This window comes from Xenopus laevis, chromosome 3S (genome assembly GCF_017654675.1).
Source record: "Xenopus laevis strain J_2021 chromosome 3S, Xenopus_laevis_v10.1, whole genome shotgun sequence".
In the NCBI taxonomy this organism is placed as follows: Eukaryota; Metazoa; Chordata; class Amphibia; order Anura; family Pipidae; genus Xenopus; species Xenopus laevis.
In genome coordinates this window covers 121201073-121262853 of record NC_054376.1, presented here as the reverse complement: position 1 = coordinate 121262853, position 61781 = coordinate 121201073, and the positions used below count along the sequence as shown (strand labels likewise).

Below are 61781 nucleotides of genomic sequence, written 5' to 3'. Positions count from 1 at the left end.
GGCGGTCCCTAACTTGTTTTATATTTTATGTGCATTCTAGCATTACCTGTAATCAATGTCCGTTGAACGCTGTTTTTTCACTGAGGGCTAAATCCTCCCCAGCCAGCAATCAGGCTTTTAAAGGAGAGATATTCCCAAAACAAACGCCCAACTTTAAAAGCATAGGATCCCCCGCCATTCGGGGTTTACCTTGACGTGGTATGGTGGCTTATCAATTTTATGATCATAACTTTGTAACAAAATAACCCCTATTTGGGTACATTTGCAATAGCATTTATTATACTTATATATATATACTTTAAAGCCTTTAGAGTGCTCCCACAACCCCCCTGTTTTGATATATATATACATATATATATATATACGCAAATTCCAAGGGATGCCAGCACTCACGAAAAAAGAGAATTTAAATGCCTGGGTGCACGATCAGCAAATATTTCATACAAAACAAAAAACAGGATAAGCACTCAAAGGTCTTAAAAGTACCAATAAACTTATTAAAGAGTTATGGACTAACGTTTCGGCCCCCCAGGGCCTTTTAAGAACTGTGAGTGCTGATCCTCTTTTCTACAGTCTGGTCATTTCCCTATGGGACCAGACTGTAAATTATATCGTTATAAACGGCGTCTTCTTACACCAGAACACGCCATTTATAACAGGGGTCCCTGGCCACCAAATTTGATGCAGTACGTCCGAATTTGACGTCGTGCATCCGAATTGGACATCATTTGAAGTGAATGCCGGCGTGCCTAAATTGGACGCGGATGACCAGAATTGGACGCCGACCCCTCTGACCCCCCTCCTGACATTTCACACAAAATGTAGATTATAATGCATAATGTACCCCCTACTGAAATTTATAAAGATATCAGAAGTCATGTTGGAGTTATATGACCTGTATAAAAGCACTCGGCCTTCGGCCTTCCTCACGCTGTGGAGTTAATTGGATGATTGGTCTAAGATTAAGCACTTTGTTTTTTAATGTGAGTTTTATAATGTTTTGTATCATCCTTGAACAAGGTCCTAATGTGGACTGAAACGTCGGGTATTTGATACTATGTAATAATAAACAATCAAGGGGAGTGCTGGTCTGCAGATAATTGATGTATACAAAATTACCGTGCACCCCTCTGTTTGCAGCAGCCTTGGAGTGCGGATAATCATTGGAAAGTATATATATATATATATATATATATATATATATATATATATATATATATATATATATATATATATATATATATATATATATATATATATATAAGACCAGAGAGTAGCACGCACACCGTATCTTGTTTACTCCAAAAGGTTTATTTAGAATACAAAGAGCAATTACATCGGTTATACATCGTTATTTAATCAATGTAAAGTTTAAAATGAACAATAAAATTTAAAGACTGTGAAGCCCTGCCCAATCTGTGACATCACTACCTCTACGTATACCTAACTCACACAGGTGCATTAGTTCAAGTTCCACAAGGTAGGGTGAGGAGATTAGTACTCCTGTGCTACAAAAAGTTGTGTCACTATAAATATACATTGTATCATCATGACAATAAAGAAAGTTACAAAATAAAAAGAATGTTGAAAAAATGAAACATGAAAAATGAAAAGATACATATAATACAAAAGTAGCAGTCTACCGCAGTTCAAGGAAGCAGCTGTAGGAACAATGTTCATTTAACCCTGCGGGTGTCAAAGTACCTAAAGTTTTTATCCAAAAAGTTTCCCGCTGTAGTAAAAGACGTGATCTATCACCGCCTCGTTTGGGCATTGGGATATGATCAATTGCTACATATTTGAACATAGGTAAATTGTGACCAGCTTCCAAGAAGTGCTTTGCAACGGGTTTAGTACTCCTTAAATCCCTGTATGCTGTATTAATGGCTGAACGGTGGGCGTCCATACGTAATCTTAACATAAGATCTGTCTTGCCAACATATGACAAGCCACACGGGCAAGTAATTAGATAAATAACATGGGTAGTTGTACAAGTAATGTGATGACGAATCTTAAATCTATATCCTGTTCTCGCGTGTACAAAGCTATCTGTGGGAGTCATATATCGGCAAGACAGACAGGATGGACATTTAAAGCATCCCAACTTTTTAGTTGCAGATAGCCAAGACGTCTCCTGTTTTTCTTTCTTATAAGCTTATAAGCTTTAATTTTATCAACTTGCTTCAACAGTCTTTCAAAACCTATTGCTAGAGCCCTTAGATCAAATTGGAATATAATTACGGTGGATGAACGGTTGAGACAGCTATGCCCTAGACCGGCAATGGTCGGGTATCGAAGGGGCTCTAAACTTAGGGATCTCCTTGTCCAAACTGATCCCGTTAAAGCTTATAAGAAAGAAAAACAGGAGACGTCTTGGCTATCTGCAACTAAAAAGTTGGGATGCTTTAAATGTCCATCCTGTCTGTCTTGCCGATATATGACTCCCACAGATAGCTTTGTACACGCGAGAACAGGATATAGATTTAAGATTCGTCATCACATTACTTGTACAACTACCCATGTTATTTATCTAATTACTTGCCCGTGTGGCTTGTCATATGTCGGCAAGACAGATCTTATGTTAAGATTACGTATGGACGCCCACCGTTCAGCCATTAATACAGCATACAGGGATTTAAGGAGTACTAAACCCGTTGCAAAGCACTTCTTGGAAGCTGGTCACAGGTTACCTGTGTTCAAATATGTAGCAATTGATCATATCCCAATGCCCAAATGAGGCGGTGATAGATCACGTCTTTTACTACAGCGGGAAACTTTTTGGATAAAAACTTTAGGTACTTTGACACCCGCAGGGTTAAATGAACATTGTTCCTACAGCTGCTTCCTTGAACTGCGGTAGACTGCTACTTTTGTATTATATGTATCTTTTCATTTTTCATGTTTCATTTTTTCAACATTCTTTTTATTTTGTAACTTTCTTTATTGTCATGATGATACAATGTATATTTATAGTGACACAACTTTTTGTAGCACAGGAGTACATCTCCTCACCCTACCTTGTGTAACTTGAACTAATGCACCTGTGTGAGTTAGGTATACGTAGAGGTAGTGATGTCACAGATTGGGCAGGGCTTCACAGTCTTTAAATTTTATTGTTCATTTTAAACTTTACATTGATTAAGTAACGATGTATAACCGATGTAATTGCTCTTTGTATTCTAAATAAACCTTTTGGAGTAAAGAAGATACGGTGTGCGTGCTACTCTCTGGTCTTGTACAGCGTTCAACTACAGCACAGCACCCGACATTTACTTAACAACAGATAGCGTGTGCGGATTTTGGAGTCATATATATATATATATATATATATATATATATATATATATATATATATATATATATATAAAATTGTAAAGAACTCACCAAACCATCAAGTACCTGAGTGCAGAGTTACTGTTCATCAGAAAATGAAACCCAAAATTCCATATAAATGATCTCTTATAAGTATCTTAATTATTTGTGTCAGTTTTGTTCCCAATATTGTTCACCAATAAAGCGTCTTATGCCTGTACAGATAAAAAAATATTTTTTCTGTATTTCTTTGCTGTTCATGAAATAAGGATACACATTATCATATACTATTATAAAATATTATTGTTAAACCTCAGCATACAGAGAAACATCATTAATTAAAAAAAAAAAATCTTTTGTAGGTGTAAGAGCTCCTAATTATCATGTTAATTTTACATTTAAAATTATGTAAGCACCAATTGCCCATTTAAAACTTTTGGGGCTTCATTTCATTATCCAGGTCTCCGCCCGTCAGTCTAGATGGCACCTGATCTAGGGGCATACATTTAAATGTGGCTTGATCATGTTTGCCAGCCAGACAATGCTTGGCAACCAATTGTTTTGAGATGTACTGTTTTTATCTCTAGTTTTTTCAACTTTTTCTAAGGTCCTCAGACACCTCCTTTGTTCAAGCCATGATACACATCCACAACTGAGCATCTGCAGTTGAAGTACTGTTGCCAAAGATGCCCCCTAATGCCTTTGGAAGGATTGTTGTTTCTGAACCAAAAAAAAAAATCTCAAGAAATTTCATTCTAAAGAAAACAATGAAACAATTGTGAGCAATAAAGGCAATAGATTCCTTGCTGAAATGAAAGAGTATCCCAGAATAGAGATGTCGCGAACTGTTCGCCGGCGAACTTGTTCGCGCGAACATCGGGTGTTCGCGCTCGCCGGAAGTTCGCGAACGTCGCGCGACGTTCGCCATTTTGGGTTCGCCATTGTTGGCGCTTTTTTTTGCCCTCTCACCCCAGACCAGCAGGTACATGGCAGCCAATCAGGAAGCTCTCCCCTGGACCACTCCCCTTCCCTATAAAAACCGAAGCCCTGCAGCGTTTTTTCACTCTGCCTGTGTGTGCTGAAGAGATAGTGTAGGGAGAGAGCTGCTGCCTGTTAGTGATTTCAGGGACAGTTGAAAGTTTGCTGGCTAGTAATCGTTTTGATACTGCTCTGTTATTGGAGGGACAGAAGTCTGCAGGGGTTTGAGGGACATTTTAGCTTAGGTAGCTTTGCTGGCTAGTAATCTACCTTCTACTGCAGTGCTCTGTATGTAGCTGCAGTGGGCAGCTGTCCTGCTTCTGATCTCATCTGCTGACTGCTGCAATAACAGTAGTCCTTGTAAGGACTGCTTTTATTTATTTTTTTGTTGTTTTACTACTACTACTACTACTACTACTATAAGAGCCCAGTGCTATTAGTCTAGCAGTGTTGGGGAGTGGGACTGGTGTGCTAATCTGCTGCTCCTAGTAGTTCAGCAGCACCAACTTTAATTTTTTTTTTTAATATTCATTTTTTTTTTATTTTACTTTTTTTATTTTACTACCGCTGTAGTAGTGTATAAGTTGACCTTTTAGGCATTATTTGCCCTGTAGGCATTATTTGCACACTGTTTTCTTCAACCCGCCATCGAGCTGTGTGACCTTGTTCCCATTCTGTCTAAATATCCATAATATTACCGTCTCCAGAAAAAACACCGGAGTCACTTTTTTCAAGCAGCATTCATATATTTTACGTAATCCGTATCCACCGCTGTAGTAGTGTATACGTTGGCCTTGTAGGCATTATTTGCACACTGTTTCTTCAACCCGCCATCGAGCTGTGTGACCTTGTTCCCATTCTGTCTAAATATCCATAATATTACCGTCTCCAGAAAAAACACCGGAGTCACTTTTTTCAAGCAGCATTCATATATTTTACGTAATCCGTATCCACCGCTGTAGTAGTGTATACGTTGGCCTTGTAGGCATTATTTGCACACTGTTTTCTTCAACCCGCCATCGAGCTGTGTGACCTTGTTCCCATTCTGTCTAAATATCCATAATATTACCGTCTCCAGAAAAAACACCGGAGTCACTTTTTTCAAGCAGCATTCATATATTTTACGTAATCCGTATCCACCGCTGTAGTAGTGTATACGTTGGCCTTGTAGGCATTATTTGCACACTGTTTTCTTCAACCCGCCATCGAGCTGTGTGACCTTGTTCCCATTCTGTCTAAATATCCATAATATTACCGTCTCCAGAAAAAACACCGGAGTCACTTTTTTCAAGCAGCATTCATATATTTTACGTAATCCGTATCCACCGCTGTAGTAGTGTATACGTTGGCCTTGTAGGCATTATTTGCACACTGTTTTCTTCAACCCGCCATCGAGCTGTGTGACCTTGTTCCCATTCTGTCTAAATATCCATAATATTACCGTCTCCAGAAAAAACACCGGAGTCACTTTTTTCAAGCAGCATTCATATATTTTACGTAATCCGTATCCACCGCTGTAGTAGTGTATACGTTGGCCTTGTAGGCATTATTTGCACACTGTTTTCTTCAACCCGCCATCGAGCTGTGTGACCTTGTTCCCATTCTGTCTAAATATCCATAATATTACCGTCTCCAGAAAAAACACCGGAGTCACTTTTTCAAGCAGCATTCATATATTTTACGTAATCCGTATCCACCGCTGTAGTAGTGTATACGTTGGCCTTGTAGGCATTATTTGCACACTGTTTTCTTCAACCCGCCATCGAGCTGTGTGACCTTGTTCCCATTCTGTCTAAATATCCATAATATTACCGTCTCCAGAAAAAACACCGGAGTCACTTTTTTCAAGCAGCATTCATATATTTTACGTAATCCGTATCCACCGCTGTAGTAGTGTATACGTTGACCTTGTAGGCATTATTTGCACACTGTTTTCTTCAACCCGCCATCGAGCTGTGTGACCTTGTTCACATTTTGTCTAAATATTGATAATATTATCGTCTCTAGAAAAACCACTTGAGTTACTTTTTTTCAAGCAGCATTCATATATTTTACGTAATCCGTATCCACCGCTGTAGTAGTGTATACGTTGACCTTGTAGGCATTATTTGCACACTGTTTTCTTCAACCCGCCATCGAGCTGTGTGACCTTGTTCACATTTTGTCTAAATATTGATAATATTATCGTCTCTAGAAAAACCACTTGAGTTACTTTTTTTCAAGCAGCATTCATATATTTTACGTAATCCGTATCCACCGCTGTAGTAGTGTATACGTTGACCTTGTAGGCATTATTTGCACACTGTTTTCTTCAACCCGCCATCGAGCTGTGTGACCTTGTTCACATTTTGTCTAAATATTGATAATATTATCGTCTCTAGAAAAACCACTTGAGTTACTTTTTTTCAAGCAGCATTCATATATTTTACGTAATCCGTATCCACCGCTGTAGTAGTGTATACGTTGACCTTGTAGGCATTATTTGCACACTGTTTTCTTCAACCCGCCATCGAGCTGTGTGACCTTGTTCACATTTTGTCTAAATATTGATAATATTATCGTCTCTAGAAAAACCACTTGAGTTACTTTTTTTCAAGCAGCATTCATATATTTTACGTAATCCGTATCCACCGCTGTAGTAGTGTATACGTTGACCTTGTAGGCATTATTTGCACACTGTTTTCTTCAACCCGCCATCGAGCTGTGTGACCTTGTTCACATTTTGTCTAAATATTGATAATATTATCGTCTCTAGAAAAACCACTTGAGTTACTTTTTTTCAAGCAGCATTCATATATTTTACGTAATCCGTATCCACCGCTGTAGTAGTGTATACGTTGACTTTGTAGGCATTATTTGCACAGTGTTTTCTTCAACCCGCCATCTAGCTGTGTGTATTATCGTTTCCAGAAAAACCAACTGAGTTTTTGTTGTTGTTGTTGTTTTTTTAAAAATAATGCCAGGCAAAGGCAGGCCGCCACGCAGAGGCCGTGCTAGGGGCCGTGCTGCTATGCAATCCTGTGGCCCTAGCAAATTGCCCAGTTTTAAAAAGCCAATGACCCTGAACTCCCAAAATGCTGAAGAGGTAGTTGACTGGCTTACACAGCACACCCCATCCTCTACCGTTTCTAACTTTACCACAACATCCTCCTCATCCTCCACTGCTATGGCCACCCCACGTAACACTTCCTCCACCACCGGTGCCCCTTCTTCACTGGGGTCAGAGGAGTTATTTTCCAATGAGTTTCTTGAACTGAGTAATGCGCAACCATTATTGCCAGAAGAAGATGAAGGAGATGAGGACCTTACACCAGATTTAATTCTGGCAGAGAACACGATAGAGATGGACATAATGAGTGATGAGGAGGAGGTCCCCGCTGCTGCTTCCTTCTGTGATGTGTCAGAAGAAATTGATGCATCTGAGGAGAATGATGATGAGGAGATTGATGTTTTGTGGGTGCCTAGTAGAAGAGAGCAAGAGGAGGGTAGTTCAGATGGAGAGACGGAGAGTCAGAGAGGCAGTAGGAGAATAAGACTTAGAAGAAGCAGGGAGGACAGCCCGCAGGGATCAGTAGGGCAACAACATGTATCGGCACCTGTGTTCAGCCGGCCAACGCACCCGCCATTGCCGCCAATACCGCCAACTCCGCCAACTTCTACTGTTACCGCCAGATCGCACACTTCCAAAAAGTCAGCAGTGTGGGATTTTTTTAATGTGTGTGCCTCTGACAAAAGCATTGTAATTTGCAATGAGTGCAGTCAGAAACTGAGCCTTGGTAAGCCCAACAGCCACATAGGTACAACTTCTATGCGAAGGCACATGAGCGGCAAGCACAAAGCACTTTGGGAGCAACACCTCAAAGGCAACAGGCAAACTAAAAGCCACACTCCTTCTGGTCCAGCATCTTACTGCTCTACCTCTGCTCTCCTTGACCCGTCTGAACCACCCTCCACTCCGCCTTCCACCTTGACCACCTGTTCCCATTCCCAGTCATCTGCCACCAGCCAAGTTTCTGTGAAGGCCATGTTTGAGCGTAAGAAGCCAATGTCTGACTGTCACCCCCTTGCCCGGCGTCTGACAGCTGGCTTGTCTGCACTCTTAGCCCGCCAGCTTTTACCATACCAGCTGGTGGACTCTGAGGCCTTCCGCAAATTTGTAGCAATTGGGACACCGCAGTGGAAGGTACCCAGCCGCAATTTTTTTTCTAAAAAGGGAATACCACACCTGTACCAACATGTGCAGAGCCAAGTTACCGCATCTCTGTCACTTAGTGTTGGGCCAAAGGTCCATATGACTACTGACGCATGGTCCTCCAAGCATGGTCAGGGCAGGTATGTCACCTACACTGCCCACTGGGTGAACTTGGTAATGGCTGGGAAGCAGGGAATGGGTAGCTCAACAACAACAGTGGAGTTGGTGTCACCGCCACGGATTGCACGCGGTTCTGCCACCACCTCTACTCCTCCATCGCTCTCTACCTCGTCTTCTTCTTCTTCTTACTCTGCTGCTGGGTCCTCCTTCTCCTCCTCCACACCTGTGCACCCCCAGCTCCCCCTAGGCTATTCGACGTGCCAGGTACGCCGTTGTCACGCTGTCTTGGGGATGACGTGCCTGGAAAGCAAAAACCATACCGGATCTGTACTCCTGTCATCTCTGCAGTCACAGGCCGATCGGTGGCTGACCCCACACCAACTGCAGATCGGAAAAGTGGTGTGTGACAATGGAAGCAATCTGTTGGCAGCGTTGAGACTAGGCAATTTAACACATGTGCCCTGCATGGCACATGTGTTAAATTTAATAGTCCAACGTTTTGTCTCCAAGTACCCAGGATTCCAGGACGTTCTCACCCAGTCCAGAAAGGTGTCGGCCCATTTCAGACGTTCCTACACAGCCATGGCACGCCTTGCTGACATTCAGCAGCGCTACAACATGCCAGTCAGGCGTTTGATTTCTGACAGCCAGACTCGCTGGAATTCAACGCTCCTTATGTTGGAACGTCTGCTGCAACAACAAAGGGCCGTCAACGAGTACCTTTTTGAACTGGGTGGTAGGACTGGATCTGCACAGCTGGGGATTTTTTTCCCCCGTTACTGGGTGCTTATGCGCGATGCCTGCAGGCTCATGCGACCTTTTGAAGAGGTGACAAATATGGTCAGTCGCACCGAAGGCACCATCAGCGACCTAATACCCTTCGCTTTCTTCCTGGCGCGTGCCGTGCGACGAGTGACAGATGAGGCTGTAGACCAGCGTGACGAGGAGCTGGAAGCGCACGATTTCTGGTCGGAATCACCAGAACGAACCCAGGCACCTGCTGCAACGCAGGGAGAGGTGCCAGAAGTGGAGTCAGAGGAGGAAGGTGGCTTTGTGGAGGAGGAGGAGGAGGACCAACAGGAGCAGGCTTCCCAGGGGGCTAGTGGTGACCTTTTGGGGACCCCTGGTCTTGTACGTGGCTGGGGGGAGGAGACCGTGGATGATGCAGTCCTTGATAATGAGGAAGCGGAGATGGATAGCTCTGCATCCAACCTTGTGAGAATGGGGTCTTTCATGCTGTCATGCCTGTTGAAGGACCCCCGTATCAAGAGGCTTAAGGAGAAGGACCTGTACTGGGTCGCAACGCTACTAGACCCTCGGTAAAAGCATAAAGTGTCAGAAATGTTACCAACATACCACAAGTCCGAAAAGATGCGGCATTTACAAACCAGCCTGCAAAACATGTTGTACAATGCTTTTAAGGGTGATGTCACTTCAGGAACTCATCAACATTCCAGGGGCAGAGGTGCCAGTAATCCTGCCACGAGCACACCTGCAAGGACAAAGCCCTTTGGCCAGTCTGTAACGTCAGACATGCAAATGTTTTTCTGTCCAAGGCAGCGCCACAACCCTTCTGGATCCACCCTCAAAGAACGCCTCGACCGGCAGGTAGCGGACTACCTGGCATTAACTGCAGATATCGACACTCTGAGGAGCGATGAACCCCTGGACTACTGGGTGCGCAGGCTTGATCTGTGGCCAGAGCTGTCACAATTTGCCATGAACCTCTTGTCTTGTCCAGCCTCAAGTGTGCTCTCAGAAAGGACCTTCAGTGCAGCAGGAGGGATTGTAACTGAGAAGAGAACTCGCCTAGGTCACAAAAGTGTCGATTACCTGACCTTTATTAAAATGAATGAGGGGTGGATCTCGGAGGGTTACTGCACGCCGGAAGACTTGTTCTGACTTCTATGCAGCTGTCCTTCTCTTCAAGCCTCATGACTCCACACACAGCTGTCCTTTAGCGTCCTCCTCCTCCCTCCGCCACCGTTACAAACTAGGGTGCAAACCCTACTGGTTTAATTTTTTCTGGCCTCTGTGCTTCAGTGGCTGCGACCAAAAAAATGCCTATTTTCTGCATTTATATGACATAATTTTTCTGGCCTCTGTGCTTCAGTGGCTGCAACCAAAAAAATTTATATTTTCAGCATTTATATGGCATAATTTTTCTGTCAACTGTGCTTCAGTGGCTGCGACCAAACAAATGCATATTTTCAGCATTTATATGGCATAATTTTTCTGGCCTCTGTGCTTCAGTGGCTGCAACCAAAAAAATTACTATTTTCAGCATTTATATGGCATAATTTTTCTGGCAACTGTGCTTCAGTGGCTGCGACCAAAAAAATGCATATTTTCTGCATTTATATGGCATAATTTTTCTGGCCTCTGTGCTTCAGTGGCTGCAACCAAAAAAATTTATATTTTCAGCATTTATATGGCATAATTTTTCTGTCAACTGTGCTTCAGTGGCTGCGACCAAAAAAATGCATATTTTCTGCATTTATATGGCATAATTTTTCTGGCCTCTGTGCTTCAGTGGCTGCAACCAAAAAAATTTATATTTTCAGCATTTATATGGCATAATTTTTCTGGCAACTGTGCTTCAGTGGCTGCGACCAAAAAAATGACTATTTTCAGCATTTATATGGCATATTTTTTCTGGCCTCTGTGCTTCAGTGGCTGTGGCCAAAAAAACTGGGCAAACAATGCCTACAAGGTCAACGACGTTGACCTTGTAGGCATTGTTTGCCCAGTTTTTTTGGCCACAGCCACTGAAGCACAGAGGCCAGAAAAAATATGCCATATAAATGCTGAAAATAGTCATTTTTTGCCATACGTTGACTCAACGTATATGGCAAAAAATGACTATTTTCAGCATTTATGTGGCATATTTTTTCTGGCAACTGTGCTTCAGTGGCTGCAACCAAAAAAACTGGGCAAACAATGTCTACAAGGTCAACGTATGGCGAAAAATTACTATTTTCAGCATTTATATGGCATATTTTTTCTGGCAACTGTGCTTCAGTGGCTGCGTCCAAAAAAACTGGGCAAACAATGTCTACAAGGTCAACGTATGGCGAAAAATGACTATTTTCAGCATTTATATGGCATATTTTTTCTGGCAACTGTGCTTCAGTGGCTGCGTCCAAAAAAACTGGGCAAACAATGCCTACAAGGTCAACGTATGGCAGTTGTTTAAAGAGAACAGTAGATTACTAGCCAGCAAAGCTACCTAAGCTAAAATGTCCCTCAAATCCCTGCAGACTTCTGTCCCTCCAATACAGAGCAGTATCAAGCAGATTACTAGCCAGCAAACTTACTATCATCTGTCCCTGAAATCACTAACAGCTCTCCCCCTACACTATCTCTTCCAAGCACACACAGGCAGATTTTTCAGATACATTTTTGCCCTTGATCCCCCTCTGGCATGCCACTGTCCAGGTCGTTGCACCCTTTAAACAACTTTAAAATCATTTTTCTGGCCAGAAATGTCTTTTCTAGATGTTAAAGTTCGCCTTCCCATTGAAGTCTATGGGGTTCGCGAACCGTTCGCGAACCGCTCGCATTTTTGCGCAAGTTCGCGAATATGTTCGCGAACTTTTTTTCCGACGTTCGCTACATCCCTATCCCAGAAGTTTTTGAATTCGAAAATTCCCTTCGACCGTTAGTAAATGGACCCCTAAAACTTAAAAATAATGAAAGTACTTTAGATTATTTATCTGGACACTAGAATACCAAAGGGACTCCTCATTAAATGTGTCCTGTTACACTTACAAAAATTGATATGAAAAGATACATGTCCCAAGGCTCATCTTCAGTAAAAATAAATATTTATAATTTAAATTTTTAAAAAATATTATGATACATACTGACCCCACATGGCCCACCTTACGCGTTTCGCACCCCCAGCGCTTAGTCATATGTGACACCTATGACTAGGGTTGCCACCCGGCCGGTATTTTACCGGCCTAGTCGGTAAAATACCTGCCAAGGCCGGGATTACAAATTTACTGGCAATGTAGCTGCCGGTAAATTTGTAATACGATCAAAAGGAGCCCTCGGCCTGCCCCCAATTCCCTGCAACTTACCTTTTCTTTTGCCTCTTCTAGCATCCGTGGTATCCGTTGCGTGGCCCCGCCCCTTTTGATGTCACGACCGCCCCTTTTGACGTCACGTCCCACCCATTTGAGGCCCCGCCCCCAGCAGCCGGTAATTTTTTTTATAAAAGGTGGCAACCCTACCTATGACTAAGCACCGGATGGTGCGAAACACGTAAGCTGGGCCATGTGGGGTCAGTATGTATCATAATATTTTTTAAAAATTTGAATAATAAATATTTATTTTTACTTAAGATGAGCCTTGGGGCATATATCTTTTGATATCAATTTTTGTGGGTTGATTGCCTTTTGAGCCAGGCATGTCCTTCTGGCTCTGCCTTAGGCTATTGGACTCCCGACTATAAAACAGTTCCTGTTACACTTAAGTATGCAACTTTTATAATGTACCCTTTATAAAAAGAACAATGTTCTCTAACAAAAGCATGTAGCAGTGGAGTGAATAGAGTTTAAATTTTATAAAAAGTGCATTACAGTATTTATAATGACTCTTTTTAAGAGGGTTAGGCAGGTATTGTTTTAGGTGGACTAATCCTGTACTAACAATGTTTCTGTAAAAATGTATTATTTATAATGTTTTATTCAGGTATGGAACCTGTTATCCAGAATGCTCAGGAATCTTTCCAAAATTTGGATCTTCATACCTTAAAGGTGGCCATACACGCTAAAATTACGATCTTTTCCTTCAAAGGCTCCCTGTGGTGTGGGCCCTTTAACAGAGGTTGCTGAAGCTTGCTTGGCAATGAAAAAGGTAGCTTTATTGCTTTAAAGCAGCAGGAAAAGTATTACACAGCTCAATTTCAGCATGGCATCAGAACAGCAGAGCAGTTTCTCTAGGTCTTTCCTTGAAGAGAGCCAACATCAGACAGAGAGTCTTGCTGACTGGGAGCGGCCTTTTATACCCAAGGCTCCCAGAATGCTTTGTGGTTCTGTGACATCATACATCTCACATTAAACAAATGTTAAATTTTAACAATAATTGCAATTTCCACATATACATTTACATATTAGCCTTCATAGATTACAACATAAAAAAGGTAAAAAGAAACTCACAGTTAAACAAAGTTTGAATTCCAAGCGGTGAAATGTCTGTGCACAGCTGACAACAATCAGGCTACACCCATGTGTTTCACCAAACCCTGTGCAGACTGATCAACTTGGGAAACTCAGGTAAGTATTTTAAACTTTAAATGTTAAAGTTTGAACTCATATATAAAGGGTATTTTTTAGTGGCAAGTCGCTTTTCTAAAAGGAAAAACTAATGTTTAAATCTTCTAACTTTATAGAGCTGCAAACAGACTGCTTTCACATGGCTTTTAACCCTGTTGTTGCCACGTTGAACACAGGAGAAAAAATATGTTTCAAGGCTGAGAATGGTGTAGGACAGACACAAGAAGTAATGAAAGACAGATTAAGAAAGAGAGTTTGCGCTGGCCAGCAGAGGTAGAAAAGACAGAGAAGAAAGAAAGTAAGAAAGTACTGTCCTCCACACATATCTCAACAACAAAAAAAAGAAAAATTTATTTAAGTGACATAACTCTGTCACACTCCCAATCAAAATTTTCCGACCAACCCGATCAACGAGCCGTCAGATATCCAAGTCTTCTGCTGATACCGCAGAAGATCGTCTCCCACCATCAGAAATGGACTTTCCGTAATTCTGAGCATTTTTTTACTCCCAGTTCTACCCTGGTTTGATCCATTTCTTGACCACAGTGGCCTATTGAGAGTAGGAGACCAACTCAAAGTGCAAAGTCTAAAGAGAAACATTCTTTAATCGTTCCTGGTCACCATAACTTTGTTTGTTTGTCATTATTATGATCAAGTCAAACATCAGCGTCAACCATTTAAAAAAGGACCAGTTTGTGTATAGTTGGAGCAAAAGAATATAATTTGCCTTAATCTCCATGGGAGAAAAGATGGCCAATCTTCCACCTGACAGACTTAGCAAAGATACATCTTTCACTTAGGTTGACTTAGATGCGTTTGGTTCTTGGTCTATCTCCAAACAACACACTAGGGGAAGTCATATTCACTTGTATGACCATCAGATTAAACACGAAAAACAGAATGTTAGTTCTTCAGAATAAAGAATTCTCCAGCTGATCTTCTCACAGTCCCCCAGCTGTGTAAAATCTCCACAATATTCAAATAGATCAGTGCCTATGGCAACAGAGAAATCAGGAACCTATATAGTGTAGTATATTAATTCATAACATATCGCAAACAAAAATATCCCTGGCTGTGAATAAAACCCAGGCCGAATTGGTGAGAGCTCAGAATCATGACCACTAAACTACTCAAACTGTTTTATCTATGACTGAACAAAGACATTTTATAACAGTGCTGTGACTATTAAACCATGCCCCTGTAATGCCCCCGTTCTGTTTAGAGCAAGACCAATTTGCCGGCAGACAGAATCTACTCTTCTTGTGCACTTACTGATGGATAAGATATAGGCTTTTAAACAAGTTTTTTTAAAAGTCATATTGTCATAATGTAGTGTTATACATACAGTATGTCAGAAATGTGTTGTATCTCATGAGCCAAAATCTATTGGATTTGTAAAGTCTCATGTCTCCCGGATGTGCCAGTGCCAGACATATGCAATTTTATGGAGCTTTATGACTTGTACAGATCTAAATCTCTCAGCAGTATACTACCAAACATTTAAAGATTTACTCCAGGAAGCTGCTGACATTAGATTTCTTATGGGTCCCCAAAAGTCCAAAGGGGTAAAACGAAGTGTTTTTTTTTAGTACTATTGATACCACAGTGAGTGTTTTTAGGTTGCTTGTATAATTTTTCCATACCCCTTATACTTTACAAGCAGGGTCACAGTTATTAACTCAACAAGTATAGGAGGAGGTTCAGGTGCACTCCCCTGAACCTTCAGCTGGGGGAGTGGATCCAAACTGTATTACAGGCTCATGGTTAAATGTCTGTGGGGATATGAAACGCATAAGGCTATGCCATAGGAACTGAATAAATAGACTCATTTATTTTACACCTCTGTGTGGAGGAATATTTTTATTTTGAGTACCTGCATAAGTGTTTGCAATACAGCGGTTGTGCAGTACTGATCCAGGCTGATCAGTCCAATCTGACCACCATACCCCATCCCCCATGTGCATGACCTGCTAAAATTTTGTAGAAGCCTGTGGAGGTCAAAGCCTATCTGGGGGGCTGCATGTATATGTATGTATAAATTAGGGATGCGTTGAATCCACTATTTTAGGATTTGGCAGATTCTTGAATCCTTTGTGAATGATTCTGTTGCATCCCAAACTGAATCTGAATCTAAATTTGCATATGTAAATTTGGGAAAAGAGGGGGAAAGAGACAGCATGTGGTTAAAAATGTTTTGACTTTCTTATTTGTGTGATCACCCATTGGAGTCTATAGGTGTCAAAACTCTGTGAAAAATTTCGCTCATCGCTGCTGATTACACCTGGGAGCTGAGTTGTCAAAGTGACACATACAGGAATTTAAAAGGACTGGAGAAAAAAAATGTAAGACTTCAGCTTCAAGCTCATGTAGTGGATGCACTGGCACAGTGAAATGTTCATGTCTCAGGGCTGATTTGTATATTAGTTTCCCAGTCTGTTCTCACCCTTTTTAAGCAATTATTAATGTATGTAAGTATATCTAGTATAGGTAAATCTAAAAACAACTGGACTTGCTGAGTAATCAATGAAGACGTTTCACTACTCATCCAAACAGCTTCTTCAGTTCAACTGACTGGTGTGGGAAATTCTCGGCATATAAACTCTTCCACTAGTCCAATCACAATGGCACATTGTAACTCTTCAAAGAGGTGACATCTGAAGAAACTCACAGAGGTGTTGATTCTGTGTAGGTACTGTGATAGGATTATCCAATGTGTCATGCAACTCCTAGATACAGGTGTTACTTGTGAGAGTTGCATGAATGGACGTGTGAAGTGTTCTGAAACCGCCGGGGTACAGATGTTAGAACAGCATTGTATGTAGCAGACAGGTGGTGTCAAAGGCACCTTTTAGATTTACCTATACTAGATATACCATGACCTGGATGAATGAAAATCTTCATAGTCAATGTATGTAAATTATATTCTTACAATCTCTTAAAATGTAAATGTCTTAAAGGTGTTTATATATAATGTTATAGTAGCTGCCTCTAAATTGCTGTTGGAATTTGTAATTATTTTTTAAGATTTCAGGTGATAGGTGCCCTTTTTTCTTTTACTACATAGTCCTGACCGATCAGTACATATTTATGGGTAAACCTGTCATAACCACACAAGGATCTTAGACTGGTAATTTAGTTAAACTGTAGTTCCTTGACGTTCTCCTGACAAAAGCAAAGAATGTTTGTAGGTATATACTGTAATATACAGTATTTGCAAATACCTATTTGAAGATGCACACTTTGTTCAAGTTAATTAAAATCAACCCAGGTGGGAGTTGAACCCACAATCCCCAGCTCCGGAGGCTGATGCCTTATCCATTAGGCCACTGGGCCTCACACCCTAGCTGGTGCCAATTTTAAGCCTTTTATTGTAAAAGAGTATTTATCATCATCACTATCAAAAAACATAAACACGTGACTGAGCTGTCGATTAAAATGATTACTCCCTTTTTAAGAGGGACAGGGGGATTTAAAAAGACTGAAGGAGTCAGTCTTTATGTAAAACCTGAATTAAAGCCATGCTGTAAAGAAATAAAAAAGGATGGAACTGGGGAGGGGTGGAATTTCTCTCGGTTGAGATTTCGACTGAGAAAAAAAGCTACAAAGAAAACTATCATTGGTGTATTCTACAAACAACCTTCTTGAGGCCCAACTACTATTACAAATGGAGGCTGCTTCACAACTAGGTCAAGTTTATATGGTTGACTTCATTTATCCAGACACTGACTGGGGTAATGGGGTTGCCAAGTCAGAAAAAGCTAACGTGTTTGTAAATATGCTGAATGACAACTTTCTTTTTCAGCTCATTCAAGAACTTATTAGCAATGATTTTCTTTTGGATCTGGTAATAATTAATAATACTGAACTCATCACTAGCATTTGTGTGGGTGAGCATTTTAAAATGAAACTCAAAGACTACCTCTGGGAGCCCGTGGATAACACCTGAACTGGGAACTGGCACTTATTTGACAGTGTAACAAACTGTAACCTACAGTACTTTAATACCCCTTCAAATTGTGTCTGTCTGTTACCCTCCCATTTAGACTGAAAGCCCTACGGGGTAGGGTCCTCCAGCCTTTTGTCTCCTTGACACTGAGCACTTAATCTGTATTGTTATTATATTTTATATTTATGTGAATTGTATTTTTAATAATGCACTTATTGTTACTTTTTATTTCAATGACCCCTTGTTTGTTACTTCTAATGTATTGTTTTGCTGTACAGTGCTTTGCCCTCAAGGAGCGCTATACAAATAAAAATACAAAAAGGAAAGGTTGTGGGAGCACTCCATGGCTTATTAAAAATGTACTAAAATACAATGGAAGTGCTACTGATCTGGCCAAATTAACTACATACATAGAAAAAAAGAAGAAAAATTGATCAATGCACATTCCCTGGTCCCCTGTCATATCAGTGATCTATGCAGATGCATGTATTTACAAAGACAGGGGTTTTTTAGTTACAAAAAAGTCACCATAACACGTCAAGGTAAAACCCATATGGAACTATTTTCCTCTGGTCATAATTTAAAATGATAAAGCCTCCCGGCATAAGAGCATTACCTGAAATAAAAGGTCTCCCGACCTGGGCATTGGTTTTCATTATAGGGCTTAGTCCTCCCCCAACATTAGCTTTCAAAGCTTTTAAAAATATAAATACATACATGCAATAGTGATCATAATATGGTCTCCTTTGAGATTCTGTTGCAGAAGCAACTCTACAAGGGAGTAACTAAAATACTAAACTTTAGATGTGCAAACTCTGACATTATATATAGTGGATAATGTACCCCCTACTGCAATTTATAAAGATATTATAAGTAACCAAGGCCACAGGCCGAGTGCTTTTATACAGGTCACATAACTCAGAGGTACTAATATCTTTATAAATTTAAGTAGGGGGTACATTATGCATTATAATCTATAGTTTTTATGTGCCTTACAATATAAATAATGGCTTCATTTACATACTTCCAAATGACACTTATTAGTATGCTATGCTTTTGCCGCCCTTACCTTGTTGATTTTAGTTTTCTCCTTATGTTTCCCTGTAGCTCCTTTTTGGAGTTAAGTACCTTTATTTGAATTTCTCTGCTGTATTCTGCCCATTGGATTCTTGCTTGCCATGGTTTACTTCAGTTGCAGGCTGAGATCGGTGGAGGGGGAGTTGGACTGAGATTGAGAGTCGAGACTGGAGACTGAAAGTGGGAGGGGGGATCGAAACTTAAGACGTGGGTAGAAGGGAGGGAGACTGAAGAAACACCATGAAGGGAAGAAGCCTGACAGAGCTGACATGAGGAGTGGGAGTGAGAAGGTGGATGGGAAGCAAGTCCAGACTGAGAATTAAAATAGGCCCTGGCATTTCAGGTACACAGAGGCCCAATCAGCCCACATAGAGGCCCAAACAGCTCCCACCAACCCACTAAATAGTGACTTTCGATGGGACCTTATAGCAGCCCCTCTGGCATTTGCCAGAACCCACTGATCTATATATAATCTTTTAGACCCACACTGTACCCATACTTACTTCAATTGTGTGCACATTTGTGAAAGGTTGTTTCATTTATCTATTGTGCTTAACCATTTGTATATGTTTTGGAAAGAATAAGCACTAGTTGTGTGAAGCAGTGTTTTTGTAGTTGACCAAACAAAGCAATTTGCTAGGGATTATTACTTCAGACTAAAATTATTCCAGAGTTGTGAAGCTCAGTTTAGCAAAATGTACAGAAAGATCCTATAAAACAATGGTATTCCCTGTACTAAGCACAATTCAGCAGGAACAGTCCCCTAAATTTGCTCATAGTCTGTACAGAGAGATCCCATAAAACTATGACAGCATAGGTATTCCCCTGTACTAAGCACAATTAAGCAGGAACAGCCCCCTAAAATGTACCATAAAATTATGGCATAGTAATTCCCCGTTTTTGAGGTGGCTCTGATAAACGTGGGTCTGTACCTGTAAGTGGACACAGGTGGGCTCTGTTCAGTTTATTTTTGTGTTTTGTGAGGTGGGGTAATTTGAGACATTGCCTTTAATTCCACTAATTATAAATTCCACTATAGTGTTAATGTTTCTTTACTGTAATAAAGAAAGGATAATAGAAGTCTGAGGGGTTGTTCTGTGACCATATAAAGGCACAAGGCTGCAGGATCTTTAACATATTTTACATGAATTACACTTGAGTCAGAAAGGCAGCTCTTTATGTAAATTTTTTTTGCAGTTTTACCCCAATATATGAGTGGATGTGTACAAGACCATTGCATGTTTACATGTGGGCTGCTTTGATTTTTTTACCCTGGCTGCCTTTTACCCCCAGTCTGGCCCTGCTCACAGAAACTCCATGCTGACCATGCTGGGACACACACACAGCACAGCAGCAGCAGCACGAGAGCAGTGGGAGGGGCAGAGCCACAGTGGGACATAGACTGGAGGAGCGGTCCTAGAGCCCGCTGTGTATGCAGTGCAAGGAAGTTTTATCAGAGCGGCCCACTTTAACAAAATATGAAGTGGCCCGAACAAACAGATTGTCAGTCCGGGCCTGGTGTCCACGCAATTTCTATCCTTCCTGTGACCATTACAAATTGAACGATGAATCATCAGATAATTATGTAGAAACAATAGAATTCTACCTAGAAACATTTCAGCATTAAAAATGATTGTCTTGGCCAATCGATGAACCAACTGTTATCCAAGTCTTTTGCAGATATCGGTCAGCTTGTTTCCTGTCCTATATGCAAGGAATATCATATAAGCTTTGTTTAGTAAGAGCATACATTATCTTTGCTTGTATGGCCACCATTGGTATAACTAGATGATACTCGGCCCCAAAGCAAATTCAATTTAGGGCCCCAGAAATTGATAAGTTAGCCTATTCTACTAATATATATTAAACTATATACCAATATATATTAGAATTGATCTTTAATTAGGGACGATCTGGGCGCCCTACACTGCTGCCCCCCCCGAAACCACAGGGTCTGCTTCCTCTATAGTTACGCCCTTGATGGCCACCTTTAAGCTGGCCATAGACACAAAGATTTGATTGTACGAATCTCTGCTTCGTCCGATTTTCCAAAGTCGGCTGAAGTTTCCTCGTGAGGCAACTTCGGAAATCAAAGCGTGCGCAAGTACATTGCGCAGGGGTGCTTAGCCAATGAGGCAAGTTGAGTCTGTCGCCTCAGGTGGCAGCGCCCCACTAGGTACCAGGGGCAGCAAAAATGCTGCTCCTAGTACTTTAAGAGCGAATTTCTAAGGGAGGGGGGGCAGCAGCAACTGCCTCAGGCGGTGGAGGGGCCAGGATCGCCCCTGGCATTGTGGCAGGTGATTTTTCATTTTAGCAGGCGGAAGGCAGGGGGAAAGCAGTTTGGGGAAATTGTGTATTAGTTGCCAGGTGACTAATCTTCCCGAATCTGCCCGTGTGCTAAAGCCCTTAGAACAGAGTCTGATCTGTTCTTTTACAACTTTATTTGGTCTGAATGGTTAGTGACAGGTCGGGAGATGGCACCGAACGATTGTTCTTCCGATATAAAGGTAAATAAAAAGGAAGAGCACTGGTAAGGCCCCATCTAGAATATGCTGTACAGTTTTGGTCTCCATCTCTCAAACAGGACATTATTGTATTAGAGAGGGTCCAGAGAAGGGCAACTAAGCTGGTAAAAGGTATGGAAAATCTTACCTATGCGGAAAGACTGGCCAAAGTGGGGATGTTCACTCTAGAGAAGAGGCGCTCAAGGGGTTATATGATAACTATGTATAAATATATAAGGGGATCATATAATATTCTCTCTAATGCTTTATTTAGCAGTAGGTCTTTTCAGCTGACACAAGGTCACCCATTCTGATTAGAAGAAAACAGTTTCCGCCTAAGTGGTCAGTGGTACAGGCTGATACATTAGATAGCTTTAAGAAGGGGTTGGATGGCTTTTTAGCAAGTGAGGGAATGCAGGGTTATGGAAGATAGCTCATAGTACAAGTTGATCCAGGAATTTTTTCCACCTCTAAGGCAAATTGGAGAGGTTTCAGGTTTTTTTGGCCTTCCTCTGGATCAAGTTAGGAAAAAAAAGTTAAAAGGTTGAACTTGATGGACGTGTGTCTTTTTTCAACCTAACTTACTATGTAAATCTGCACGTCTATGGCAACCTATAGGCTCTGATAAAGTTGAGTCACTCTACTACTGCACTGCAATTAGGAGTGATATCACTCCTCCCTTTTCCCCTAGCAGCCTAAAGCTGGCCATAGACGCAAAGATCCGATCATACGAATCAACGTACGATCGGACTTTCCCATCTCCCGACCCTCCACTAACCATTCAGATCAAAGTCTTTACCATTCCGATCAAATAAGAACAGATCACCCAATGTTCTGCCCCTGACAGCAATCGCACAATACTTATGTCTGACAACACTAGTGACAGTCTCCCTCTGAAAATCGTACGATCGGCAATACACGCAGAGATATTATCGGCAGCCGACAGAAATTTTCTAACCTGTCCGATCGACCAAACGACCGATCTCCGTCGGACGAAAAATGTCGGGACTCTCCACACATGGTCCGAAAATCGTACGAATCCACGATTCATACGATCGGATCTTTGCGTCTATGGCCAGCTTAAGAACAGAACAATGGGAAAGTAACATGATAACAGCTCCCTGATATCCCCTGCATACATTTTGCCGTTGGCCTTGACATTTTTAACCTTGAAAATAGGGCTTCAAACTTCTGAACTTATCATTATTTTCTAAAATATACTCAGACCAAATCTGCACGTGGTATTTTCCCTTATTTATCAATACATTTCCCAAAAAATTCCAGTGCGGGAAAAAAACTCGAAAATATCATGAAAATCATATCAAAATTCAAATTATATAAATTTTTTGGCTTTTCGGTCAGGAAAATCCGATATTTTTTATTTTTCTCAAAAAAACACAAAATCTTCACATTTTTGCACGGAACCCAGCACCGATCAGTGGATATCTTCGGGACTTTTCCCATTGACTTATATAAAACATATTCTGTATACAAGGCAGTCACACCAGGAATTCTTCATTTGTTTTGCTCTTGTGCTTCAAACTATGATGCAATTAACAAGATTATATTTATTTAACTTTGGTCAAAAAATGTGCCAAACAGCATTTCCAAGCAACAATGACCAAACCCCCAAGTACATCTGTGGGTTAAAGTGATAGCTATACAACCCAACAGAATTATTAAATACCTAAATTTGAGCACATTTGCCACTTGCCCGGCTAGCTCAGTCGGTAGAGCATGAGACTCTTAATCTCAGGGTCGTGGGTTCGAGCCCCACGTTGGGCGCATATTTTAATTTCACATGATATAAAAGATACAGTTAAAGGAACAGTAACACCACAAAATGAAAGGGGGCAACATTGATATAAACCAGTATTAACAGTGTTGGGCAACAGTACATTATATTTTTATTCCTTTAAAACAATTACATTTTTTTGTTACCGTTACTGGATAATAGGTACCATACCTGTACCAAAGGCAATAATTGGGCTATGTGGTGGAGGTCAGAGTAGGGAAGGTAACATATGTTACACACAGGCAGCAAAGGGCAGGGCTTAAAGACAATTATGTACACTAAAAGTACACCAGATAAGCAGATGGTTTAAACAGATAACTGCTACCTGAGTTTCACACAGCAGAGTGGCGCAGCGGAAGCGTGCTGGGCCCATAACCCAGAGGTCGATGGATCGAAACCATCCTCTGCTAGTTTTTTTTTTTTTTTTTAAGTAATTGCATGTATAATGTTGAAAATACAATACAATTCTGCTCTTCACAACTGATGTTAACCAGATTTTGGCATAAGAATGCAAAATTCCACATTTTCAGGTCAAAGCTTAATTCCATGAATGTAAATGACAGGTTGCATGCTGAACAAAAAAAAAAAAAAAAAGCTGGCAGAGAATCAAAGTTTTCCGGTCAACTTGATCGACGACCGATATTCAGGTCTTCTGCCGATATTGGTAGGCTCTTCTCCCACCATACACGCACCGAATGTTGGATGAAAATTTATTTTGCAAGATATAATCGTAAATAAGCGTCTATGGCCTCCTTAACAGGTGACACAATGGTTAATGCTAGGTTCAGTGTTTGTACAAATATATATTATTTATTCTGTATGAGACCATTATATGTAGTCTTCTATTATATTACTGAAGAAATTGTACCTGAAATTGAGACTGTATAAAATTTGCATTTCAAAAACATTATTATTTATACACTATATTTATCATAATATATGTAATGATGTTCTGTGATTATTATACGTGAACGTGCCACTGTTTATCCTGTGTTGTATTTAGGAGAATATATCTTGTCAGATCCTTTTAGACCTGGCAGTTCTCAATCCACTCCTATCATAGTCTGTCATACATTTAACATAATCTGTTAGATAACGGATACTGTTTGGCACATGATAAAGGGCTCTTGAAGCTTTAGGGCAGAGACACACGGTCAGATTCAGGGAGATTAGTCACCAGGCAACAAATCTCCTCTTTTTCAGGATGTCTCATCTCCCCGAACTGCCTTCCCCTTCCTTCCTGCCGGCTAGAATGTAAATCGCTGGCAGGATGGCACTCAGAGAGCTTCTTTTTCCTAGGTGCCTTAAATTTCCTCGTGAGGCATTATATAAAGTACAGCAATCTAGAGATGAGAGAACAGGGAGCGCTTTTGGAGTGTGGGCTATCACTGTGTCTGTTATGAAATGCTTGGGGGTCACCACTGTGTAAATGATTGGGGCTACCACTGTGCCTATAAAAAAAAAGCTTGAAGGCCACCACTGTGTCTGCTGTGGCATGCTTGGAGGTTTACATGTAATTGTGTCCCTCTTTCAGCTTTTTAAATGTTAAGAGGTAGGATATTGCAACTGTCTTAACAAAAATTCAGATTGCTTTGAAATAGCTTTATCTATCTACAACTAGCAGAACAATCCTCAAGCAGAGTGGCGCAGCGGAAGCATGCTGGGCCCATAACCAAGAGGTCGATGGATAGAAACCATCCTCTGTTAGTTGTGATTTATTAATTGAAATAAATATTAATAATAGAGAATATAATAATAATTTTGATGTTGCCCAATCTATTTTCTTACTGTCCTTAGATTGAACATTATTTAAAATTATCCATATTAAACCCACTTGTTCCAGTACTTATCAGATGATTTCCATGCAAATCAAATGATAGGGTTTTGCTTACTTCTCCATCTGAAAGCAGACAACCAAAGCACAAGGCTTGTATGGAGGTTCCTTGGATTGAGCGGCCATGGGCAATTCTTCATTTCATTCACTCTAGGGTTAAATGGACAGTTTCTGTTCCCATAATAAAAACACTATTCAAAATACAATCCAATATAAAAGTTCGTTTTAAAATTTTTAAGCACTAACTTTGCATTTCTCCATAGTAAACAATGTTTCCTATTTTTCTGACAAGTGCTGACAAGTGTAGTGCACAACCTACAGAAATGAATGACACGTTCCTAGTTTACTAGTCAGTTTCAAATATATTTTTTACCATCTATGCAATAAATGCAAAATATGGCATAAATGCAAGTATTTGTTAACACATTATCAATGCAATCAAAATAGATATCACCTAGTATGAAATGACAAATAATTTAACATTTTTGCTCGAAATGTAGCACAATTAGGAAAAATAAAAAGCTTTGTGCGTTGGCCGGGAATCGAACCCGGGTCAACTGCTTGGAAGGCAGCTATGCTCACCACTATACCACCAACGCCAGATGTGCACAGATGTAGCAGAGAATAGTGTAGTACTGTCTTGCTTGCGTTTGACTTCTCAATATAACATAAAAATCATTACATAACAGCTGATAGCACTAATTAGCATAATAATACAGTGATAGGGAAAATGCAGTGTTGTGCAATTGCAACTCAATTCAGTTTGGTAGAATCTACCTTTAGCTATAATGATTTCAAATAAAAATGCAATAGAAAATGGACTAGCAAACATAGTGAGCAATGATGCAGATTGTGGCTCTACCTTTAGATTTTCTTATTGCATTATCAGCTATTACATTTTTGCAAATCATTGCCATAAAATGCACAGGCTAATTTGCTAAAGCAGGGACTTGTGTGGCTGAGGAAGCCCCCTTGGCTGGTGAAGAGTCTATTGTTAACTGGGATCCAGCAACCAGTGAGCTTTGTCTTGGAACCCTGCCAAACAAATGGACATAAATTAAGCTCTTTGGACAAAGTATGACTGAGCAGGGTGGCTGGACATGCTGATTCATCTCTTGCCCCCCAGCATTTCATACCAGGCACAGCATGGCCCCCAGAATTTAATGCCAGGAATAGCATGGCCCCCAGAATTCCATACCATACACAGTGTAGCCCCCGACATTTTGTGACAAGGGACATCATGGCCTCAAGTATTTTGTGACAGGCACAGTATAGCTTATACCATTTTACGATCAGAACAGCATAACCTCCTCCTTTGAATTCCAGCAGTGAATAAACACCCCAAGTTATAACAATAGCCACTTTCTGTCTTTACTTAAAACCTTTCTAATTTTAACCGTGACACATTTCTGATTATCATCTGGTTACATTTTCTGTCTCATCTACTTTTTGTACTAATTCGGACTACACGTGCCATAGCTTTTGCTTACTGTTTCATGTCCAATCTCTCGCTCTCATTTGCATCTTTACAGGCCCTTGGCCCACCTGGACTGCAGTCTCTGTGGGCCAAGGGCCCCCCAGTCCGACCCTGCTCTCATACAATGATGGAACATGAACAGATTGAGCACTCTATACAAAGTAAGTCATTGTACAAATACAAACTGCCTATTATGTATATAATTATGGAAAGCACACAAATGGAGAAAGCCCCTAAAAATCAAACTATGGTTTAAATAAAGACAATCTAATTTCTTTTGGTAAACACCTTTATTTCTTGTTGACCTTCCTGTTTCCTGCCCCTACCCCTAGTGGCACATGGGGTATTTGCAACTGCCATTCTATGCAAAGTGGCAGTCACAGCTCAATTTTGCCATAGGCCCAGTGATGGATTACCATAAGGGCAATTTAGGCAGTTGCTTTGTGTGCAATGTCACAGAGAAAGAGCAAAGTAAGGGCAGACCTGGGCAAAGGGTATCCCTCATGGCCTTCTCAGAATTTAATCTGTTCCTGTATAAGCATATGGGTAATGGCACACTTTGTACCTTGGATTTTTAAGTACCTCAGATTACTTCTGCCAGTAAATACATGTGGTTTTAGGTGCTTTTGATACATATTTTCTGCTTTTGTGCAGGAGGGGGTAGAGGGAAGGCACATTGCTGGTGCAGAAAGTTCAGTTGTGCTCTCTGCAATTAAGAGCCATATTTATATTTAAAAAAAACAAAAAAACAAAAACAAATTTGGTTTGGTTAAAGTAAAGTTCTCAACTTTCCTCAAGGTTAAAGGGGTTGTTCACCTTCAAATAACTAGTTGTTTTCAGATAGATCACCAGAAATAATGACTTTTTCCAATTACTTTCTATTTTCTATGTGTCACCGTTTTTTTTTAATATTGAAGTATAAAGTGTTATTTTTCACCTCCTAAAGCAGCTCTGGGAGGGGGGGTCGCCGACCCTGTAAACTGTTCCTAATTGATAAATTTAGTTGATACATTTCTTATCCTTGTCCCTGCTGAGCAGAATCCCTAGGTTTTATTAAAGGCAGCTGTTAGACTTGATACAATAGTTGCTAATTCTCCAGAGATACTGCTGTTACTCCAGATATACTGCTGAGAAATGTATCAACTAAATGTTGCAAAATTGTAACAGTTCAGAGTCTGCACCTGAATTACGGAGCTGCCAAATTGAAACACCAGAGACACGAACATTCAACTTTACACATAGATTTTCAAAAAAATGGTAAAAAATAAACAATGGAAAGTATTTGAAAAAAGTCTTTATTTCTGGGGAACAGACTGAAAACAACTGAACTGAAAAAAGTGTTTGGAAGGTGAACAGCCCCTTTAAAGTGCTTTTTTTATTTATTCTATGGTTAAATCAACAGTTTACGTTCTCATTTTGAAAGCACAATTAAATGCACAGACAAAAATGAAGGATAGTTTTAAATGATATGTAAACCCCCAACCAGGGACGCCATCAGAAATCACGGGGCCCCGTACAGTAAAATATTCTTTTCCCTCTGCTCCCTGCCCACCCCAGTGTGACCCCCAAGCCCCACCTCAGATCCCACCCCCACACAGTAAAATGTCCACTCAGACATCAGCAGTGGCCAGGGCCCACATAAAAGTTTTTAAAAAACCATTGGCAGTCAATGCCCCTCTACAAGTTAGAAAAAAAATCATTGGTGGTCAGTCCCCCCTTTAATTAAAAAAAAACATTGGTACCAGGTTTTTAAAAAAAACTTTGGTGGTCAGTGTCCCTTTACAAATTAGAGAAAAAATATTGGTGGTCAGGGCCCCCCAATAAGTTAAAAAAAACTTTGGCGCCAGGGCGCCCCATAAAAGTTTTGTAAAAAACATTGGTGGTCAGGGCCCCCTACAAGTTAAAAAAAAAATATTGGTGGCCACAGCCACCTCTATAAATTGAAAAAAAAACAAAAAACATTGCTGGCCAGGGTCCCCAATAAAAGTTTTTAAAACATAAATTGAAAAATTTATAAAGAAAAGAAACATTTGCAGCCAGGGTCCCCCATAGATTACTTAAAAAAAATTGGAGGCCAGGGGTTTAAAAAATTAAAAACAAAACAAAAACATTGGTGTTCAGTGAAACTTACCTTAGGTTGTTCTTCAGAACCACATTCAAATCTAAAAAGATTTGGGGAGCTACATAAGCATGAAACAAAGTTCCTGTGGGTTCTAAAGAAGGCATATTATTGACTATCTGGTAGCCCTTATGTAAATTGGCCACTTACAGAAGACTCTGTTTGGCAGTACACCTGGCTTTTATTTAACCAAAACTTGCCTGGAGCTCTAAACTAAGTACCTGATTTAAGGCCAGTGGGAGTTTGTGCACAACATGTTACTCATGAGCCACTGGTTGGGGATCACAGGTATTGAAGCACTACAACTCCCAGAATTCCACACCATCTGAAGCAATGCCAAATTCTGAGTCAGCTACTTAAGGAGTGCGACAAGTTGTTTATGCGGTATGTATCTTTTTACCATGTTGATACACCCAACTAGGGGTTAATGTTTAATGGGATGGGAGCTTTAGTTTTGTAGCACCTGGATTGTCATTTGCTGCCCATCTCTGAGGGAAGTAATTCAGAAATCTTCATTTCTGAGTCAACACGTCTGCACCATTTAAGAATTTTCACTTGCACTTTAGATTGGTCATGGCTCATGGCAAAAAGCCTAAGGGTAATGGCACATGCAACTCTTTGAACACTATGATTTTAAATTATCCATATTAAACCCACTTGTTCCATTACGTATCAGATGATTCCCAAATGAAATTATATGGTTTTGCTTACGTCTGCCTCTGAAAGCAGACAACCCAATCACAAGGCTTGTATGGAAGTGTTGTATTGAGTGGCTATGTGCCATTCTTTATTTCATTCATTAAATGGACAGTTCCTGTTCCCATGATAAAAATACTACTCAAAATACAATCCAAAATAAGGTTAGTTTTAACATTTTCAAGCACTAACCTTGCATTTCTCCATAGTAAACAAGATTGCCTAATTTTCTGACACGTACTGTCAAGTGTGGTGCACAGCCTAGAGAAAAGAATGATAAATTCCTAGTTTACTAGTCAGTTTTGAACACATTTTTTATCCAGTCTATGCAATAAATGCCATAAATGCAAGTATTCTTAAATACATTATCAATGCAATACAAATAGATATCACCTAGTATGAAACAATAAATAATTTACTATTTTGGCTCGAAATGTAACACAATTAGAAAACGGAAAAAAGTGTTTTGCGTTGGCCGGGAATCGAACCCGGGTCAACTGCTTGGAAGGCAGCTATGCTCACCACTATACCACCAACGCCAGATGTGCACTGAGGTCATATAGAGTAGTTTAGTACTATCCTGATTGCATTTGCCCTCTCACTTTACCTACACATCCCCATTTCTTTTACACAGTTAATGAAAAAGACACAAATCACATGTTCAATTTCTGTCCGTTCTCATGTACTAGGACTAGAACATCCAGAATTTGGTTCCAGTTCTGTACCATCTTAACTAGTGCAGAACTCAATTTTTAATTTTCCTACACAAGGAGTAACAAAAATTGTCCATATGGTGTCTATTTTCTTTAACCCTGAGTTATGTGCTATAACATAGTGAAACGTTTAGGGGGATGGGAATTGTAGTTTAGCAGCACCTGGATTGTCATATGCAAGGCCGCCATTAAAAATCATGGGGTCCCATACAACAACATTTTCGATATCCCGCCCACACCACAGTTAAAAGACCTTGGCAGTTCAGCACTTTTGAAGAGGTGGCGCGGCTTCGGCGCTGCCAAGGGGGGCCGGCTATTTCAAAAACTGCAGCACAGCTGGGCCCCCCTTTAGGCCCGATACACTTGCACCCCCTGATGGCAGCCCTGGTCATATGTTGCATGTCCCTGGAGAAGCAAATCCGGGAGAGTTTTAGCCCAACCATGCCCTTTGCTTTGCCCCCCGCCAGAGGTTTAAATACTGGTGACTCCCACAAAGTTCAGCGTTAACATGTGTGTGTGAGCTTGCTCATAACTAGCGGTGAGCATAATTTTTCGCCAGGTTTCAAAAGGTTCACCGTAAGAAAGACATCCATACACTCCAAAGGGAGAAAAAAATTGTTGCATGTCAAATATTGTCAAGCAGCAAAACATTTTTTTGATTTTATTTGTAGCCCATAGACTTCAATGTATTTGGTGAATATTTGGCCATTTTGCTTCAGTGAAAATTCACAAAACTGTTACGAATTCAGCAAATGCATTGAAGTCCATGGGCTACAAATAAAATTAAAAAATGTTTTGTCAAGGGACAATTTTTGACATGGAACAATTTTTTGAAGTCTTTGGGCTCCATTCCCTATTCATAACTCATTCACTCATTTCACCCACTGTACATGTGGCTGACATTATAAGATGCAAACACAGGTATTGTATGTATGTACGTATGTAGTGTGTGTGTGGCTGGGGAGCAGGTTCTGACCAACAAGCAGATCTTTTACTAGACAGAATTTTTTGGTGTACATTATAAGTGCCTCCAAATTAAAATGCGCTAAAAAAAAGACAAGTCATTTTTTGTGAAGTGTATCACTTTTATAATTAAATACCCTAAAAGCTAGTGACACATAACCTATATTGACTGCATTACACTTCATATTTCTTTTGCAAGTCCATTCAATGCTCTTGTTACACCCAGGGGCGATCCTGGCCCCTCTGCCGCCTGAGGCAGCAGCAGTTGCTGCTGCCCCCCCTCCCCCCGAAATTTGCTCTTAAAGTACCAGGAGCAGCATTTTTGCTGCCCCTGGTACCTAGGGAGGCGCTGCCACCTGAGGCGACAGCCTCAACTCACCTCATTGGCGAAGCACCCCTGGTTACACCTCCCCATAAAGTCCAAATGGGCACCAGAGATATATTTAGCGAATATATAGTGAATAAAATTAATTACAAGTCATTTTAATTTTGTACCACGTGATGTCAGTTTGGCATTGTATAGATAATATTGTTTTTTAAGAATGTTGGAATTTATTGAACACCCTGGATAAAAATAAAATCATATACAAAGAAAAAAAACTTCTGCGTTGGCCGGGAATCGAACCCGGGTCAACTGCTTGGAAGGCAGCTATGCTCACCACTATACCACCAACGCCAGATGTGCAAAAGTGTAATTATAGAACAATTTGCAATATTTGCTTGCCTCCTCCCTATCATTTTCCACACTTATGTACAATTTCTTGCCCTTCTTGAGTACGACTGCAATATCCAGAATGCAGTTCCAGTTCTGTACCATCTAAACTAGTGCAGAATTCTATACATTTTCATTTTGCTACACAAGTGCTAAAAGTAATCCATATGGTGTGTATTTTCTTTAACCCTGAGTTGTGTGCTAAGACAGGGTGAAAAGTTTAGGGGGGTGAGAGTTTAAAACCTGGATTGTCATTAGAGATGCACCGAATCCACTATTTTGGATGCGGCCGAACCCCCAAATCATTTGTGAAAGATTCGGCCGAATACCGAACCAAATCCAAATCCTAATTTGCATATGCAAATTAGGGGTGGGAAGGGGAAAACATTTTTACTTCCTTGTTTTGTTACAAAAAGTCACGCGATTTCCCTCCCTGCCCCTAATTTGCATATGCAAATTATGATTCAGATTCGGTTCGGCCAGTCAGATGGATTCTAAAAAAGGCCGGATCCTGGCTGAATCCCGAACCGAATCCTGGATCCATAATTGTCATATATTGCATGTCTATGGGGAAGCAAATCATGGGGCGTTTTGGTCCAACCAGGACCTTTGCTTTGACCCCTGCCAGAGATTTAAATACTGGTGACCCCCACAAAATCCAAAATCCAGTGTTAGTCTGAGTAAAAAGTACTGATAAACTTTATATGTCTGTCTTTGTTACAATGTATCAAAAAATGTTGATAAGGGTCTTTAGATTATCACAAAGTAAAAATGACTTAAATAAGTACAGACACAATTTATCTTTGATTCAGGAAACCCGAGAAAGAGCAATTCTCATTCAGACCCGCAGAGTGTTTAATTTCCTTATAATTTCCTTATACAAAAAACCTCACGTTGTAACAAAATTTTCGACCTATCCCCCCTCTCCTTAAAGGGGGAACATGATCTATAGCTATATATTTAAAGGTGGGGAGTCTATGGCGACTTTCCAAAAAGTGTTGGCCACAGGTTTTTGAGTTTTGCCATCCCTGAAAGCAGTACTAATGGCGGACCTGTGTGTATACAGTACAGGTGTGTATCCGCACTCTGACTCAAAAAAATGGGTGTTATATGAAAATGTGATGAATAGCGATGAAGAAGATAAGCACTCTGATATTTCTGATTGATAATTATTTATTCCACTGTGCATATCAATGTTTCAGTCCACAGTAGGACCTTTATCAAGGATTTTGTGCAAGTGTTCGGTGTGAGCTTAAATACCCAACATACAAAAAAATCTTTTAGTGCAATTAGTGATGTCAAAATTTGCATACAACGACGAGCCAATGGCATTGTAGTTTCAATTTACACCTTTCATATCGTATTACTCAAAGTGCATTTCATATGCATATTGTGAACTTACTATTTTACAATCAATGTGTCAGACAGTCCAGTGTTAAAGAATAAAATCAAAGATGCAAGAGTCCATTTTGTGTGATTATTGTGCAGGATACCTACAGGAAAAAATAAAATAAATAAAACAATTCAGCATGTTTCCATTATTGCTGCGTGAACAAAAACAATAAAGACACATAGTAATCCATTATGTTTCTTCATACATACTTTGAGACTTTCTAGGAAATTGCCTTGATACTGTATAGCTATATAGTTTTCTAACCCAGGAAGCAATTCAAAACTAACTGCTCATTTAGGCCCCGTGGGGTTACACAGTCGAGTTCATGGATCCAGAACGCCTCTCTTTGCAATAACTTTTTATTCTGATCCCCACCACGCATTGGTTTAGATAACTGCTCAATTGGCATGCATCTGCCGCCGGATCATGCCTAGCTTGTGCCCAATGTCTGGCTACAGCTTGTTGGACTATGTCCTGTTTTTTGTCATGCTTTTTCGAGGCCCTCTCTGGATCCAATGCTGCCCTTATACTTGACCTGTGCATGCCAATGTGTTCTTTGAGTTGCCTTATGGTCTTGCCGCAATATAATAGGCCACAAGGGCACTTAATGATGTAAATCACCATGGTCACTGTGCATGTCATTCTCTACTTAATAGGGTACCTTTGTCCGGATGGACAAACTCAGTTCCCAGTATGAGACTGTTAAACATTACACAAGCCCGTGCATCTAAACACTCCCGGTTTTAATGATAAAAAAATGCATTGCTGTTGCTTTTCTATATTTATCTAACGCATCTGTCGGGCCTATCAATTCCTGCCCCTAGTGTAACCAAATGACTGTAAAGGTGGCCATAGACATTCATTTTCATCATTCATCATCACAGTGAAATGGATCCATTGCCCAATTGTTTGCAGGCAGATAGCTACAGTTTTCCCAGCTTCCGCTAGATGATATTGCTTGAAAGATCCATTTTTGTTGATGAACAAATCAAACATTTTTAAATAACTGCTTCAGGATAAGCTTGATCCTACTATAACAAAAAGATCTTTTAAAATCGTAATACCTATGGTCACCTTAAAGGAAAACTATACCCCCCAAACAATGTACTGTAGGTCTCTATTAAAAGATACTGAGTAAAACAGCTCATGTGTAAAACCCTGCTTCATGTAAATGAACCATTATCATAATAATATACTTTTTTTAGTAGTATGTGCCATTGGGTAATCATAAATAGAAAATTGCCATTTTAAAAAATAAGGGCCACCCCCTGAGATCGTACGATTCACTGTGCACACATACAAACCACATGTAAGGTCACATGAGCCAATTAACAGACAGAGTTCTGCCTTTTGCTTCCTCACTTCTTCCTGTTACAGTTAGTGTTGTAGTATTTCTGGTCAGGTGATCTCTGAGGCAGCACAGATAGAGTCACGAAATGGTGGTTCAAGGCAAGAGATGTAAAAGGGCAATATTTATGTAAATATATATGCCAGTTTGGTAAGATTCTTTAATATGTCATTCAATTTGATATAAACTATCTGTTGCTTTAAGTATTTATTTTGGGGGTACAGTTTTCCTTTAAATAGAACCCAAGTATATAAAAACAAACAAAAACTCTGCGTTGGCCGGGAATCAAACCCGGGTCAACTGCTTGGAAGGCAGCTATGCTCACCACTATACCACCAACGCCAGATGAGTGACAACTCCCTACAGTTATCAGTTTGTAATATAGTTTGTACTGTTTTGTTTCTTCCCTCCCATTTTCCTTACACATCCCACACTGTTGAAGCACACAACTCGGGTTTAAACAGACACACAACACATGTACAATCCCTAGCATATTCCTGGGAGTTGGGTGTTTCAAACTCTTTCTGTTATGCTGCCTGTCTCAGCTACAAATCTACATTATTCAGACAAAATAGTTGATTCATAAACACTTAAAAAGGACAGAACCCTTTGCAAACTATATACATTATTATTCCACACCATTTAAATTTAATGGTGCAGTTCATTTTAAAAAATGATCCATAGACAGAATTGGTGGAAAGACTACAGAGCAGGGGACCGGTCAAGACAACCAGCACCCTAGGCAACCTAGTTGGCCACATAGCTCCCCGCAAGTACAATACGTAGCACACAAGTGCAATTACAAGCACCTGGGTATCCATGGGGGCAGCCATTCAAAGTCAAAATAGGAGAAATGGCACAGGTTTACATTGAAGGTAACAGATATGCTCTGTAGAATACAATGGGCTTCTATCTGCAAACACAAGGGAGCATTTGGAAGGAGTGGTAAAAAGTGCAAGAAACGACACAAAGTAATGTTTTTGCCCTTTGCCACATTGGTTGTGTGTGAGTGCACAGCATATTGTGCCTCCACAATGGAGCTTAAGTTAACGTTTGATGTAGAGAGTGATATTCTGAAACAATATTGGTTTTCATCTTATTTATTATTTGTGGGTTATTTATTAAATAAATAGCTTTTTAAACAGCAGTTCTCCAGTTTGCAGTTTCAGCAATCTAGTTGCTAGGGTCCACATTCTCCTAGCAACCATGCATTGATTTTAATAAGAAACTGGAATATGAACAGGAGTGGTCTGAATAGAAAGTAGGAGTAATACAAAATAGCAACAATTTGTAGCCTTACAGGGCATTTTTTTTTAGATGGGGTCAGTGACCCTCATTTGACAGCTGGTCAAAAGAAGAGTAAGGCAAATAATTCAAAAACTATAATAAAAAAAAAAGACAAATTAAGGTCAATTGAATAGTTGCTGGCCATTCTACAACATACTAAAAGACAACGTAAAGTTGAACCATCCTTCTGAGGAGTTGCACCTTTCTATGAATGTGCTCAGCAGCACTGCATTAATGAGGGTGGGTAGATGCAGTCGTCCTTTTTAATGCCCCCTAGTTTGTGCATCATTCAAGGTGCAGTGAATGTTGTATCCACCACAATCAAACTGCACCACTGTCCTAAGCACAGCTGGTAAATGAATGAGCCCTAAGCCTATATATATATATATATATATATATATATATATATATATATATATATATATATATAGTCATGTTCCAAGGAATGACGCACTCCAGGACTTCATAATAAGATCAAGCAAAGTGAAGTTTATTTGTCAACGTTTCAGTCCAGTCTGTACCTTTCTCAAGACACGACTATCTACACTGAATATGACAGCACCCAGGCAGTACAACTCTGCTGGATTGGAGTGCACCACAGCCCTGAACTGTGTGTGTGTGTGTGTATATATATATATATATATATATATATATATATATATATATATATATATATATATATATATATATATATATATATATATAAATAATTCAGGATAAAATATATAATATTGTCTATCCTGTGTGCACTCAGTGCTGCACAATGAACTGAGGGAATGAATTCTACTCTTCAGAGCCAATACATGTGGTATTTGTATTCACATGTCAGTATAGAAGGGTCTTAAGTGGGTGGGACGTAGAGGGGTGCTAAGGGCATATCATTGCTGTAATGGGGAGGTGGGAACATCAAAAAAGTACAAGGAATAACTAGATAACAAGCAGATTACTAAAACTGGCCTTATGCTCCTCGGGCACAGGCACCAGTTGAGCTTTTCTTCACCCAATTTTGCCACTCGTTGGTGTATAGATGTATATAGAGGTGTATAGATGTATATAGTTGTATATAGAGGTGTATAGATGTATATAGAGGTGTATAGATGTATATAGTTGTATATAGAGGTGTATAGATGTATATAGAGGTGTATAGATGTATATAGAGATGTGTATAGATGTATATAGCGGTGTATAAATGTATATAGGTGTATAGATGTTTATAGAGGTGTATAGATGTATATAAATGTATATAGAGGTGTATATATTTATATAGAGGTGTATAGATGTATATAGAGATGTATATAGAGGTGTATAGATGTATATAGAGTTGTATAAATGTTTATAGAGGTGTATAGATGTATAAAGAGGTGTATAGATGTATATGGAGGTGTATAAATGTATATAGAGGTGTATAGATGTATATAGAGGTGTATAGATGTATTTAGATTAATATAGATGTATTTAGATTAATACAGAGGTGTATAGATGTATATAGATTAATATAGATGTATTTAGATTAATAGAGAGGTGTATAGATGTATTTAGATTAATATAGAGGTGTATAGATGTATATAGATTAATATAGATGTATTTAGATTAATAGAGAGGTGTATAGATGTATTTAGATTAATATAGAGGTGTATAGATGTATATAGATTAATATAGATGTATTTAGATTAATAGAGAGGTGTATAGATGTATTTAGATTAATATAGAGGTGTATAGATGTATATAGATTAATATAGATGTATTTAGATTAATAGAGAGGTGTATAGATGTATTTAGATTAATATAGAGGTGTATAGATGTATATAGATTCATATAGATGTATTTAGATTAATAGAGAGGTGTATAGATGTATTTAGATTAATATAGAGGTGTATAGATGTATATAGATTCATATAGATGTATTTAGATTAATAGAGAGGTGTATAGATGTATTTAGATTAATATAGAGGTGTATAGATGTATATAGATTCATATAGATGTATTTAGATTAATAGAGAGGTGTATAGATGTATTTAGATTAATATAGAGGTGTATAGATGTATATAGATTCATATAGATGTATTTAGATGAATATAGAGGTGTATAGATGTATTTAGATTAATATAGAGGTGTATAGATGTATATAGATTAATATAGATGTATTTAGATTAATAGAGAGGTGTATAGATGTATTTAGATTAATATAGAGGTGTATAGATGTATATAGATTAATATAGATGTATTTAGATTAATAGAGAGGTGTATAGATGTATTTAGATTAATATAGAGGTGTATAGATGTATATAGATTCATATAGATGTATTTAGATGAATATAGAGGTGTATATAGAAGACAAGAGGATTCCTGAAGCAGACAGACAGAGCGCTAGTAACGTCGGACTATAGAGACAGTGGAACCTGTAGGAAGTGACAAGCAGCAGAAGTCGCGGAAGTGAGTGTAAATCTTTATATTCACTGATACCAGGAATACAGAAACCAAAGGAACAGGCAGCAATTTCCCAGACTTTCCGAACAAGGACGCGGTAGAGACAACATAGAACATAAATTAGAGACATGGCGCTTACTCGGTTTTATCACGGGTAACCTGTCCCAGGAGTGTCTCTGTCCAGCTGCTGCCTGATGATGATACACACCCAACTGCCCGCCCACTTGAACTTGTGCGTTCCCGTTACCTGCCCAGCGCTTTGCGCTTCGGTTAACGCGCGCAATGATTTCTCCGCACAGATAGTGAGTGCGCCATACTGTCTCTTCGCGGCTGTTCCAGCGGTGAAAGAACACAGAATGTATTCAGACTTCTAAACACTATTGTTTGGACTCTGCATGCAGTTCCCTGGTGGTCTAGTGGTTAGGATTCGGCGCTCTCACCGCCGCGGCCCGGGTTCGATTCCCGGTCAGGGAAAGACATTTTTTTTTTTGCTAGATAAAACAAAAAACCCTTAGTGTGGCTTAGTTAATGTAGAATAAGAAATACATGAGTATCTGCACCGTTTTTCCCTGCACTATGTATATACACATGATATTTAATTTTTAAGTGATTTGCTATACAAGCAAAACTCATGCAGCCATATTCATCAATGATTTAGAGCCCCAAACATAAAATCTAAGATATTTTAATTTTTAGCCGCTGCTGTTGTCACTGACCACACTTGCCTGGCCGGTAAAAATGATGGTTGATCCCAATGTTATTTATAGGAAAAAAAGATAAATCTATAGAAAGGCCGGTATTTTTCTCTGGAAAAGGTGGCAACCCTAGTTGCATCTCACATCCTTTTAACCTCTGCATCTCCTGACCTGCCACTAACCATTCAGATCAAATAAAGTAGTAAAAGAACAGATCAGCCAATGTTCTGCCCTGACAGCAATCGTACGAAATTTATGTCTGACAAAAGCTGGTGACAGTCTCCCACTGAAAATCGTGCGATCGGCAATACACGCAGAGATATTATCGGCAGCCGACAGAAATCTTTTAACCTGTCCGATCGATCAAACGACCAATCTCTGCCGGATGAAAAATGTCGGGACTCTCCACATACAGTCCGACAATTGTATGAATCCTCGATTCGTATGATCGGATCTTTGCGTCTATGGCCAGCTTTAGGGTCGTTTACTTACTGCACCACAAGTGCAATTTGAGTGCAATCTACATGTCTTTTTAATTGCCGTTAATTCAATGCAAATTGGACACAATTGTGCTGTAAATGTGGTTGGCATAATTTCTGCCATTCAGAGTTGCCATGTCTAATTTTTAAAACCAGCCAAAGTCAGTTACAAAACCAGCCCAAAACTAGCCAAGAAGCACTTGAAAAGTAGCCCAAAAATAGCACAATATGTGCAGTGAAAAATAAATATATAAAAGGAAATAAATATATGTGTGTGAAAATGTCTTTTTCAAATTTTTTCATGAAGCAAAATGGGACAGATTTGCCCATAACCAGGAGCATAGCTACAGAGTGGGGCCCAGGAGGTATAGGGACCCCATAAGACCTTAATACTATACCATTTCAATAAATATTGGTAAAACAGGTCAACCTCTATACATATTTTGTTGGCCAGCAGATTTTTGCCCCAAAATTGTTTGAAATTGAATCAGAAAATGCGAGAATGCTTAAAAGAGTAACTGGAGACTGTGGTACAGAGCTAGTGATGGGTGAATTTATCCCATTTGGTTCGCTGAAAAATTAGCGAAATTCGCAAAACGGCAGAAAAATCTCTAAACCTTTGGGAAACTCGAAAATTGACACCCCCATCAATTTTGGACGTGCGACGAAAAGTTGCTCGTGTCAATTTAGACGCAAGCGTTAAAGTCAATGGGCATCCAAAGAGTGCTGATGCGTGGCAATTTTGACACAAGTGACTTTGGACGCGCGTCAAATTTTTTTTTGGACACAGGTAGGTGAATTTTTGCGGGAATTTTGCAAATTTATTAAGCGAAACGCGGAAATTTGCCCATAAAAAGAGCCCAAAATCTGTTAACAATTTCTAAACAAGTCCCATTGCATGTTGAGTATTATAGTCTTACATTAAACTTGGCAGTTTTCCCAACATGGATTGGAAGACAGGCTTGGCACATTAGGGCAAGAAAAAACCATCCAAAGGCCCAAAAAAGTAACCCAAATCAGTACCTTGGCTAGTTTGTACATTCAAAACCTGCTTGGGCTTTAAATTAGTAGCCCAATATGACTGGAAAAGCACCAACCTGGCAACCCTGCTGCCACTTGGCATGAGAGCAGCGAGTGCATTTGATTCTTTCAGGGCATCTGCAACCATACCCAACCTAGGGTGGCACAAATTTATAGGTGGCATGCCTGAATTTTGCTCACATATGAGGGGCAGTGTGGGGTCTAGGCACACTGAAGTCTTCTATGCGTCCTGTCCCCAGTGCTCTATGTAAAAGCTAAAGGGATGCACTTGCGCTCAATACTGGGGAAGAGAGGAGGGGCGGCAGACAGGGCTGCCTCTGGGTGCCTTGTATTGAAATCTTGGTGCAGAATTGGTGATAGTTACAGGCAGGCCCAGACTGGCAATCTGTGGATGTTGTCAAATGCCAGAGGGGCTGCTGTAAGATGCTATAGACCAGGGCCAGGCCTAAACAACCGGGCGCCCTAGGAAATATGAGCGCACATGTGCCATTGGAGAGGGGAAGTGAAGGGGCATAGTAGGGAGGGAGTTAGGGAGGTGGTAGGCTACCAGACAAGGCAGGCAGAAGACCCTTGAACAGGCACCTGTCCAGCACCCCTACATTGTTGTGCCCTAAGCAGGTGCCTCTTCTGCCACCGCCTAGTTCCAACCCTGCCATAGACAGTCATTTGTATGGGTGAAACTGCACAGAAGATTTTGATTAGATTTTGTGGGTCAGATTGTATCTGATCTTGTCATGCAACACTATGCAACAGCATAACCCCCTAATTACTGTGTTCATTTTACAAAATTTGGCATGTTATGAAAGTTTGAACATATTTCTGTGTTTTTTTTCAGTTATTACAGTTTTGCTAATGAAGGTGAATTGCCCTTTAAGCTGCCTGTGAGTCTAACTTCTCCCAAGAGCCCTGTCACATAAATTATATATACCCATATCTATACTAACTATAGAGTTTAGTATCACAATAGCTTTTGATATTATGTCTGTCCAAAAAATCATCCAAGCAATTCTTAAAGGAATTAACTGAATCAGCCAGCAGTGTATTCCACAACCTCACTGTCCTGACTGTGAAGAACCCCCTACGTTGCTTCAAATGAAAGTTCTTTTCTTCTAGTCTAAAGGGGAGGCCTCTGGTACGGTGATCCACTTTATGGGTAAAAAGGTCCCCTGCTATTTGTCTATAATGTCCTCTAATGTACTTGTAAAGTGTAATCATGTCCTCTCCCAAGCACCTTTTTTCCAGAGAAAACAACCCCAACCTTGACAGTTCCATCCCTCTAACCAATTTAGTTGCACTTAGTCTCTGTACTCTCTCCAGCTCATTTATATCCCTCTTAAGGACTGGAGTCCGAAACTGCACTGCATACTCCAGATGAGGCCTCACCAGGGACAGAATTATGAGGCAGAATTATGTTTTAATCCCTTGAGTTAATGCCCTTTTTTCATGCAAGACAGAACTTTATTTGCTTTAGTAGCCACAGAATGACACTGCCCAGAATTAGACAACTTGTTATCTACAAAGACCCCTAGATCCTTCTCATTTAAGGAAACTCCAAACACACTGCCATTTAGTGTATAACTTGCATTTATATTATTTTTGCCAAAGTGCATAACCTGCATTTATCAACATTGAACCTCATTTTCCAGTTTGCTGCCCAGTTTACCAACTTAGACAAATCACTTTGCAAAGTGGCAGCATCCTGCATGGAACCTATAGTTCTGCACAATTTAGTATCATCTGCAAAAATATTGCCCACCTCCAGGTCATTAATAAACAAGTGGAAAAGCAAGGGACCTAGTACAGAGCCCTGCGGTACTCCACTAACAACACTGGTCCAATTAGAAAATGTTCCATTTACCACCACTCTTTGTAGTCTATCTTTTAGCCAGTTCTCTATCCAGGTACAAATACTATGTTCCAGGCCAACATTCCTTAATTTAACCAGTAACCTTTTGTGTGGCACTGTATCAAATGCTTTAGCAAAGTCTAAGTAAATCACATCCACTGCCATCCCAGAATTGAGGTCTGCTTACCTTCTCATAAAAACAAATTAAGTTAGTCTGGCAAGATAAAACCATGCTGGCACACAATCATAGTATTATGATTTGCTATAAAGTCCAGTATCTTATCCTTTATTAACCCTTCGAAAAGCTTTCCTACCACTGACGTCAGACTAACTGGCCTATAGTTTTGAGGCTGAAAACTGGATCCTTTTTTGAGTAGAGGCACCACATTAGCAACTGCGGGTTGAGCTGTCAAAAGAAGGACTGTCCCTCTGAAAATCAGTCCCATAATATTTTGACCCACACGATTATATCTGACTTGTAGGATGTGTTTAGTCAATCCGACAAAAGCGCTTGTGGACAGGGCTGGGTTAAGCCGACAGGGTGCCTTAGTCACTCTGCTCAGCTATCCCCGCCCCCTGTGTGCACTTGCTTGCTTGTGAGTGTGCATGCGACATGATAGAAGAGGATGGGCAGGGGAGAGAGGCAGGGGGAGTGACAAAGGGAGGAGAGCGTAATAGAGGGGAGCAGGCCTGGATTGACAATCTGTAGATTCTGGCAAATGCCAGAGGGGCTGCTGAAAGATGCCACATAAAGTCATTCATTAGTGGACTGATGGGGGCTGTTGGGGCCTCTGTGAACTTGGAATGCCAGGGCCTATTTTGAATCCCAGTCCAAACCTGGAGGGGAGGGAGACAAGAGTAGCAGGGGAGCAAACCCAAACTAGGGGTAGGGAGAAGACCTTTGAACAGGTACCTGCCCAGCTTTCCCACGTTGTTGTGCCCTAGGCAGGTGCCTCTTCTGCCTACCCCTAGTTCCACCTGCTGCTTGTGGAGTTTAGCACTTAACATGCTGGTGGGAGGCTGTGTGGACATTTCAGGACACAAACATTTCTCTGGGCACTGAGTTCATCAGAAACATGGCACAATTTAGGAGACCAAATCAATGCTTTTTGGAAGTACAGTAGAAAGTACAGTGGAAACATTAACTTTAAAAAATAATTATTACAAAAAATGAGGTGTTAGTACCATACTTTGACCAAAATATATAAACTCATGCACCACATCAATGCTTCTTATTGTAGAGTCCTGCACAGGTCCAATTGGAAGGACCCAGACTCGATGACCCCTAACCTGACTTGCACCTGCCACCTAACACATCCCCATAGCCACTACCCAACCTGGTAGTCAAACTTACCTTCCGACCCAAGACTTTCGAAACCAGAAGTGACATCTTCGTAGACCAGGAGTGACATCAACGCCAACCATTTATCTGGAAAGGTAAAAAAAATTGTCTCCTGCACTAGGGGAGGTTGAGTTCCACAAATTTGCCAGGTACCCAGGCATGCTACCAAGGACTACCTTGCATGATCAGTGAATGAGGGATTTTCTACTCAGAACCTTACCAATTTGCGGGTATTCCGCAGGTTCCCTACCCAGTGCAGAACTCTACTTCACTAATGTGAGTCCTACACTATCTATTACAATTCTAAGTATGTAATGCATCTAAAATCAAGTCACCCAGCAAACAATGTGACTGAGTATTAGGGCCACAGTGCACTTACCCTTATCTCAGAAGCTCTAGTGAGAATGCAGGGAGCTTTTTAAAGCCCAGCCCAATAACATACACATGTAAATCCTTCCCTGTTTTTAAGGCTTAATGGCAGCTATATAGGCAATATTTGGCCACAATTTGTATACAAAACAAAGAAACAAATCACCAGCGCTTGTCTAACACACATTCTGAATTTGACCAGCTGCTATAAACGATAAAAAGTCAATATAAAATAGCCAATACAGCCTGTTTACTGGGGGACTTGTTTTTAAATGCACTACATACTTTGAAATCTAATGGACAGTGTAGGACTCATGCACAATGAGAGGCCTTGATGTGGCACGTGAGCTTACATATTTTGGCCAAAATGTGGTACTAACACATCATTTTTTATAATTATTTTTAAAGGCAAACCGTGCTCCGGCAATCTTTTTCCTTTTTTTGTGTACACATATTGACTTTTTATCGTTTATAGCAGCTGGTCAATTCCAGAATATGGTCAAGATCGATTGCTGGCAATTTCTTTTTGTGTTTTGTGTACAAACAAGATGATGACAAATGTGGGAAAAAAATTAGCGGATGTAAAATTGAGGTTTTACTGTATTTATAACACAGAGAGGAATTTCACAGAAAACAGGAAACAGCAGTTTTTGTCATCCTAGATTCATTTAATAAAACAGCTACATTGGCACGTTTTTTCTTCAGACAGCGAAAAGCCATTCATAAATGCAGGGGCAGCAGATATAATCATAAAGTATAAAGTGGAGTATGTTGAACACACCATTATAAATTGTAGGGGCCCTATACAGGGACAAGGACTTTTTATAGTAGATTGCTCTGCAGGGGTTGCTAGTTTATGACCTGCGACCTGTTTTCATCTTGTCGAACAATACAGATGTAAAATGCATCTCTTTTTTTGGAAGCTGTTTTTCAAAATGAAGACACACTCTGCCTTGTTTTTGAACTTTGAATCCTGCCCTGTCTGCTGAATGAATTGATGCAGGACTCTACTCTCCAAAGTGGCTTCCCCCATAAATACAGCCCCCATACAGTGCTCCCCCCAAAAGGGCACATATGGTTAAAACACCCAGGGTCAGGCTGGGCCGGTGGGACACCTGGAAAAAATCTGGTGGTCCCCAGCCCTCATGGGCCTGCCTGCCCAAACCTACTCCCCCAATTGGCGGCCTGGCGTTCGCACATGTGCACTGGGGGGGGGGGTTTGTATGTCCAAAGGGGGCCCCCGGTAACTGCTAGGAGGGCCCTTGTTATCACAACCTCATTGGGCCCCCAAAGCTCCAGTCCGACCCTGAAAACACCCATGTGCTCATTAGCCTTAAAGGAGAACTAAAGAAGTAGGTAGAAATGTTGTACATTATGTTTTGTGCTTCTGTACCAGCCCAAGGCAACCACAGCCCTTTAGCAGTAAAGATCTGTGTCTCCAGAGATGCCCTAGTAGCTCCCCATATTCCGTTCTGCTGATTCACTGCACATGCTCTGTGCTGCTGTCACTTACTGAGCTTAGGGACCCACTCACAATATACAGTACACATAGAATAGAAATGTCACAATGTAAGGCTGATTAGTAATTAATACACATAATTACTACATGGCAGCACAGAAACCAGTGCAATTAGCATCAGAATTTAATAATCAGCAAACCTGTAGCATCATCTTATATTACAGCCATGGAAGCTCATTTTCTGCTGGATAATTAGTGACGAGCCCTAAGCTTAGCTTCTCAACAGCCAATCAGAGCCCACTGAGCATGTGAGTGTCACAGACACTTTCCAAGATGGTGACCCCGTGTGACAAGTCTTAAGTTCTGGAACATTATTACTATAGAAATGCTGAAACTTTAGGCTGGTGGAATAAGTTCAATATATAAAATATGCCATTTTTAGCCATATTCATTTTAAGGTTTAGTTATCCTTTAAAGTTCTCTTTAAAGGAGAGCTATGAATGAAGAATGATTATGATGAGAAGAAAATGTTAATTTTTCTACATGGATTCCAGATGTCAAGGACAATGAGTTTGAATTTTGAATTTAAGCCCTCTGTCTTTGAATGGGTACACAGACAAGCCCAGATTTGAGGAAAGGCTGTCTAAGCCAACCCAGGACAACACGTGGTTGATGGAGGCAAGCCACTATCCACTTCATCCAGCAAATGAGGATGATGGATACAGAGCTGTCAAGTCTCCAAAGACAACTTTTTGAGTCCCTATATAAAACCACTGATTTTTAACAAAAACAAGTGAGGAAGCTTTATATCTGGTTCATTTCCTTTTCCAGCAAAGTAAGATAAAAGCGCAGTCAGCTCAGCATGGGTAAGCACTTTGTGTCCGGCCATGGACTCTGATAGCAGCAGCATCACGGAGAGAATTCCCAGCAACATGATGTGCTCAGGTAACAGCCTTCTTTTTCATCTGTAATCCCATTTATACTCTGTGTTGTGAATAAGATGATGCAACCAATATTATAACGGTGGTGCACAGATCATTTAGTTTTCTTAAATCAAAGTCCAGAAAACTTGAATTCAAAAACTTAAGGACACATGCCTGTACAATTTGGCCCCTACAATACTGGCACCCCCAGTGAATCCAGCTTTGTCCATTAATTTATAGTTTTTTCATTATTTGCCTGTTCTAACTCTTTTCAACTTTCAAATAAGGGCTACTGACCCCATCTAAAAACAAATGTTCTTATGAGGCTACACGTGTAATGTTATTGCTACTTTTTATTTCAAATCAAATCAATGCATGGTTGCTAAGATAATTTGGACCCTTGCAACCAGTTTGCTGAAACTGCAAACTGGAGAACTGCTGAATAAAAAGCTAAATAGCTTAAAGCCCACAAGTAATAAAAAATGAAAATCAGTTGCAAATTATCTCAGACTATCACTCTCTACATCATACTAAATGTTAACTTAAAGGTGAACAACCCATTTAATCACATATTTTTATGTTCTTCGCACTTTGCAGTATTATAGTGAATAAACGCAGTGCATTTTTTTTAACATCTATATATGATTTATGGATCAACACAATGAATTAGAAGGAGAGGTTATACAGGCAATAGGAGGAGTTATAAGGAGGGTTATATGGAGCAATAGGAGAAGTTATAGGGAGGGTTATATGGAGCAATAGGAGGAGTAATTGGGAGGGTTATATGGAGCAATAGAAGGAGTTATAGGGAGGGTTATATGGAGCAATAGAAGGAGTTATAGGGAGGGTTATATGGAACAATAGGAGGAGTTATAGGGAGGGTTATATGGAGCAATAGGAGGAGTTATAGGGAGGGTTATATGGAGCAATAGGAGCAGTTATAAGGAGGGTTATATGGAGCAATAGGAGGAGTTATAGGGAGGGTTATATGGAGCAATAGGAGGAGTTATAGGAGGGTTATATGGAGCAATAGGAGGAGTTATAGGGAGGGTTATATGGAGCAATAGGAGGAGTTATAGGGAGGGTTATATGGAGTAATAGGAGGAGTTATAGGGAGGGTTATATGGAGTTATAGGGAGGATTATATTGAGCAATAGGAGGAGTTATTAGGAGGGTTATATGGAGCAATAGAAGTTATAGGGAGGGTTATATGGAGCAATATTAAGAGTTATAGGGAGGGTTATATGGAGCAATAGGAGGAGTTATAGTTATATGGAGCAATAGGAGGAGTTATAGGGAGGGTTATATGGAACAATAGGAGGAGTTATAGGGAGGGGTTATATGGAACAATAGGAGAATTTATAGGGAGGGTTATATGGTTTAATAGGAGGAGCTATAGGGAGGGTTATATGGAGCAATAGGAGGAGTTATAGGGAGGGGTTATATGGAGCAATAGGAGGAGTTATAGGGGGGGTTTATATGGAGCAATTTGAGGAGTTATATGAAAAACCATATGTAGAAATAGGAGGAGTTATAGGGAGGGGATATATGGAGCAATAGGAGGATTTATGGGGAGGGGTTATATGGAGCAATAGGAGAGTTATAGGGAGGGGTTATATGGAGCAATAGGAGGAGTTATAGGGAGGGGTTATATGGAGCAATAGGAGGAGTTATAGGGAGGGTTATGTGGAGCAATAGGAGGAGTTATAGGGAGGGTTATATGGAGCAATAGGAGGAGTTATAGGGATGGTTAAATGGAGCAATAGGAGGAGTTATAGGGAGGGTTATATGGAGCAATAGGAGGAGGTATAGGGAGGGTTATATAGAACAATAGAAGGGAGTTATAAGGAGGGGTTATATGAAGCAATAGTAGGACTTAAATGGAGCAGTTATATGGAGCAATAGGAGGAGTTATAAGAAAGACCATATGTAGAAATAGGAGGAGTTACTGGGAGGGGTTATTTAAAGCAGTAAAAGTTATAACAAGGGGGCTATAGGAAGTAGGTGAAGGAGTTATAGAGAGGGGTTATATGGAGCTCTGCAGTATAAATACTTACAGAATGCTTTCTATTTGAAGGACTGCCATGTGAGTAGAAAATTGTCTTTTTTTCTTCATTGCAGAGGAAGGACATTCAGATACAAGACGGAAGTCCATGCTGGTGACCAATTGTTTACTTGTCTTTTCGTACATACTCATCCTGGTCCTCTTCGTGATCATCTTATCCAAATGTTGGTAGAAATATTTTGCATGAATTCTGTATGAAAAACCATGTTTGCACTATTTAATAAAGATTGAGTGATTATTACTAAGGATTAGGGATGCACCAAAGGCTCTATTTTGGATTTGGCCGAACCCCTGAATCCTTCATGAAAGAATCGGCTGAATACCAAACCGAATCTGAATCCTAATTTGCATATGCAAATTAGGGGTGGGAAGTGGAAAATTTTTTTACTTGCTTGTTTTGTGACAAAAACGTGATTTCCCTCTGCACCTATACTTTGCATATGCAAATAAGGATTAGGCTCGGGCGGGAAGGTGGATACGGCCAAATCTGAATCCTGCTGAAAAAGGCCAAATCCCAATCGAATCCTTGATTTGGTGCATCCCTACTAAGGATAGTATTATTTGTGTCTATGCAAAGACTATAACTAAGGCTGCTGCCCACAGCAACCATTCATATATTTGGTTTTATAACATGTTGGTGTTCAGATCTTATTGCTGATTGGTTACTATGGGTAACATAACAGGCAATATGTATGATCTATGTTCAGTGGTCCACATTCCACATGAGCCACATTCAAATGTAAAAGTATGTTGGGGAACAACATGAGCATGCAAAAAGTTCTTTGAGATTCCAAATGGGTACTGTGATTGACTACTGATAGCCCCAATGAGGACTTGCAGTCTACATAAGGCTCTGTTTGGCAGTACCCAAGGTGTTTGTGCAACTATAATTTGCTTGGAAAGCTTGAAATTCAAAAAATAAGCATCTGCTTTGAGGCCACTGAGAGCAGCATACAGGGGGTCGGGAAATAACATGTTACTCACAAGCTACTGGTTGGGGATCACTGTAGTACAGCAGCCACTCCATTTAATTTTTGTATATATTTTATCAGCAATACCTGGATCTTCTCAGTCAGGGAACAAGACTGAACTTACTGATTTCGGGAACAGTGGTAAGTCTTCAGGGAGCAAAACTCTTGTTTTTAATATTTACAGACATATTATTTCTGACAGTTGTGTAAATGACACTCATGGGTCTTCATGAAAGGCTAAGCAGAGGGCAATGTTTTAAAAAGTGCAAGTTTGGTCCAACTTTAGTAACCCGTAGCCACCAATCAGAATGTTCTTGTCTACTAGAGAGAGTTTGAATAAAATGCTGTGGCCCAACTTGATCACTAAATTAGAAGACTGCAAATGTAGCAGAGATGTTATTGCATAATGTTTGTCCTTTTTTGATTTTGATGCTATCAGACTATGCCAATTGCTTTGTATACTTACAGTTTTATTGACACCTAAATAACTGGGTCAGAACCAATGCTAAAGTTGCTCAAGTTTTAGATGGAAGAGCATGCCAATATATGGTTCTCAGTGCTGACTTGAGTAGTCTTAACTAATAACATGTTTCAGAGAACTCACAGAATACTTACACATTACACAGTAATCTTTGGACATCCGTTTTCATTTGTAAAAACTTACAGAATTGCTTGATGGGTGTCATAAAAAATTCCCCTCTAGTTGGTCTTTGAGAACAAGTTGCCTTTATTGAGTGTTATCTTCCATTGGTACAAAGCACTATTGTTCTTGTGCCATCTACTTTCCATTTTCACTTCCCTTTTATCTGTCAAAACTCTGTTCTTCTCAAAGTTTGCTACTCCTACCACTGTAGAACTTTGGTTAATAGACTAATAGTATGTAAAATGTTTTTTATTTTTATATTAAGACATTAAATTCACTCTAAAGAGGTTGATGCTGATAATATTGTTTTTCTCAAAAAAAAAAAAATGTTTGAATAAATAATTTTGTTTACTAATTACATGGCCAGATAGGCATGGTCTGTCAGGGGAATATCTATGTGGCCCCTTCCAGTGGCCCCTTCCTCTATCCAGAACTATTCTATCTGTGGTTCCTATGGTGCTTTTACTTTCACTTTACATAGTTGCATTTATGTTTAAAATCTGCAAAAGGCTGATAAAATAATGAGCAGCTGAATCACAATGGGATTGGTCAAGTTGCATTGCCAGTTTGACAGTCTTGGTGCAGCTCAGAGGTTTGTTGTTACTCTGCATATCTCAGACAAGAAGTTAAGAATTCTGCACAGTGAAAGGAGAAGGGCATCTGTAGGAGATTGTGGAAATACTGCCATAACATAAAAGAAGGAAGGCCCATTGTAAACAGTCCAAAGGCAAGAAATATACACAATTAGAGGTATAAGGCAACAAAATGTAGATTGGGGGCATGCTGTGTGCAAGCAGTAGGGAATCTCCTGACAAGGCTCACTAGGAATGGGGACCCCCCAAAAAAAGATTTATGCTCAATGAAAGGCAAAAGGCATTCATAGAAGACTAGGGCATGATTGGGTGGCTCTTGGCACCCATTTATCTGGTGGGCCTACAATACCCCAGCCAGACACTAACTAATCTAATAACGGCGTCATATCTCACAGTTTTCAGCTAATGGTGCTTAAGAAACAAGAAAAAGTGCATCAAATTTTGTTAATTATAACATTTTCTATTTCTAAACTTTGATGACGCAAATTAAATACAGTACAGGTATGGGATCTGCTATTTAGAAACCCATTATACAGAAAGCTCCAAAATACAGGAAGCCCATCTCCCATAGACTCCACTTCAATCAAATAATTAAAATTTTTAAACCATTTCCTTTACCTGTGTAATAATAATAAAACAGTACCTGTATTTGGTCCAGACATCTATATCATTAATCCTTAATGAATTATTGCATAGGTTTATTTTATCTTTAAATTATTTTTAGCAGACTTAAAGTATGGAGATCCAAATTACGGAAAGATTCCTTATCTAGTAAACCCCAGCTCCTGATCATTTTGGATAACAGGTCCAATACCTGCAATAAGCAGTGAATAAATACAGTAACCAGTATTTACTGGGCTCCAAGGTAAAATAATTTTAGCGCTCCATCTGAAACCCAGAAAGGTGATCTCTATTGTAAACATTAAAATGTACTGTACATCTTTCAGGGTTTCACTTGGTCCCCTGTACTTAATTCATGATGTAGGATGTAGTAGTGACTTAATTTATATATATGTTAAAAGAGAAATAAACCATGAAAATTAATCTGGCTAAAAATGCCATATTTTACATACTGATCTTATTGCACAAGCACAATCATGAGCACAAATTTCAGCTTGTCAATAGCAGCAATGATCCAGGACTTCAAACTTGTCACAGGGGGTCACCATTTTGGAAAGTGTCTGTGACACTCACATGCTCAGTGGGCTCTGAGCAGCTGTTGAGAAGCTAAGCTTAGGGGTCATCACAAATTATCAAGCAGAAAATGAGGTTTGTCTGTAAAATAAAATGATGCTACAGAGCTGATTATTAAATTCTGATACTAATTGCACTGGTTTCTGTGCTGCCATGTAGTAATTATCTATATTAATTACTAATCAGACTTATATTGCGACATTTCTATTCTATGTGTACTGTATATTGTGAGTGGGTCCCTAAGCTAAGTAAGTGACAGCAGCACAGAGCATGTGCAGTGAATCAGCAGAAAAGAAGATGGGGAGCTACTGGGGCATCTTTGGAGACACAGATCTTTACTGCAAAAGGGCCGTGGTTGCCTTGGGCTGGTACAGAAGCCCAAAACATAATGTACAACATTTCTAGCTACTTCTTTAGTTAGGCTTTAGTTCTCATTTAATGCTATGTCTTCAGTAAGTAACTATTACAATTTTCTATATAGGATGTGGTGTTTCAATATTGAATCATCCATATGACTGACGTGGAGGCCAATTTGTCTGACAAGCCATGTCTTGGATACCCCAGCTCCAACTCTACTTCTGAAACTCCAGTATTAAGCCAGATACCTGACTTAGTCCAGAAGTGACCCCCTCTTTTAGCAACAATCTGTCAATATGATGCAGTGTTCACCACAATTAGAGATGCTTTATGTGATTTGTATTTATTGACATTTAATCAAGCAGTTGTTTTCTAATTTTTGTATAACTTACTTAAATCACAAAATGGAACAGATTTTAGCAATATATTGGAAAGTATCACAAGTTTTTGAGAATTTTTAAACTAAACTCTTAAATCTGATCTCCCACGCGTTCTCTTACCTGCAGAATGGGCTACTCTCAGCAAAACTGAATCACATAGCCCAGAACTCACCCAGGAAATTGAAAAGTTGAAAATAGAAGGTATGAAAAGCCTCTTTAAAAAACAGAAATTTTATTAACTATAGCCTACTACAAATCTCCCTATTCTAGTTGGATTAAGTTATTGTTATTGATCAATTTGTCCTAATTTAAGGAAACTTTGGCAATCAAGTAGAGTAACAAGGGGGTTGCAAATTGTTAGTCATTCCCAGTTCACACCAAAGACTAACCTCTTACCCCAAGCTAGACATCAGATGTTGGTTCAATGGCCACTTCTGTACTTCTCATACCAACAGCTATATCTGCCCATGGCCACCCTCACTTAGCTTTAAATAATGTAGTGAAGCAGTGCAGCTCAACATTTTACATGTACTGGGCTGATTTGAGCATATACAGATCCCTTTGAGGGCCTTCAGAAGTAGAAGAAGTAGGGATATATCAGACCCAGATGCTAAAACATCTGTTTCAGGGTGTGATTTCAGCCATTCTTCTAATGTACTTCTACTGTCTGGATATGTTTCAGTTAAAGACATCAGTGTAAAGAGAGAAGCAGAATGGGCAAACATCACTTCAAATATGGAGAGGCTACAAGATGAAGGTTTGAGGAAACAGTGCAAAAATTCACAGAGCGTTTGTTTATGTATGGCAGTCAAATTTAAAATGGATAAATCATGTGTGTTTGTAGGGATCTGGTAAATTAGTTCCCCTTTGGCTAGATAATCCCCTAAAATTGGGCCAGCTAAGTGGGCCTTAGTGTAAGTTGTAAATAGGTAAGGGGAGTCCTTAGCATAATTGGGAAATAGTTTCCTCTTCCTGGGTTAAAGTAAGACCCTTGTGGTTCCATTTTTGGCCAGAAGCTACCACTGTTGTATAGAATATAAGCTGAAGCACTCATGTGCTGTGGGTCCATTTTCCAGAGGTCCTTACCTAAGCAGGCAGGTACTATAGGATCAGAGTGATACCTAGGTATAGTCAGACCTCATAAGTGTTAGAATATACTCTGTTATAGAACGCTCTAGGAGAAATAGCTAGCAGCAGGGTTAGCTTGCTGAGCAGTCTGAAGCTTCACCATACAGAATTAAAATGATAACAATCCTGGGTTCACTACTGCCTGAGTAGGGATCAAGTGTACAGACCTAGGGACCAGCGGGGTTTGCGTAGGTTCTGCTTGGGAGCAGTAACGTAACTATTCGATGCATGGCTGGGGTTCAGGGCTTGCCGGGGCCTCCCACTCCCCTCCAGAAATAATTTTCACAGCGGCTTTGCGCCCACATGAGCCATAGGCAGGTCCCGAGTGGGAGTGCAATCACAATAAAAATAATCAGGGCTGGAACTAGGGGTAGGCAAAAGGGACACCTTCTTATGGTGCAATGATTTGGGGGCACTGGGCAGGTGCCTGTTCAAGATTATTCTGCCTACCCCTCTGTCTCTCTCTCCCCTGCCCTTACTCTTCCCCTTCATTGCCCTCCCCTATGTTATGGTGCGCATATACGCACACGGGGTGGGGGGTTAGCTGACCGGGTTGCCCAGGGCGCCCGGTCAGCTTGACCCAGCCCTGCCAGTAGTTCCGCCAGTGTTTGGGAAACATCCTGTAAGCTGGCTGTGACATTTCTGGGTAAGCTAAATCACTGTTTTATTGTTGACCCTGCGGAATGTTAACTGACTATGTGTTGTGAGTATATGCCTAACCATTGTATCTTGTCCGTCTTTATCATTCTGTCAACACTCCTATGTGGATATGAACCAAGAACCAATGGTACCTTTATTGAAATATACCTGAGATATATACTGTAGTTCTAATACACCCCGCCTCCCACAAATGCAATTCAATGCCTGATTGTAGGTTCAAGTGCCAAGGTGTGCCCATATATTGACCCATGTCACATCGTAAATCCAGACTGCAAATCATAAAACTTGTGGCAGTGACAGTGACATCACTAAGCACCAATTATAGATCACAACATAATTATCATTCTATCTATTATTTATTGTTTCTGTATTAAACATGTTTATAGAGGCAAAAAAAAATGTAACATGTATTATAAAATATAAAAATATATGTTCTGTATATATTAATCTATTTCACAATTACATAGAATGTACATTAAAATATGTATGTTTTTATTTTTTTATTTATAGTTGCTGAACTTACCAAGAAGTTGAGCAACCGGGGAACTCCTGCAACATGTAAGGAACTCCTTTACAACCCTTTTTTTTCAATACTCTTTAACATAAACATTATGATGGTAAATGTCTGAACTAATCATTATTAGGGATCAAGATAAGAAACTTTTAGACACATGGCACACAAGGCATTTGCTCTGCTGGTGGCTGCCCGCTGGTGACCGGTGCTTGCCCATTTGTTTGCCCATCACTTCTATGACAAACAGCATGAGTGGTGATAGGTGATTCTCTGAACAATGAGATTGGCAGGGGTGCAGAGTGGAGTCCAGTAAGGGTCCCTGTGGCAGAGGGGTACCCCAAGAGACACATAGACTACAAACCCTCTATGGGGCCCCAATATTTATGATAGTGACCCTGTCTCCACCTGTAGAAATACATGGTTGGAGCGGAGGTCTGGTATGCCATGGGTCTTACGTGGTCTATGTCCTGACTCTAAAGTCAAACAATGTAGTTCTAAAAACAAGTAGATATAGGGGTAATTTAACTTATCCCCCATGCAGGCCAACACCCCTTAGTGCTCATCCACAGTGCACTTTTGTCCTGGGAAGTGGTTAGGCACCTTATGTGGTTAAAAAAATCAGCCCCTGTCTGCCAAATTGATGAATTCAGGCTGAAACTGATAAAATTAAAGGGATTCTGTCAAGATTTTTATGAAGTAGTATTTATTTCTAAATTACACTGCAAATAATTCACTCTACCATATAAAATTGAATTCCTGAATCAGCAAGTGTATTTTTTTAGTTGTAATATTGGTTCATACAGGGCCGAATTTCCCTGCTCGGTGTCCCGAGGCCTCAGGTTCCTAGCGTCGCCGGCAGCACACACACATCTCCCCCCGCCCCCTCCATGAGCGTGCGCTTGTGCTATAGCGCAGGGGAACTCGGGGTTTCCAATGTAGTTAAGGATGCGGCTGGGTGGCATGCCACCCCTAAAATTTTGCCACCCTAGGCCTGGGCCTTTGTGGCCTCACCACAAATCCAGGCCTGGTTGTGTAGGCAGCCATCTCAGGTCATTTTGACTGGTCATGTGCTTTCAGAAAGAGCCAGCACTTTAGGATGGAACTGCTTTCTGGCAGGCTGTTGTTTCTCCTACTCAATGTAACTGAATGTGTTGCAGTGTAACCTGGATTTTACTGTTGAGTGCTGTTCTTAGATCTACCAGGCAGCTGTTATCTTGTGTTACGGAGCTGCTATCTGGTTCCCTTCCAATTGTTCTGTTGTTAGGCTGCTGGGGGGGAAAGGGAGAGTGATATCATTCCAACTTGCAGTACAGCAGTAAAGAGTGACTGAAGTTTATCAGAGTGCAAGTCACATGACTGACTGCAGCTGGGAAACTGACAATATGTCTAGCCCCATGACATATTTCGAAATTAAATATTAAAAAATCTGTTTGCTCATTTGAGAAACGGATTTCAATGCAGAATTCTGCTAGAGTAGCGCTATTAGCTGGTGCATTTTGAAAAAAAAAATGTTTTCCCATGACAGTATCCCTTTAAGTATTTGAAAAACTGAATCAAACTAATTGCACAGGAGATTGGGTAAAATAAAGAAATAGTTCTGAAAGGCCTTAGGTCCCAGTCTAGCTGTCTGGCTGGGTCTGGAGTTCAGCTGAGACTTGTCCAGGAATGGACTCCTTTGGCTGCTGACCTTGGATGATGGAGCACAATTGCTGGGCTGCTCTTCAATCCATTGTCCTCTTTCACCTCTGTTTTTACCCCTTCTGCTTGCTGCCTGGTGTAACTCACCCCTAGAACCCGGCCTACTCCTGTGCCATGGAGATACAGTTGTCTACATTTATAAACTGGACTGGGACCTCTGTATCCAGCAACTTTGCAATTCATCCTGTCAATCATCACATGATGCTATCTCAATTGTACAGTACCGTGGAATATGTTGGTGTCTTAAAAAATACTTGTATTTATTTTAATTATATTTAATTGATAACAATAATATTTCTGCTTCTACACATCTAACCCTGTAAATATCAATGTAAACCCATGCTATGTGTCTTCTCTTAGCTGCAACCTGTGACAATGACTGGCACTTACTTGGTGAGAGTTGCTATTACGTCTCAGACACCAGTTCTGATTGGTTAAAAGCCCAGGATCTTTGTAAAACAAAAGGAAGTGACTTGGTTGTAATTGCTTCTGCCTTTGAGCAGGTAATACCTATCTCTGATAGTACATGAGAATTTCTGCAATTGATGCAGATGGCGGTTTCTTGGTAGAAGTTTTAGACATTTTGTAAATATATTTCAGAAAATAGTGCTGCAGGGTATCATTAATCTTATTTAATTTAGGCAGGGGTTATTGGTGCGCCAATCCTGAGTTTGCTCGGGGATGACGGGAAGCTGGTGAAATATGGCAGAGACTGTCCTCCCTCGTCAATGTAGTTTTAAAAAATGCAGCACCAGACTAACAAATTGGCACCCACCAGTGACTGAGGTTTTCCTTGTCCTTTAATCTTTATTAAGTTATTCTGAAAAGTTTTAGTAGGCTAATTTTTCCCGTAGAAAGAATGTTGAGAAGGGTGACCTTTTATATGTTTGTATTGAATTCTTGCATATGTCTTACTGTCATATTATATCCTCAGACTGCCGTCTATAATGTTGTAAAAGCAAAGGGACAGGAACTTACACGTTTTTGGATTGGCCTGACTGACATGAACAATGAAGGCATGTGGGAATGGGTGGATGGAACCAACTATAAAACATCGTTCAAGTATGTCTAATCTTTAGAATTTTATTTCATAATTTCAATTCTATAAATAATTGTGGTCAGGGTCTGTGGGGATGTATTTCTGGCTTGCCTGTTGAGTTTATGCACTTGCTATGTTATGCACCAGATTATAAAGAATTGAATTTAATGAATTATGATGCAAAATGTGGTTTTAAAAGAGGTTTAATTTCTAACAAGATGGGTCCTGACCCACAGACAGGTAAGTCTTGATATATAGCAAAACAAAGAATCTCTGCTGACTTACAAATTGATTTAACAGACTAGTGTAGTTGCAGTCACCCCCAAAATGTTCTGCATTGTTAATGTAACATGGAATAATACCGTTGCATACATAGTATTAGTTCCTCTTTAACTGGGGCTCCGATACCTGCCAATAGTATAATTTTTTAGAAAGCCATCCTGATTTGCAAGAACACAGAGAGAAAGGACTTCCTGTGGGTCCCAGTCTCAGAAGAAAAGGCACCCATTCTTTGTTGAAAGTTAGGAGGATTCGGCACCTTAAAAAACTTCATCCCAGGTTAATCATGGGTCCCTGGGTTCTAGAGTTTATGAAGTCCTTAATTTAAAGTGATACTGACACGTTCCTATAAAAATCATAGGAACGTGTCAGTATCAAGTATGTGCTGCACCTGGAATATTTTCCCTAAAAGCCCCCCCTCAAAGCCACCCCCCAGCCCTGTGAACCTGCACTGACCTGATCCTCCGACACTGATGAAAGACCTTCTGTGCAGTTTCAGTGACACTGGGCTGGGGGTGGGCGCGATCCTTCCATAGGCTGATTACGAATCAAAACACGAAGGATCACTGCGCCCCCAACCCAGCGTCATGGAAGCAAGGCAGAAGATCAATTAGTAGTGTGAGCGGTCTGCTGTGCAAAGGTGCGCAGGTTGGAAGGCGGCTTTGAGGGAAAATATTCTGGGTTCAGCACATACTTGATACTGACATGTTCTTATGATTTTTATAGGAACTTGTTAGTATCGCTCGTCGAGTTCAGGCCTTGTCTTTTGTTTGAGCTCCATTAGGTTTCCCTTTTACTGAACTCTTCTGGAGCCCCAGCTCCTTTGATTGCCTACTCCCTTTGTACCAGGTCCATATTTATATATAGACAACAAATGAAAACATCTCTTTTTAAACAAATACAAAATCTCCCTAGCCGCTTCCAGAGACTTGCTAAACTGGGGGGGGGGGGGTGAGTGAGTAAAAGCACGCTACTCGCTCTTGTCAGAGGAAGTGATGTCATACACTGTGCGTGTGACCTCACACACATAGCGTCACTTCCGCAACAAGGAAAGGAATTGTAGTGTCCTGGTATGTTAGACATCCAGTCACTCTAGTCTTTATACATTCAATTTTTGGCTAACTAACTATTAGAAAATGTTTTATTTTGCACAGCCTATCTATTTATACAGTTCTTATTTTTACACTGAACTGTTCCTTTAAATTCTGTGCTGCTTTGTACTTTTAAAAGACAGAGCTAAACATTTGACACCAGGTATCCTGTGGGACCCTCAGTCTTTTGTCTCTCACAGTGCCCACTGGTACCATTTTTGGGTATTTTATTTATTTTGTGAAATGTATTCCTTACCTCTCCTTTGGTTTTTTTGGGAATATATCATCCCAAGCATTTTTGCTGACTGCTGCCTTATATCCTTCTGCAGGTTCTGGAGAGCTGGAGAGCCCAATGATGCAGGAGGTAATGAAGACTGTGTTCACCTGTGGACAAACGGGGAATGGAATGATGTACGCTGTACATTTGATGAGTGCAATGCCATTTGTGAGAAGAAACTCTGAGCTGAATCCTATACAGGTCTTAAATGCTCAGTAGTGTTCTGCCATTACACACTTATTTGTATCAGTGACCTAAGCTGCAAATAGTGCATACATGATATTTTAAAAGGCATAACCATTAAAAAAAAGGTCACAAAAATCGATAGCAGATAATGTGCACCATAATGATTGATGTGGAGATTATTTTCACAATCTGAATCAAACTCGGCCTCCATTCCTCACTGTGCCTCGTTTTAAAATGATTAAGCTTCTGAGCTTTGCAATAGGAAAAAAAGCTTTACTTATGTCAACTTATTCTGAACTGTAGGACAAACTTGCTTTTACTTTATCTGGCAGGGACCTAAAATATCAATTTATGATGGAATTCTAATCTGATTATATGTACCCCCAAACACAAGGTGCAGCTTTTAATCTTTTTCATCTGCATTCCAGCAGAACATTGTAGGGAGCTGTAAAAACCCTTTATTCTCCTACTTGCAAAAAAAACAATCAAGCCCTTTTTGAACTAATATAATTTGATAATAATCTAATCTAATATATCTGCCAGTACAACCAATTCAGGGAGAGAAATCCACAACTTCACAGCTCTCGCTGTACAAAAGAAAATTTTTTCTAATTTAAATTGATTCCCTCATCTCTGCTGGAAGAGTAAATAAAACATGAGAGAGTTTACTATATGATCCCCTTATATATTTATAGATATTTATCACCTCCCTCTCTTCTTCTCCAGCATAAAAAACCTTAACTTAGTCAGTCTTTCATCATAACAGAGACATTTGATACACTTTACTAGCCTAGTTGCCATTCTCTGTACCCTCTTTTATTCAATAATGTCCTGTTTGAGTGATGGAGACCAAAACTGTATGGCATATTTTAGATGGGGCCTTACCAGTGCTCTATACAGTGGAACAATGACCTCTTCCTGCCGTGAATCAATGCCCCATTTAATACAGCTCAAGACCTTATTTGTTCTTGATGTTGCTGACTGGCATTGCTTGCTACAGTAAACCAAAATATCACGAAAAGCATGAATCCGTCAAATCATTAGGATAAGCTTACCGCTTTCCAAGTTGGGTCTGGGTGCTCATGCCCCAGACCTTCAGCATAGAGGAGTAATTCACGACAAAAACAGCATTAGGCAGGCACCAATCCGGTACGTCCAACAGAAATAGAATCCAAGAGCCAAAAATGGAATATAAAAATATAATACTTTATTTTACACTACATCTAAAAGGATAAAGCCTGACGCGTTTCTTGTCACGCAGGGACACTTAATCATAGGCTAATTTTCTTGAAATACACACAAAATATTTAAAGGAAAGAGGTAAGAGAGCCAATAAGAGATTACTAAGGCGGAGTTAGTAAAATTGCCTAAAGGTATAATTGCCTCTAGTGGCCAATTTGTGGGATAGACAATATATAATGTTACAAATAATGTTTATCCACAAAAATAGAAATTCATAATATCCAAAAACATTTAGATGCATAATGTAAAATGTTTTATATATATAAATATGCTCAGTATAATAATATAAATGTCTAAAAATATACATATTTAACAATATATAAATCAATAAATAAATAAAGGGTTACGTTTAGATAAAGCAAGAGATATCAAATTCGAAATTTAACCCCATTGGTTGTCTGGTTGCTAGATAAAAAAATCCATCTAGCTTCTTTTTACAGGAGATCTAAAATTGTACTTCCTCCTCGACTATTTGGAACAATTTTGTATATAGCTATTATGCTTAGAAAAGACAAATTTCTATTATTACAATCCACAAAATGCTTTGCTACAGGAGTTACAACGTGAAACATGTGTAACTTTTAGATGTAGCGTAAAATAAAGTATTATATTTTCATATTCCATTTTTGGCTCTTGGATTCTATTTCTGTTGGACATAACGGATTGGTGCCTGCCTAATGGTGTTTTTGTCGTGCATTGCTTGCCTACAGCCAAGTTTATTATCTACAAGGACTCCAAGGTACTTCTACACTTTGGATTTGCCTAACGCCGTCCCATAAAGGGTATAAGGGGCTTGCATATTTTTACATCAACATTAAAGGGATTATTTATTATAGTCTGATTTCTATCTGGTCTGACTTTTAAAGGGAAAAACACACATGTCTATGGACGAAAAAAAAAAATAGTTTTTATTGTGATTTAATGAACTCCTATGGTTTAAAAGTCCGAATAATAAAGTACTCCAAATCAGACCTGCAGAGTTCATGTAGAAGTCAATGGCAGATGTCCCGTTGACATTTTGAAGATATCCTGATCTGCTCTGGTTTTCATACAATAATCTAAAGATTTAGTTGTTTTCGGCTGACAATCAACTGAGTTTTCAAGTGTCAAATTCAAGAGCGAAACGGGACAAATC

General features: G+C 40.0%; 1 protein-coding gene, 1 long non-coding RNA gene and 8 other non-coding genes across 10 annotated transcripts; 4 read left to right on the top strand and 6 right to left on the bottom strand.

Annotated features, from left to right (window-relative positions):
• Positions 1 to 17144: 17144 nt before the first annotated feature.
• On the bottom strand, positions 17145 to 17217 carry trnar-ccg. The gene has a single exon. It is a non-coding gene; the product is annotated as a tRNA-Arg (tRNA).
• A 5906-nt stretch (positions 17218 to 23123) lies between these two features.
• trnak-cuu lies at positions 23124 to 23196 on the top strand. The gene has a single exon. It is a non-coding gene; the product is annotated as a tRNA-Lys (tRNA).
• Positions 23197 to 23544: 348 nt separating this feature from the next.
• Positions 23545 to 23616, top strand: trnam-cau. The gene has a single exon. It is a non-coding gene; the product is annotated as a tRNA-Met (tRNA).
• Positions 23617 to 25567: 1951 nt separating this feature from the next.
• Positions 25568 to 25639, bottom strand: trnag-ucc. Its single transcript has one exon. It is a non-coding gene; the product is annotated as a tRNA-Gly (tRNA).
• A 3757-nt stretch (positions 25640 to 29396) lies between these two features.
• LOC121402252 lies at positions 29397 to 38506 on the bottom strand. Its single transcript, XR_005966702.1, has 3 exons — positions 38315 to 38506; positions 33123 to 33213; positions 29397 to 29593 (listed from the first exon to the last, which is right to left on the bottom strand). It is a non-coding gene; the product is annotated as an uncharacterized LOC121402252 (long non-coding RNA).
• trnag-ucc lies at positions 29800 to 29871 on the bottom strand. Its single transcript has one exon. It is a non-coding gene; the product is annotated as a tRNA-Gly (tRNA).
• Positions 31613 to 31684, bottom strand: trnag-ucc. Its single transcript has one exon. It is a non-coding gene; the product is annotated as a tRNA-Gly (tRNA).
• Positions 34732 to 34803, bottom strand: trnag-ucc. Its single transcript has one exon. It is a non-coding gene; the product is annotated as a tRNA-Gly (tRNA).
• A 71-nt stretch (positions 38507 to 38577) lies between the features above and the next one.
• trnae-cuc lies at positions 38578 to 38649 on the top strand. Its single transcript has one exon. It is a non-coding gene; the product is annotated as a tRNA-Glu (tRNA).
• Positions 38650 to 46049: 7400 nt separating this feature from the next.
• Positions 46050 to 60125, top strand: LOC108705159 (hepatic lectin). The gene is made up of 9 exons (XM_041588851.1): positions 46050 to 46351; positions 48451 to 48558; positions 49447 to 49506; positions 52659 to 52733; positions 53215 to 53289; positions 54831 to 54878; positions 56893 to 57035; positions 57467 to 57594; positions 59271 to 60125. The coding sequence occupies exons 1-9, from the start codon at positions 46294 to 46296 to the stop codon at positions 59401 to 59403; spliced, it is 828 nt and encodes a 275-aa protein (XP_041444785.1). The 5' UTR covers positions 46050 to 46293; the 3' UTR covers positions 59404 to 60125.
• Positions 60126 to 61781: the final 1656 nt, after the last annotated feature.

Coding starts and splice junctions, on each gene's coding strand:
- LOC108705159 (XM_041588851.1), top strand. CDS start 46,294: ATGGACTCTGATAGCAGCAGCATCACGGAGAGAATTCCCAGCAACATG. Junction 46,352..48,450: donor CAGCAACATGATGTGCTCAG/GTAACAGCCTTC, acceptor TCTTCATTGCAG/AGGAAGGACATTCAGATACA. Junction 49,507..52,658: donor TACTGATTTCGGGAACAGTG/GTAAGTCTTCAG, acceptor TCTTACCTGCAG/AATGGGCTACTCTCAGCAAA.